The following is a 72,089-nucleotide window of genomic DNA, read 5'->3' as shown; positions in this document are numbered from 1 at the left end:
TGCAACCCGTTCCCTTGGTGCTAAATGAACGAACGTCTCTCCACTTGCTCAGTTCTGAGAGATATGTGTGTGTCAAAGCCGTCCTTCACCTAGCTTGTTGTGAACACAAAGTTTCTTTTCAGTTGCAAACTCCATTCCATACATATATAAGGGGAGGTTCTATCTCCAACTCGTTTTTACAGTGAAAACTGCAGGAACTTCAAACCGGCACTAGGAAACAGACTGAGAAAGCAGAGAAATTGTGTCTCCCGCAACGCATTTCCTTGGTTCTAGATGAACGAACGTCTCTCCGCTTGCTCAGTTCTGAGAGATAATTGTGTATGAAAGCCGTCCTTCACCTAGCTTGTTGTGAACACAAAGTTTCTTTTCAGATGCAAACTCCATTCCATACATATATAAGGGGAGGTACAAGCTCCAACTCTGTTTTACAGTGAAAACTGCAGGAACTTCAAACCGGCACTACGAAACGGACTGAGAAAGCAGAGAAAAAGTTTCTCCTGCAACCCGTTCCCTTGGTGCTAGATGAACGAACGTCTCTCCACTTGCTCAGTTCCGAGAGATAAGTGTGTGTGAAAGCCATCCTACAACTAGCTTGTTGGGAACACTAAGTTTCTTTTCAGTTGCAAACTCCATTCCATACATATATATGGGGAGGTACTAGATCCAACTCGGTTTTACAGTGAAAACTGCAGGAACTTCAAACCGGCACTAGGAAACATACTGAGAAAGCAGAGAAAAAGTGTCTCCTGCAACCCGTTCCTTTGGTGCTAGATGAACGAACGTCTCTCCACTTGCTCAGTTCTGAGAGATAAGTGTGTGTGAAAGCTGTCCTTCACCTATCTTGATGGGAACACAAAGTTTCTTTTCAGTTGCAAACTCCATTGCATACATATATATGGGGAGGTACTAGCTCCAACTCTGTTTTACGGTGAAAACTGCAGGAACTTCAAACCGGCACTAGGAAACAGACTGAGAAAGCAGAGAATAAGTGTCTCCTGCAACCCGTTCCCTTGGTGCTAGATGAACGAACGTCTCTCTACTTACTCATTTCTGAGAGATAAATTTGTGTGAAAGCCGTTCTTCACCTAGCTGGTTGGGAACACAAAGTTTCTTTTCAGTTGCAAACTCCATTCCTTACATATATATGGGGAGGTACTAGCTCCAAATCGGTTTTACAGTGAAAACTGCAGGAACTTCAAACCGGCACTAGGAAACGGACTGAGAAACAGAGAAAAAGTGTCTCCTGCAACCCGTTCCCTTGGTGCTAGATGAACGAACGTCTCTCTTCTTGCTCAGTTCTGAGAGATATGTGTGTTTGATAGCCGTCCTTCACCTAGCTTGTTGGGAACACAAAGTTTCTCTTCAGTTGCAAACTCCATTCCATACATATATATGGGGAGGTACTAGATCCAACTCGGTTTTACAGTGAAAACTGCAGGAACTTCAAACCGGCACTAGGAAACAGACTGAGAAAGCAGAGAAAAAGTGTCTCCTGCAACCCGTTCCCTTGGTGCTAGATGAACGAACATCTCTCCACTTGCTCAGTTCCGAGAGATAAGTGTGTGTTAAAGCCGTCCTTCAACTAGCTTGTTGGGAACACTAAGTTTCTTTTCAGTTGCAAACACCATTCCATACATATATATGGGGAGGTACTATATCCAACTCGGTTTTACAGTGAAAATTGCAGGAACTTCAAACCGGCACTAGGAATCAGACTGAGAAAGCAGAGAAAAAGTGTCTCCTGCAACCCGTTCCCCTGGTGCTAGATGAACGAACGTCTCTCCACTTGCTCAGTTCTGAGAGATAAGTGTGTGTGAAAGCCGTCCTTCACCTAGCTTGATGGGAACACAAAGTTTCTTTTCAGTTGCAAACTCCATTGCATACATATATATGGGGAGGTACTAGCTCCAACTCTGTTTTACGGTGAAAACTGCAGGAACTTCAAACCGGCACTAGGAAACAGACTGAGAAAGCAGAGAAAAAGTGTCTCCTGCAACCCGTTCCCTTGGTGCTAGATGAACGAACGTCTCTCCACTTGCTCAGTTCTGAGAGATATGTGTGTGTCAAAGCCGTCCTTCACCTAGCTTGTTGTGAACACAAAGTTTCTTTTCAGTTGCAAACTCCATTCCATACATATATAAGGGGAGGTTCTATCTCCAACTCGGTTTTACAGTGAAAACTGCAGGAACTTCAAACCGGCACTAGTAAACAGACTGAGAAAGCAGAGAAATTGTGTCTCCTGCAACGCATTTCCCTGGTGCTAGATGAACGAACGTCTCTCCGCTTGCTCAGTTCTGAAGATAAGTGTGTATGAAAGCCGTCCTTCACCTATCTTGTTGTGAACACAAAGTTTCTTTTCAGTTGCAAACTCCATTCCATACAAATATAAGGGGAGGTACTAGCTCCAACTCGGTTTTACAGTGAAAACTGCAGGAACTTCAAACCGGAACTAGGAAACAGACTGAGAAAGCAGAGAAATTGTGTCTCCTGCAACCCGTTCCCTTGGTGCTAGATGAACGAACGTCTCTCCGCAAGCTCAGTTCGGAGAGATAAGTTTGTGTGAAAGCCGTCCTTTACCTAGCTTTTTGGGAACACAAAGTTTCTTTTCAGTTGCAAACTCCATTCCATACGTATATATGGGGAGGTACTAGCTCCAACTCGGTTTTACAGTGAAAACTGCAGGAACTTCAAACCGGCACTAGGATACAGACTGAGAAAGCAGAGAAAAAGTGTCTCCTGCAACCCGTTCCCTTGGTGCTAGATGAACGAACTTCTCTCCACTTGCTTATTTCTGAGAGATAAGTGTGTGTGAAAGCCGTCCTTCACCTAGCTTGTTGGGAACACAAAGTTTCTTTTCAGTTGCAAACTCCATTCCATACATATATATGGGGAGGTACTAGCTCCAACTCGGTTGTACAGTGAAAACTGCAGGAACTTCTAACCGGCACTAGGAAACAGACTGAGAAAGAAGAGAAAAAGTGTCCCTGCTACCCGTTCCCTTGGTGCTAGATGAACGAACGTCTCTCCACTTGCTCAGTTCCGAGAGATAAGTGTGTGTGAAAGCCGTACTTCAACTAGCTTGTTGGGAACACTAAGTTTCTTTTCAGTTGCAAACTCCATTCCATACATATATATGGGGAGGTACTAGCTCCAACTCTGTTTTACGGTGAAAACTGCAGGAACTTCAAACCGGCACTAGGAAACAGACTGAGAAAGCAGAGAAATACTGTCTCCTGCAACCCGTTCCCTTGTTGCTAGATGAACGAACGTCTCTCCACTTGCTCAGTTCTGAGAGATAAGTGTGTGTCAAAGCCGTCCTTCACCTAGCTTGTTGTGAACACAAAGTTTCTTTTCAGTTGCAAACTCCATTCCATACATATATAAGGGGAGGTTCTAGCTCCAACTCGGTTTTACAGTGAAAACTGCAGGAACTTCAAACCGGCACTAGAAAACAGACTGAGAAAGCAGAGAAATTGTGTCTCCTGCAACGCATTTCCTTGGTGCTAGATGAACGAACGTCTCTCCGCTTGCTCAGTGCTGAGAGATAAGTGTGTATGAAAGCCGTCCTTCAACTAGCTTGTTGTGAACACAAAGTTTCTTTTCAGTTGCAAACTCCATTCCATACATATATAAGGGGAGGTACTAGCTCCAACTCGGTTTTACAGTGAAAACTGCAGGAACTTCAAACCGGCACTAGGAAACAGACTGAGAAAGCAGAGAAAAAGTGTCTCCTGCAACCCGTTCCCTTGGTGCTAGATGAACGAACGTCTCTCCACTTGCTCATTTCTGAGAGATAAGTGTGTGTCAAAGCCGTCCTTCATCTAGCTTGTTGGGAACACAAAGTTTCTTTTAAGTTGCAAACTCCATTCCATACATATATATGGGGAGGTACTAGCTTCAACTCGGTTTTACTGTGAGAACTGCAGGAACTTCAAACCGGCACTAGGAAACAGACTGAGAAAGCAGAGAAAAAGTGTCTCCTGCTACCCGTTCCCTTGGTGCTAGATGAACGAACGTCTCTCTACTTACTCAGTTCTGAGAGATAAATGTGTGTGAAAGCCGTTCTTCACCTAGGTTGTTGGGAACACAAAGTTTCTTTTCAGTTGCAAACTCCATTCCTTACATATATATGGGGAGGTACTAGCTCCAACTCTGTTTTACAGTGAAAACTGCAGGAACTTCAAACCGGCACTAGGAAACGGACTGAGAAAGCAGAGAAAATTGTCTCCTGCAACCCGTTCCCTTGGTGCTAGATGAACGAACGTCTCTCCACTTGCTCAGTTCCGAGAGATAAGTGTGTGTGAAAGCCGTCCTTCAACTAGCTAGTTGGGAACACTAAGTTTCTTTTCAGTTGCAAACTCCATTCAATACATATATATGGGGAGGTACTAGCTCCAACTCTGTTTTACGGAGAAAACTGCAGGAACTTCAAACCGGCACTAGGAAACAGACTGAGAAAGCAGAGAAAAAGTGTCTCCTGCAACCCGTTCCCCTGGTGCTAGATGAACGAACGTCTCTCCACTTGCTCAGTTCTGAGAGATAAGTGTGTGTCAAAGCCGTCCTTCAACTAGCTTGTTGTGAACACAAAGATTCTTTTCAGTTGCAAATTCCAATCCATACATATATAAGGGGAGGTTCTAGCTCCAACTCGGTTTTACAGTGAAAACTGCAGGAACTTCAAACCGGCACTAGGAAACAGACTGAGAAAGCAGAGAAATTGTGTCTCCTGCAACCCGTTCCCTTGGTGCTAGATGAACGAAAGTCTCTCCGCTTGCTCAGTTCTGAGAGATAAGTGTGTGTGAAAGCCGTCCTTCACCTAGCTTGTTGGGAACACAAAGTTTCTTTTCAGTTGCAAACTCCATTCCATACATATATATGGGGAGGTACTAGCTCCAACTCTGTTTTACGGTGAAAACTGCAGGAACTTCAAACCGGCACTAGGAAACAGACTGAGAAAGCAGAGAAAAAGTGTCTCCTGCAACCCGTTCCCTTGGTGCTAGATGAACGAACGTCTCTAAACTTGCTCAGTTCTAAGTGATAAGTGTGTGTCAAAGCCGTCCTTCATCTAGCTTGTTGGGAATACAAAGTTTCTTTTAAGTTGCAAACTCCATTCCATACATATATATTGGGAGGTACTAGCTTCAACTCGGTTTTACTGTGAGAACTGCAGGAACTTCAAACCGGCACTAGGAAACAGACTGAGAAAGCAGAGAAAAATTGTCTCCTGCAACCCGTTCCCTTGGTGCTAGATGAACGAACGTCTCTCTACTTACTCAGTTCTGAGAGATAAATGTGTGTGAAAGCCGTTCTTCACCTAGGTTGTTGGGAACACAAAGTTTCTTTTCAGTTGCAAACTCCATTCCTTACATATATATGGGGAGGTAGTAGCTCCAACTCTGTTTTACAGTGAAAACTGCAGGAACTTCAAACCGGCACTAGGAAACGGACTGAGAAAGCAGAGAAAATTGTCTCCTGCAAAACGTTCCCTTGGTGCTAGATGAACGAACGTCTCTCCACTTGCTCAGTTCCGAGAGATAAGTGTGTGTGAAAGCCGTCCTTCAGCTAGCTAGTTGGGAACACTAAGTTTCTTTTCAGTTGCAAACTTCATTCCATACATATATATGGGGAGGTACTAGCTCCAACTCTGTTTTACGGTGAAAACTGCAGGAACTTCAAAATGGCACTAGGAAACAGACTGAGAAAGCAGAGAAACAGTGTCTCCTGCAACCCGTTCCCTTGGTGCTAGATGAACGAACGTCTCTCCACTTGCTCAGTTCTGAGAGTTAAGTGTGTGTCAAAGCCGTCCTTCAACTAGCTTGTTGTGAACACAAAGATTCTTTTCAGTTGCAAATTCCATTCCATACATATATAAGGGGAGGTTCTAGCTCCAACTCGGTTTTACAGTGAAAACTGCAGGAACTTCAAACCGGCACTAGGAAACAGACTGAGAAAGCAGAGAAATTGTGTCTCCTGCAACCCGTTCCCTTGGTGCTAGATGAACGAACGTCTCTCCGCTTGCTCAGTTCTGAGAGATAAGTGTGTGTGAAAGCCGTCCTTCACCTAGCTTGTTGGGAACACAAAGTTTCTTTTCAGTTGCAAACTCCATTCCATACATATATATGGGGAGGTACTAGCTCCAACTCGGTTTTACGGTGAAAACTGCAGGAACTTCAAACCGGCACTAGGAAACAGACTGAGAAAGCAGAGAAAAAGTGTCTTCTGCAACCCGTTCCCTTTGTGCTAGATGAACGAACGTCTCTCTACTTACTCAGTTCTGAGAGATAAATGTGTGTGAAAGCCGTTCTTCAACTAGCTTGTTGGGAACACAAAGTTTCTTTTCAGTTGCAAACTCCATTCCTTACATATATATGGGGAGGTACTAGCTCCAACTCGGTTTTACAGTGCAAACCTCAGGAACATCAAACCGGCACTAGGAAACAGACTGAGAAAACAGAGAAAAAGTGTCTCCTGCAACCCGTTCCCTTGGTGCTAGATGAAAGAACGTCTCTCCACTTGCTCAGTTCCGAGAGTTAAGTGTGTGTGAAAGCCGTCCTTCAACTAGCTTGTTGGGAACACTAAGTTTCTTTTCATTTGCAAACTCCATTCCATACATATATATGGGGAGGTACTAGATCCAACTCGGATTTACAGTGAAAACTGCAGGAACTTCAAACCGGCACTAGGAAACAGACTGAGAAAGCAGAGAAAAAGTGTCTTCTGCAACCCGTTCCCTTTGTGCTAGATGAACGAACGTCTCTCTACTTACTCAGTTCTGAGAGATAAATGTGTGTGAAAGCCGTTCTTCAACTAGCTTGTTGGGAACACAAAGTTTCTTTTCAGTTGCAAACTCCATTCCTTACATATATATGGGGAGGTACTAGCTCCAACTCGGTTTTACAGTGCAAACCTCAGGAACATCAAACCGGCACTAGGAAACAGACTGAGAAAACAGAGAAAAAGTGTCTCCTGCAACCCGTTCCCTTGGTGCTAGATGAAAGAACGTCTCTCCACTTGCTCAGTTCCGAGAGTTAAGTGTGTGTGAAAGCCGTCCTTCAACTAGCTTGTTGGGAACACTAAGTTTCTTTTCATTTGCAAACTCCATTCCATACATATATATGGGGAGGTACTAGATCCAACACGGATTTACAGTGAAAACTTCAGGAACTTCAAGCCGGCACTAGGAAACAGACTGAGAAAGCAGAGAAAAAGTGTCTCCTGCAACCCGTTCCCTTGGTGCTAGATGAACGAACGACTCTCCACTTGCTCAATTCTGAGAGATAAGTGTGTGTGAAAGCTGTCCTTCACCTAGCTTGATGGGAACACAAAGTTTCTTTTCAGTTGCAAACTCCATTGCATACATATATATGGGGAGGTACTAGCTCCAACTCTTTTTTACGGTGAAAACTGCAGGAACTTCAAACCGGCACTAGGAAACAGAGTGAGAAAGCAGAGAAATAGTGTCTCCTGCAACCCGTTCCCTTGGTGCTAGATGAACGAATGTCTCTCCACTTGCTCAGTTCTGAGAGATAAGTGTGTGTGAAAGCCGTCCTTCACCTAGATTGTTGTGAACACAAAGTTTCTTTTCAGTTGCAAACTCCACTCCATACATATATAAGGGGAGGTCCTAGCTCCAACTCGGTTTTACAATGAAAACTGCAGGAACTTCAAACCGGCACTAGGAAACAGACTGAGAAAGCAGAGAAATTGTGTCCCTTGTAACCCGTTCCCTTGGTGCTAGATGAACGAACGTCTCTCCGCTTGCTCAGTTCTGAGAGATAAGTGTGTGTGAAAGCCGTCCTTCACCTAGCTTGTTGGGAACACAAAGTTTCTTTTCAGTTGCAAACTCCATTCCATACATATATATGGGGAGGTACTAGCTCCAACTCGGTTTTACAGTGAAAACTGCAGGAACTTCAAACCGGCACTAGGAATCAGACTGAGAAAGCAGAGAAAAAGTGTCTCCTGCAACCCGTTCCCTTGGTGCTAGATGAACGAACGTCACTCCACTTGCTCAGTTCCGAGAGATAAGTGTGTGTGAAAGCCGTCCTTCAACTAGCTTGTTGGGAACACTAAGTTTCTTTTCAGTTGCAAACTCCATTCCATACATATATATGGGGAGGTACTAGATCCAACTCGGTTTTACAGTGAAAACTGCTGTAACTTCAAACCAGCACTAGGAAACAGACTGAGAAAGCAGAGAAAAAGTGTCTCCTGCAACCCGTTCCCTTGGTGCTAGATGAACGAACGTCTCTCCACTTGCTCAGTTCTGAGAGATAAGTGTGTGTGAAAGCTGTCCTTCACCTAGCTTGATGGGAACACTAAGTTTCTTTTCAGTTGCAAACTCCATTGCATACATATATATGGTGAGGTACTAGCTCCAACTCTGTTTTACGGTGAAAACTGCAGGAACTTCAAACCGGCACTAGGAAACAAACTGAGAAAGCAGAGAAAAAGTGTCTCCTGCAACCCGTTCGCTTGGTGCTAGATGAACGAATGTCTCTCCACTTGCTCAGTTCTGAAAGATATGTGTGTGTCAAAGCCGTCCTTCACCTAGATTGTTGTGAACACAAAGTTTCTTTTAGGTTGCAAACTCCATTCCATACATATATAAGGGGAGGTTCTAGCTCCAACTCGGTTTTACAGTGAAAACTGCAGGAAATTCAAAACGGCACTAGGAAACAGACTGAGAAAGCAGAGAAATTGTGTCTCCTGCAACCCGTTCCCTTGGTGCTAGATGAACGAACGTATCTCCGCTTGCTCAGTTCTGAGAGATAAGTGTGTGTGAAAGCCGTCCTTCACCTAGCTTGTTGTGAACACAAAGTTTCTTTTCCGTTGCAAACTCCATTCCATATATATATAAGGGGTGGTACAAGCTCCAACTCGGTTTTACAGTGAAAACTGCAGGAACTTCAAACCGGCACTAGGAAACAGACTGAGAAAGCAGAGAAATTGTGTCTCCTGCAACCCGTTCCCTTGGTGCTAGATGAACGAACGTCTCTCCGCTTGCTCAGTTCTGAGAGATAAGTGTGTGTGAAAGCCGTCCTTCACCTATCTTGTTGGGAACACAAAGTTTCTTTTCAGTTGCAAACTCCATTCCATACATATATATGGGGAGGTACTAGCTCCAACTCGGTTTTACAGTGAAAACTGCAGGAACTTCAAACCGGCACTAGGAAACAGACTGAGAATGCAGAGAAAAAGTGTCTCCTGCAACCCGTTCCCTTGGTGCTAGATGAACGAACGTCTCTCCACTTGCTCAGTTCCGAAAGATAAGTGTGTGTGAAAGCCGTCCTTCAACTAGATTGTTGGGAACACTAAGTTTCTTTTCAGTTGCAAATTCCATTCCATACATACATATGGGTAGGTACTAGATCCAACTCGGTTTTACAGTGAAAACTGCAGGAACTTCTAACCGGCACTAGGAAACAGACTGAGAAAGCAGAGAAATTGTGTCTCCTGCAACCCGTTCCCTTGGTGCTAGATGAACGAACGTCTCTCTACTTACTCAGCTCTGAGAGATAAATGTGTGTTAAAGCCGTTTTTCACCTAGCTTGTTGGGAACACAAAGTTTCTTTTCAGTTGCAAACTCCATTCCTTACATATATATGGGGAGGTAATAGCTCCAACTCGGTTTTACAGTGAAAACTGCAGGAACTTCAAACCGGCACTAGGAAACAGACTGAGAAAGCACAGAAAAAGTGTCCCCTGCAACCCGTTCCATTTGTGCTAGATGAACGAACGTCTCTCCACTTGCTCAGTTCTGAGAGATAAGTGTGTGTGAAAGCTGTCCTTCACCTAGCTTGATGGGAACACAAAGTTTCTTTCCAGTTGCATACTCCATTGCATACATATATATGGGGTGGTACTAGCTCCAACTCTGTTTTACGTTGAAAACTGCAGGAACTTCAAATCGGCACTAAGAAACAGACTGAGAAAGCAGAGAAATTGTGTCTCCTGCAACGCATTTCCTTGGTGCTAGATGAACGAACGTCTCTCCGCTTGCTCAGTTCTGAGAGATAAGTGTGTGTGAAAGCCGTCCTTCAGCTAGCTTGTTGTGAACACAAAGATTCTTTTCAGTTGCTAACACCATTCCATACATATATAAGTGGAGGTACTAGCTCCAACTCGGTTTTACAGTGAAAGCTGCAGGAACTTCAAACCGGCACTAGGAAACAGACTGAGAAAGCAGAGAAAAAGTGTCTCCTGCAACCCGTTCCCTTGGTGCTAGATGAACGAACGTCTCTCCACTTGCTCAGTTCTGAGAGATAAGTGTGTGTGAAAGCTGTCCTTCACCTAGCTTGATGGGAACACAAAGTTTGTTTTCAGTTGCAAACTCCATTCCATACATATATAAGGGGAGGTTCTAGCTCCAACCCGGTTTTACAGTGAAAACTGCAGGAACTTCATACCGGCACTAGGAAACAGACTGAGAAAGCAGAGAAATTTTGTCACCTGCAACCCGTTCCCTTGGTGCTAGATGAACGAACGTCTCTCCGCTTGCTCATTTCTGAGAGATAGGTGTGTGTGAAAGCCGTCCTTCACCTAGCTTGTTGGGAACACAAAGTTTCTTTTCAGTTGCAAACTCCATTCCATACATATATAAGGGGAGGTATTAGCTCCAACTCGGTTTTACAGTGAAAACTGCAAGAAATTCAAACCGGCACTAGGAAACAGACTGAGAAAGCAGAGAACAATTGTCTCCTGCAACCCGTTCCCTTGGTGCTAGATGAACGAACGTCTCTCCACTTGCTCATTTTTGAGAGATAGGTGTGTGTGAAAGCCGTCCTTCACCTAGCTTGTTGGGAACACAAAGTTTCTTTTCAGTTGCAAACTCCATTCCATACATATATATGGGGAGGTACTAGCTCCAACTCGGTTTTACAGTGAAAACTGCAGGAACTTCAAACCGGCACTAGGAAACAGACTGAGAAAGCAGAGAAAAAGTGTCTCCTGCAACCCGTTCCCTTGGTGCTAGATGAACGAACGTCTCTCCACTTGCTCATTTCTGAGAGATAAGTGTGTGTGAAAGCCGTCCTTCTCCTAGCTTGTTGGGAACACAAAGTTTCTTTTCAGTTGCAAACTCCATTCCATACATATATATGGGGAGGTACTAGCTCCAACTCGGTTTTACAGTGAAAACTGCAGGAACTTCAAACCGGCACTAGGAAACAGACTGAGAAAGCAGAGAAAAAGTGTCTCCTGCAACCCGTTCCCGTGGTGCTAGATGAACAAACGTCTCTCCACTTGCTCAGTTCCGAGAGATAAGTGTGTGTGAAAGCCGTCCTTCAACTAGCTTGTTGGGAACACTAAGTTTCTTTTCAGTTGCAAACTCCATTCCATACATATATATGGGGAGGTACTAGCTCCAACTCGATTTTACAGTGAAAACTGCAGGAACTTCTAACCGGCACTAGGAAACAGACTGAGAAAGCAGAGAAAAAGTGTCTCCTGCAACGCGTTCCCTTGGTGCTAGATGAACTAACGTCTCTCCGCTTGCTCAGTTCTGAGAGATAAGTGTGTATGAAAGCCGTCCTTCACCTAGCTTGTTGTGAACACAAAGTTTCTTTTCAGTTGCAAACTCCATTCCATACATATATAAGGGGAGTTACTAGCTACAACTCGGTTTTACAGTGAAAACTGCAGGAACTTCAACCCGGCACTAGGAAACAGACTGAGAAAGCAGAGAAATTGTGTCTCCTGCAACCCGATCCCTTGGTGCTAGATGAACGAACGTCTCTCCGCTTGCTCAGTTCTGAGAGATAAGTGTGTGTGAAAGCCGTCCTTCACCTAGCTTTTTGGGAACACAATGTTCTTTTTCAGTTGCAAACTCCATTCCATACATATATATGGGGAGGTACTAGCTCCAACTCGGTTTTACAGTGAAAACTGAAGGAACTTCAAACCGGCACTAGGAAACAGACTGAGAAAGCAGAGAAAAAGTGTCTCCTGCAACCCGTTCCCTTGGTGCTAGATGAACGAAATTCTCTCCACTCGCTCATTTCTGAGAGATAGGTGTGTGTGAAAGCCGTCCTTCATCTAGCTTGTTGGGAACACAAAGTTTCTTTTCAGTTGCAAACTCCATTCCAAATGTATATATGGGGAGGTACTAGCTCCAACTCGGTTTTACAGTGAAAACTGCAGGAACTTCAAACCGGCACTAGGAAACAGACTGAGAAAGCAGAGAAATTGTGTCTCCTGCAACCCGATCCCTTGGTGCTAGATGAACGAACGTCTCTCCACTTGCTCAGTTCTGAGAGATAATTGTGTGTGAAATACGTCCTTCACCTAGCTTTTTGGGAACACAAAGTTTCTTTTCATTTGCAAACTCCATTCCATACATATATATGGGGAGGTACTATCTCCAACTCGGTTTTATAGTGAAAACTGCAGGAACTTCAAACAGGCACTAGGAAACAGACTGAGAAAGCAGAGAAAAAGTGTCTCCTGCAAACCGTTCCCTTGGTGCTAGATGAACGAACTTCTCTCCACTTGCTCATTTCTGAGAGATAGGTGTGTGTGAAAGCCGTCCTTCATCTAGCTTGTTGGGAACACAAAGTTTGTTTTCAGTTGCAAACTCCATTCCATACATATATAAGGGGAGGTACTAGCTCCAACTCGGTTTTACAGTGAAAACTGCAGGAACTTCAAACCGGCACTAGGAAACAGACTGAGAAAGCAGAGAACAAGTGTCTCCTGCAACCCGTTCCCTTGGTGCTAGATGAACGAACGTCTCTCCACTTGCTCATTTTTGAGAGATAGGTGTGTGTGAAAGCCGTCCTTCACCTAGCTTGTTGGGAACACAAGTTTCTTTTCAGTTGCAAACTCCAATCCATACATATATATGGGGAGGTACTAGCTCCAACTCGATTTTACAGTGAAAACTGCAGGAAATTCAAACCGGCACTAGGAAACAGACTGAGAAAGCAGAGAAAAAGTGTCTCCTGCAAACCGTTCCCTTGGTGCTAGATGAACGAACGTCTCTCCACTTGCTCAGTTCCGAGGGATAAGTGTGTGTGAAAGCCGTCCTTCAACTAGCTTGTTGGGAACACTAAGTTTCTTTTCAGTTGCAAACTCCATTCCATACATATATATGGGGAGGTACTAGATCCAACTCGGTTTTACAGTGAAAACTGCAGGAACTTCAAACCGGCACTAGAAAACAGACTGAGAAAGCAGAGAAAAAGTGTCTCCTGCAACCCGTTCCCTTGGTGCTAGATGAACGAACGTCTCTCCACTTGCTCATTTCTGAGAGATAAGTGTGTGTGAAAGCCGTCCTTCACCTACCTTGTTGGGAACACAAAGTTTCTTTTCATTTGCAAACTCCATTCCATACATATATATGGGGAGGTACTAGCTCCAACTCGGTTTTACAGTGAAAACTGCAGGAACTTCAAACCGGCACTAGGAAACAGACTGAGAAAGCAGAGAAAAAGTGTCTCCTGCAACCCGTTCCCTTGGTGCTAGATGAACGAACGTCTCTCCACTTGCTCAGTTCTGAGAGATAAGTGTGTGTGAAAGCCGTCCTTCACCTAGCTTTTTGGGAACATAAAGTTTCTTTTCAGTTGCAAACTCCATTCCATACTTATATATGGGGAGGTACTATCTCCAACTCGGTTTTACAGTGAAAACTGCAGGAACTTCAAACAGGCACTAGGAAAAAGACTGAGAAAGCAGAGAAAAAGTGTCTCCTGCAAACCGTTCCCTTGGTGCTAGATGAACGAACTTCTCTCCACTTGCTCATTTCTGAGAGATATGTGTGTGTGAAAGCCGTCCTTCACCTAGCTTGTTGGGAACACAAAGTTTCTTTTCAGTTGCAAACTCCATTCCATACATATATAAGGGGAGGTACTAGCTCCAACTCGGTTTTACAGTGAAAGCTGCAGGAACTTCAAACCGGCACTAGGAAACAGACTGAGAAAGCAGAGAAAAAGTGTCTCCTGCAACCCGTTCCCTTGGTGCTAGATGAACGAACGTCTATCCACTTGCTCAGTTCCGAGAGATAAGTGTGTGTGAAAGCCGTCCTTCAACTAGCTTGTTGGGAACACTAAGATTCTTTTCAGTTGCAAACTCCATTCCATACATATATATGGGGAGGTACTAGATCCAACTCGGTTTTACAGTGAAAACTGCAGGAACTTCAAACCGGCACTAGGAAACAGACTGAGAAAGCAGAGAAAAAGTGTCTCCTGCAACCCGTTCCCTTGGTGCTAGATGAACGAACGTCTCTCCACTTGCTCAGTTCTGAGAGATAAGTGTGTGTGAAAGCTGTCGTTCACCTAGCTTGATGGGAACACAAAGTTTCTTTTCAGTTGCAAACTCCATTCCATACATATATAAGGGGAGGTTCTAGCTCCAACCCGGTTTTACAGTGAAAACTGCAGGAACTTCATACCGGCACTAGGAAAGAGACTGAGAAAGCAGAGAAATTGTGTCACCTGCAACCCGTTCCCTTGGTGCTAGATGAACGAACGTCTCTCCGCTTGCTCATTTCTGAGAGATAGGTGTGTGTGAAAGCCGTCCTTCACCTAGCTTGTTGGGAACACAAAGTTTCTTTTCAGTTGCAAACTCCATTCCATACATATATAAGGGGAGGTATTAGCTCCAACTCGGATTTACAGTGAAAACTGCAAGAAATTCAAACCGGCACTAGGAAACAGACTGAGAAAGCAGAGAACAAGTGTCTCCTGCAACCCGTTCCCTTGGTGCTTTATGAACGAACGTCTCTCCACTTGCTCATTTTTGAGAGATAGGTGTGTGTGAAAGCCGTCCTTCACCTAGCTTGTTGGGAACACAAAGTTTCTTTTCAGTTGCAAACTCCATTCCATACATATATATGGGGAGGTACTAGCTCCAACTCGGTTTTACAGTGAAAACTGCAGGAACTTCAAACCGGCACTAGGAAACAGACTGAGAAAGCAGAGAAAAAGTGTCTCCTGCAACCCGTTCCCTTGGTGCTAGATGAACGAACGTCTCTCCACTTGCTCATTTCTGAGAGATAAGTGTGTGTGAAAGCCGTCCTTCTCCTAGCTTGTTGGGAACACAAAGTTTCTTTTCAGTTGCAAACTCCATTCCATACATATATATGGGGAGGTACTAGCTCCAACTCGGTTTTACAGTGAAAACTGCAGGAACTTCAAACCGGCACTAGGAAACAGACTGAGAAAGCAGAGAAAAAGTGTCTCCTGCAACCCGTTCCCGTGGTGCTAGATGAACAAACGTCTCTCCACTTGCTCAGTTCCGAGAGATAAGTGTGTGTGAAAGCCGTCCTTCAACTAGCTTGTTGGGAACACTAAGTTTCTTTTCAGTTGCAAACTCCATTCCATACATATATATGGGGAGGTACTAGCTCCAACACGATTTTACAGTGAAAACTGCAGGAACTTCTAACCGGCACTAGGAAACAGAATGAGAAAGCAGAGAAAAAGTGTCTCCTGCAACGCGTTCCCTTGGTGCTAGATGAACTAACGTCTCTCCGCTTGCTCAGTTCTGAGAGATAAGTGTGTATGAAAGCCGTCCTTCACCTAGCTTGTTGTGAACACAAAGTTTCTTTTCAGTTGCAAACTCCATTCCATACATATATAAGGGGAGTTACTAGCTACAACTCGGTTTTACAGTGAAAACTGCAGGAACTTCAACCCGGCACTAGGAAACAGACTGAGAAAGCAGAGAAATTGTGTCTCCTGCAACCCGATCCCTTGGTGCTAGATGAACGAACGTCTCTCCGCTTGCTCAGTTCTGAGAGATAAGTGTGTGTGAAAGCCGTCCTTCACCTAGCTTTTTGGGAACACAAAGTTCTTTTTCAGTTGCAAACTCCATTCCATACATATATATGGGGAGGTACTAGCTCCAACTCGGTTTTACAGTGAAAACTGAAGGAACTTCAAACCGGCACTAGGAAACAGACTGAGAAAGCAGAGAAAAAGTGTCTCCTGCAACCCGTTCCCTTGGTGCTAGATGAACGAAATTCTCTCCACTCGCTCATTTCTGAGAGATAGGTGTGTGTGAAAGCCGTCCTTCATCTAGCTTGTTGGGAACACAAAGTTTCTTTTCAGTTGCAAACTCCATTCCAAATGTATATATGGGGAGGTACTAGCTCCAACTCGGTTTTACAGTGAAAACTGCAGGAACTTCAAACCGGCACTAGGAAACAGACTGAGAAAGCAGAGAAATTGTGTCTCCTGCAACCCGATCCCTTGGTGCTAGATGAACGAACGTCTCTCCACTTGCTCAGTTCTGAGAGATAATTGTGTGTGAAATACGTCCTTCACCTAGCTTTTTGGGAACACAAAGTTTCTTTTCATTTGCAAACTCCATTCCATACATATATATGGGGAGGTACTATCTCCAACTCGGTTTTATAGTGAAAACTGCAGGAACTTCAAACAGGCACTAGGAAACAGACTGAGAAAGCAGAGAAAAAGTGTCTCCTGCAAACCGTTCCCTTGGTGCTAGATGAACGAACTTCTCTCCACTTGCTCATTTCTGAGAGATAGGTGTGTGTGAAAGCCGTCCTTCATCTAGCTTGTTGGGAACACAAAGTTTGTTTTCAGTTGCAAACTCCATTCCATACATATATAAGGGGAGGTACTAGCTCCAACTCGGTTTTACAGTGAAAACTGCAGGAACTTCAAACCGGCACTAGGAAACAGACTGAGAAAGCAGAGAACAAGTGTCTCCTGCAACCCGTTCCCTTGGTGCTAGATGAACGAACGTCTCTCCACTTGCTCATTTTTGAGAGATAGGTGTGTGTGAAAGCCGTCCTTCACCTAGCTTGTTGGGAACACAAGTTTCTTTTCAGTTGCAAACTCCAATCCATACATATATATGGGGAGGTACTAGCTCCAACTCGATTTTACAGTGAAAACTGCAGGAAATTCAAACCGGCACTAGGAAACAGACTGAGAAAGCAGAGAAAAAGTGTCTCCTGCAACCCGTTCCCTTGGTGCTAGATGAACGAACGTCTCTCCACTTGCTCATTTCTGAGAGATAAGTGTGTGTGAAAGCCGTCCTTCACCTACCTTGTTGGGAACACAAAGTTTCTTTTCATTTGCAAACTCCATTCCATACATATATATGGGGAGGTACTAGCTCCAACTCGGTTTTACAGTGAAAACTGCAGGAACTTCAAACCGGCACTAGGAAACAGACTGAGAAAGCAGAGAAAAAGTGTCTCCTGCAACCCGTTCCCTTGGTGCTAGATGAACGAACGTCTCTCCACTTGCTCAGTTCTGAGAGATAAGTGTGTGTGAAAGCCGTCCTTCACCTAGCTTTTTGGGAACATAAAGTTTCTTTTCAGTTGCAAACTCCATTCCATACTTATATATGGGGAGGTACTATCTCCAACTCGGTTTTACAGTGAAAACTGCAGGAACTTCAAACAGGCACTAGGAAAAAGACTGAGAAAGCAGAGAAAAAGTGTCTCCTGCAAACCGTTCCCTTGGTGCTAGATGAACGAACTTCTCTCCACTTGCTCATTTCTGAGAGATATGTGTGTGTGAAAGCCGTCCTTCACCTAGCTTGTTGGGAACACAAAGTTTCTTTTCAGTTGCAAACTCCATTCGATACATATATAAGGGGAGGTATTAGCTCCAACTCGGTTTTACAGTGAAAACTGCAGGAAATTCAAACCGGCACTAGGAAACAGACTGAGAAAGCAGAGAACAAGTGTCTCCTGCAACCCGTTCCCTTGGTGCTAGATGAACGAACGTCTCTCCACTTGCTCATTTTTGAGAGATAGGTGTGTGTGAAAGCCGTCCTTCACCTAGCTTGTTGGGAACACAAAGTTTCTTTTCAGTTGCAAACTCCATTCCATACATATATATGGGGAGGTACTAGCTCCAACTCGGTTTTACAGTGAAAACTGCAGGAACTTCAAACCGGCACTAGGAAACAGACTGAGAAAGCAGAGAAAAAGTGTCTCCTGCAACCCGTTCCCTTGGTGCTAGATGAACGAACGTCTCTCCACTTGCTCATTTCTGAGAGATAAGTGTGTGTGAAAGCCGTCCTTCTCCTAGCTTGTTGGGAACACAAAGTTTCTTTTCAGTTGCAAACTCCATTCCATACATATATATGGGGAGGTACTAGCTCCAACTCGGTTTTACAGTGAAAACTGCAGGAACTTCAAACCGGCACTAGGAAACAGACTGAGAAAGCAGAGAAAAAGTGTCCCCTGCAACCCGTTCCCTTGGTACTAGATGAACAAACGTCTCTCCACTTGCTCAGTTCCGAGAGATAAGTGTGTGTGAAAGCCGTCCTTCAACTAGCTTGTTGGGAACACTAAGTTTCTTTTCAGTTGCAAACTCCATTCTATACATATATATGGGGAGGTACTAGCTCCAACTCGGTTTTACAGTGAAAACTGCAGGAACTTCTAACCGGCACTAGGAAACAGACTGAGAAAGCAGAGAAAAAGTGTCTCCTGCAACGCGTTCCCTTGGTACTTGATGAACTAACGTCTCTCTGCTTGCTCAGTTCTGAGAGATAAGTGTGTATGAAAGCCGTCCTTCACCTAGCTTGTTGTGAACACAAAGTTTCTTTTCAGTTGCAAACTCCATTCCATACATATATAAGGGGAGTTACTAGCTCCAACTCGGTTTTACAGTGAAAACTGCAGGAACTTCAAACCGGCACTAGGAAACAGACTGAGAATGCAGAGAAATTGTGTCTCCTGCAACCCGATCCCTTGGTGCTAGATGAACGAACGTCTCTCCGCTTGCTCAGTTCTGAGAGATAAGTGTGTGTGAAAGCCGTCCTTCACCTAGCTTTTTGGGAACACAAAGTTCCTTTTCAGTTGCAAACACCATTCCATACATATATATGGGGAGGTACTAGCTCCAACTCGGTTTTACAGTGAAAACTGAAGGAACTTCAAACCGGCACTAGGAAACAGACTGAGAAAGCAGAGAAAAAGTGTCTCCTGCAACCCGTTCCCTTGGTGCTAGATGAACGAACTTCTCTCCACTCGCTCATTTCTGAGAGATAGGTGTGTGTGAAAGCCGTCCTTCATCTAGCTTGTTGGGAACACAAAGTTTCTTTTCAGTTGCAAACTCCATTCCATACATATATAAGGGGAGGTACTAGCTCCAACTCGTTTTTACAGTGAAAACTGCAGGAACTTCAAACCGGCACTAGGAAACAGACTGAGAAAGCAGAGAACAAGTGTCTCCTGCAACCCGTTCCCTTGGTGCTAGATGAACGAACGTCTCTCCACTTGCTCATTTTTGAGAGATAGTTGTGTGTGAAAGCCGTCCTTCACCTAGCTTGTTGGGAACACAAAGTTTCTTTTCAGTTGCAAACTCCATTCCAAATGTATATATGGGGAGGTACTAGCTCCAACTCGGTTTTACAGTGAAAACTGCAGGAACTTCAAACCGGCACTAGGAAACAGACTGAGAAAGCAGAGAAAAAGTGTCTCCTGCAAACCGTTCCCTTGGTGCTAGATGAACGAACGTCTCTCCACTTGCTCAGTTCCGAGAGATAAGTGTATGTGAAAGCCGTCCTTCAACAAGCTTGTTGGGAACACTAAGTTTCTTTTCAGTTGCAAACTCCATTCCATACATATATATGGGGAGGTACAAGATCCAACTCGTTTTTACAGTGAAAACTGCAGGTACTTCAAACCGGCACTAGGAAACAGACTGAGAAAGCAGAGAAAAAGTGTCTCCTGCAACCCGTTCCCTTGGTGCTAGATGAACGAACGTCTCTCCACTTGCACAGTTCTGAGAGATAAGTGTGTGTGAAAGCCATCCTTCACCTAGCTTGTTGGGAACACAAAGTTTCTTTTCAGTTGCATACTCCATTCCATACATATATATGGGGAAGTACTAGCTCCAACTCGGTTTTACAGTGAAAACTGCAGGAACTTCAAACAGGCACTAGGAAACAGACTGAGAAAGCAGAGAAAAAGTGTCTCCTGCAACCCGTTCCCTTGGTGCTAGATGAACGAACGTCTCTCCACTTGCTCAGTTCTGAGAGATAAGTGTGTGTGAAAGCCGTCCTTCAACTAGCTTGTAGGGAACACTAAGTTTCTTTTCTGTTGCAAACTCCATTCCATACATATATAAGGGGAGGTACTAGCACCAACTCGGTTTTACAGTGAAAACTGCAGGAACTTCAAACCGGCACTAGGAAACAGACTGAGAAAGCAGAGAAATTGTGTCTCCTGCAACCCGATCCCTTGGTGCTAGATGAACGAACGACTCTCCGCTTGCTCAGTTCTGAGAGATAATTGTGTGTGAAATACGTCCTTCACCTAGCTTTTTGGGAACACAAAGTTTCTTTTCATTTGCAAACTCCATTCCATACATATATATGGGGAGGTACTATCTCCAACTCGGTTTTATAGTGAAAACTGCAGAAACTTCAAACAGGCACTAGGAAACAGACTGAGAAAGCAGAGAAAAAGTGTCTCCTGCAAACCGTTCCCTTGGTGCTAGATGAACGAACTTCTCTACACTTGCTCATTTCTGAGAGATAGGTGTGTGTGAAAGCCGTCCTTCATCTAGCTTGTTGGGAACACAAAGTTTGTTTTCAGTTGCAAACTCCATTCCATACATATATAAGGGGAGGTACTAGCTCCAACTCGGTTTTACAGTGAAAACTGCAGGAACTTCAAACCGGCACTAGGAAACAGACTGAGAAAGCAGAGAACAAGTGTCTCCTGCAACCCGTTCCCTTGGTGCTAGATGAACGAACGTCTCTCCACTTGCTCATTTTTGAGAGATAGGTGTGTGTGAATGCCGTCCTTCACCTAGCTTGTTGGGAACACAAAGTTTCTTTTCAGTTGCAAACTCCAATCCATACATATATATGTGGAGGTACTAGCTCCAACTCGGTTTTACAGTGAAAACTGCAGGAAATTCAAACCGGCACTAGGAAACAGACTGAGAAAGCAGAGAAAAAGTGTCTCCGGCAAACCGTTCCCTTGGTGCTAGATGAACGAACGTCTCTCCACTTGCTCAGTTCCGAGGGATAAGTGTGTGTGAAAGCCGTCCTTCAACTAGCTTGTTGGGAACACTAAGTTTCTTTTCAGTTGCAAACTCCATTCCATACATATATATGGGGAGGTACTAGATCCAACTCGGTTTTACAGTGAAAACTGCAGGAACTTCAAACTGGCACTAGGAAACAGACTGAGAAAGCAGAGAACAAGTGTCTCCTGCAACCCGTTCCCTTGGTGCTAGATGAACGAACGTCTCTCCACTTGCTCAGTTCTGAGAGATAAGTGTGTGTGAAAGCCGTCCTTCACCTAGCTTTTTGGGAACACAAAGTTTCTTTTCAGTTGCAAACTCCATTCCATACATATATATGGGGAGGTACTAGCTCCAACTCGGTTTTACAGTGAAAACTGCAGGAACTTCAAACCGGCACTAGGAAACAGACTGAGAAAGCAGAGAAAAAGTGTCTCCTGCAACCCGTTCCCTTGGTGCTAGATGAACGAACGTCTCTCCACTTGCTCAGTTCTGAGAGATAAGTGTGTGTGAAAGCCGTCCTTCACCTAGCTTTTTGGGAACATAAAGTTTCTTTTAAGTTGCAAACTCCATTCCATACTTATATATGGGGAGGTACTAGCTCCAACTCGGTTTTACAGTGAAAACTGAAGGAACTTCAAACCGACACTAGGAAACAGACTGAGAAAGCAGAGAAAAAGTGTCTCCTTCAACCCGTTCCCTTGGTGCTAGATGAATGAACTTCTCTCCACTTGCTCATTTCTGAGAGATAGTTGTGTGTGAAAGCCGCCTTCACCTAGCTTGTTGGGAAAACAAAGTTTCTTTTCAGTTGCAAACTCCATTCCATACATATATAAGGGGAGGTACTAGCTCCAACTCGGTTTTACAGTGAAAACTGCAGGAACATCAAACCGGCACTAGGAAACAGACTGAGAAAGCAGAGAACAAGTGTCTCCTGCAACCCGTTCCCTTGGTGCTAGATGAACGAACGTCTCTCCACTTGCTCATTTTTGAGAGATAGGTGTGTTTGAAAGCCGTCCTTCACCTAGCTTGTTGGGAACACAAAGTTTCTTTTCAGTTGCAAACTCCATTCCATACATATATATGGGGAGGTACTAGCTCCAACTCGGTTTTACAGTGAAAACTGCAGGAACTTCAAACCGGCACTAGGAAACAGACTGAGAAAGAAGAGAAAAAGTGTCTCCTGCAAACCGTTCCCTTGGTGCTAGATGAACGAACGTCTCTCCATTTGCTCATTTCTGAGAGATAATTGTGTGTGAAAGCCGAACTTCAACTAGCTTGTTGGGAACACAAAGTTTCTTTTCAGTTGCATACTCCATTCCATACATATATATTGGGAGGTACTAGCTCCAACTCGGTTTTACAGTGAAAACTGCAGGAAATTCAAACCGGCACTAGGAAACAGACTGAGAAAGCAGAGAAAAAGTGTCTCCTGCAAACCGTTCCCTTGGTGCTAGATGAACGAACTTCTCTCCACTTGCTCATTTCTGAGAGATAGGTGTGTGTGAAAGCCGTCCTTCATCTAGCTTGTTGGGAACACAAAGGTTGTTTTCAGTTGCAAACTCCATTCCATACATATATAAGGGGAGGTACTAGCTCCAACTCGGTTTTACAGTGAAAACTGCAGGAACTTCAAACCGGCACTAGGAAACAGACTGAGAAAGCAGAGAACAAGTGTCTCCTGCAACCCGTTCCCTTGGTGCTAGATGAACGAACTTCTCTCCACTTGCTCATTTCTGAGAGATATGTGTGTGTGAAAGCCGTCCTTCACCTAGCTTGTTGGGAACACAAAGTTTCTTTTCAGTTGCAAACTCCATTCCATACATATATAAGGGGAGGTACTAGCTCCAACTCGGTTTTACAGTGAAAGCTGCAGGAACTTCAAACCGGCACTAGGAAACAGACTGAGAAAGCAGAGAAAAAGTGTCTCCTGCAACCCGTTCCCTTGGTGCTAGATGAACGAACGTCTATCCACTTGCTCAGTTCCGAGAGATAAGTGTGTGTGAAAGCCGTCCTTCAACTAGCTTGTTGGGAACACTAAGATTCTTTTCAGTTGCAAACTCCATTCCATACATATATATGGGGAGGTACTAGATCCAACTCGGTTTTACAGTGAAAACTGCAGGAACTTCAAACCGGCACTAGGAAACAGACTGAGAAAGCAGAGAAAAAGTGTCTCCTGCAACCCGTTCCCTTGGTGCTAGATGAACGAACGTCTCTCCACTTGCTCAGTTCTGAGAGATAAGTGTGTGTGAAAGCTGTCGTTCACCTAGCTTGATGGGAACACAAAGTTTCTTTTCAGTTGCAAACTCCATTCCATACATATATAAGGGGAGGTTCTAGCTCCAACCCGGTTTTACAGTGAAAACTGCAGGAACTTCATACCGGCACTAGGAAAGAGACTGAGAAAGCAGAGAAATTGTGTCACCTGCAACCCGTTCCCTTGGTGCTAGATGAACGAACGTCTCTCCGCTTGCTCATTTCTGAGAGATAGGTGTGTGTGAAAGCCGTCCTTCACCTAGCTTGTTGGGAACACAAAGTTTCTTTTCAGTTGCAAACTCCATTCCATACATATATAAGGGGAGGTATTAGCTCCAACTCGGATTTACAGTGAAAACTGCAAGAAATTCAAACCGGCACTAGGAAACAGACTGAGAAAGCAGAGAACAAGTGTCTCCTGCAACCCGTTCCCTTGGTGCTTTATGAACGAACGTCTCTCCACTTGCTCATTTTTGAGAGATAGGTGTGTGTGAAAGCCGTCCTTCACCTAGCTTGTTGGGAACACAAAGTTTCTTTTCAGTTGCAAACTCCATTCCATACATATATATGGGGAGGTACTAGCTCCAACTCGGTTTTACAGTGAAAACTGCAGGAACTTCAAACCGGCACTAGGAAACAGACTGAGAAAGCAGAGAAAAAGTGTCTCCTGCAACCCGTTCCCTTGGTGCTAGATGAACGAACGTCTCTCCACTTGCTCATTTCTGAGAGATAAGTGTGTGTGAAAGCCGTCCTTCTCCTAGCTTGTTGGGAACACAAAGTTTCTTTTCAGTTGCAAACTCCATTCCATACATATATATGGGGAGGTACTAGCTCCAACTCGGTTTTACAGTGAAAACTGCAGGAACTTCAAACCGGCACTAGGAAACAGACTGAGAAAGCAGAGAAAAAGTGTCTCCTGCAACCCGTTCCCGTGGTGCTAGATGAACAAACGTCTCTCCACTTGCTCAGTTCCGAGAGATAAGTGTGTGTGAAAGCCGTCCTTCAACTAGCTTGTTGGGAACACTAAGTTTCTTTTCAGTTGCAAACTCCATTCCATACATATATATGGGGAGGTACTAGCTCCAACACGATTTTACAGTGAAAACTGCAGGAACTTCTAACCGGCACTAGGAAACAGAATGAGAAAGCAGAGAAAAAGTGTCTCCTGCAACGCGTTCCCTTGGTGCTAGATGAACTAACGTCTCTCCGCTTGCTCAGTTCTGAGAGATAAGTGTGTATGAAAGCCGTCCTTCACCTAGCTTGTTGTGAACACAAAGTTTCTTTTCAGTTGCAAACTCCATTCCATACATATATAAGGGGAGTTACTAGCTACAACTCGGTTTTACAGTGAAAACTGCAGGAACTTCAACCCGGCACTAGGAAACAGACTGAGAAAGCAGAGAAATTGTGTCTCCTGCAACCCGATCCCTTGGTGCTAGATGAACGAACGTCTCTCCGCTTGCTCAGTTCTGAGAGATAAGTGTGTGTGAAAGCCGTCCTTCACCTAGCTTTTTGGGAACACAAAGTTCTTTTTCAGTTGCAAACTCCATTCCATACATATATATGGGGAGGTACTAGCTCCAACTCGGTTTTACAGTGAAAACTGAAGGAACTTCAAACCGGCACTAGGAAACAGACTGAGAAAGCAGAGAAAAAGTGTCTCCTGCAACCCGTTCCCTTGGTGCTAGATGAACGAAATTCTCTCCACTCGCTCATTTCTGAGAGATAGGTGTGTGTGAAAGCCGTCCTTCATCTAGCTTGTTGGGAACACAAAGTTTCTTTTCAGTTGCAAACTCCATTCCAAATGTATATATGGGGAGGTACTAGCTCCAACTCGGTTTTACAGTGAAAACTGCAGGAACTTCAAACCGGCACTAGGAAACAGACTGAGAAAGCAGAGAAATTGTGTCTCCTGCAACCCGATCCCTTGGTGCTAGATGAACGAACGTCTCTCCACTTGCTCAGTTCTGAGAGATAATTGTGTGTGAAATACGTCCTTCACCTAGCTTTTTGGGAACACAAAGTTTCTTTTCATTTGCAAACTCCATTCCATACATATATATGGGGAGGTACTATCTCCAACTCGGTTTTATAGTGAAAACTGCAGGAACTTCAAACAGGCACTAGGAAACAGACTGAGAAAGCAGAGAAAAAGTGTCTCCTGCAAACCGTTCCCTTGGTGCTAGATGAACGAACTTCTCTCCACTTGCTCATTTCTGAGAGATAGGTGTGTGTGAAAGCCGTCCTTCATCTAGCTTGTTGGGAACACAAAGTTTGTTTTCAGTTGCAAACTCCATTCCATACATATATAAGGGGAGGTACTAGCTCCAACTCGGTTTTACAGTGAAAACTGCAGGAACTTCAAACCGGCACTAGGAAACAGACTGAGAAAGCAGAGAACAAGTGTCTCCTGCAACCCGTTCCCTTGGTGCTAGATGAACGAACGTCTCTCCACTTGCTCATTTTTGAGAGATAGGTGTGTGTGAAAGCCGTCCTTCACCTAGCTTGTTGGGAACACAAGTTTCTTTTCAGTTGCAAACTCCAATCCATACATATATATGGGGAGGTACTAGCTCCAACTCGATTTTACAGTGAAAACTGCAGGAAATTCAAACCGGCACTAGGAAACAGACTGAGAAAGCAGAGAAAAAGTGTCTCCTGCAACCCGTTCCCTTGGTGCTAGATGAACGAACGTCTCTCCACTTGCTCATTTCTGAGAGATAAGTGTGTGTGAAAGCCGTCCTTCACCTACCTTGTTGGGAACACAAAGTTTCTTTTCATTTGCAAACTCCATTCCATACATATATATGGGGAGGTACTAGCTCCAACTCGGTTTTACAGTGAAAACTGCAGGAACTTCAAACCGGCACTAGGAAACAGACTGAGAAAGCAGAGAAAAAGTGTCTCCTGCAACCCGTTCCCTTGGTGCTAGATGAACGAACGTCTCTCCACTTGCTCAGTTCTGAGAGATAAGTGTGTGTGAAAGCCGTCCTTCACCTAGCTTTTTGGGAACATAAAGTTTCTTTTCAGTTGCAAACTCCATTCCATACTTATATATGGGGAGGTACTATCTCCAACTCGGTTTTACAGTGAAAACTGCAGGAACTTCAAACAGGCACTAGGAAAAAGACTGAGAAAGCAGAGAAAAAGTGTCTCCTGCAAACCGTTCCCTTGGTGCTAGATGAACGAACTTCTCTCCACTTGCTCATTTCTGAGAGATATGTGTGTGTGAAAGCCGTCCTTCACCTAGCTTGTTGGGAACACAAAGTTTCTTTTCAGTTGCAAACTCCATTCGATACATATATAAGGGGAGGTATTAGCTCCAACTCGGTTTTACAGTGAAAACTGCAGGAAATTCAAACCGGCACTAGGAAACAGACTGAGAAAGCAGAGAACAAGTGTCTCCTGCAACCCGTTCCCTTGGTGCTAGATGAACGAACGTCTCTCCACTTGCTCATTTTTGAGAGATAGGTGTGTGTGAAAGCCGTCCTTCACCTAGCTTGTTGGGAACACAAAGTTTCTTTTCAGTTGCAAACTCCATTCCATACATATATATGGGGAGGTACTAGCTCCAACTCGGTTTTACAGTGAAAACTGCAGGAACTTCAAACCGGCACTAGGAAACAGACTGAGAAAGCAGAGAAAAAGTGTCTCCTGCAACCCGTTCCCTTGGTGCTAGATGAACGAACGTCTCTCCACTTGCTCATTTCTGAGAGATAAGTGTGTGTGAAAGCCGTCCTTCTCCTAGCTTGTTGGGAACACAAAGTTTCTTTTCAGTTGCAAACTCCATTCCATACATATATATGGGGAGGTACTAGCTCCAACTCGGTTTTACAGTGAAAACTGCAGGAACTTCAAACCGGCACTAGGAAACAGACTGAGAAAGCAGAGAAAAAGTGTCCCCTGCAACCCGTTCCCTTGGTACTAGATGAACAAACGTCTCTCCACTTGCTCAGTTCCGAGAGATAAGTGTGTGTGAAAGCCGTCCTTCAACTAGCTTGTTGGGAACACTAAGTTTCTTTTCAGTTGCAAACTCCATTCTATACATATATATGGGGAGGTACTAGCTCCAACTCGGTTTTACAGTGAAAACTGCAGGAACTTCTAACCGGCACTAGGAAACAGACTGAGAAAGCAGAGAAAAAGTGTCTCCTGCAACGCGTTCCCTTGGTACTTGATGAACTAACGTCTCTCTGCTTGCTCAGTTCTGAGAGATAAGTGTGTATGAAAGCCGTCCTTCACCTAGCTTGTTGTGAACACAAAGTTTCTTTTCAGTTGCAAACTCCATTCCATACATATATAAGGGGAGTTACTAGCTCCAACTCGGTTTTACAGTGAAAACTGCAGGAACTTCAAACCGGCACTAGGAAACAGACTGAGAATGCAGAGAAATTGTGTCTCCTGCAACCCGATCCCTTGGTGCTAGATGAACGAACGTCTCTCCGCTTGCTCAGTTCTGAGAGATAAGTGTGTGTGAAAGCCGTCCTTCACCTAGCTTTTTGGGAACACAAAGTTCCTTTTCAGTTGCAAACACCATTCCATACATATATATGGGGAGGTACTAGCTCCAACTCGGTTTTACAGTGAAAACTGAAGGAACTTCAAACCGGCACTAGGAAACAGACTGAGAAAGCAGAGAAAAAGTGTCTCCTGCAACCCGTTCCCTTGGTGCTAGATGAACGAACTTCTCTCCACTCGCTCATTTCTGAGAGATAGGTGTGTGTGAAAGCCGTCCTTCATCTAGCTTGTTGGGAACACAAAGTTTCTTTTCAGTTGCAAACTCCATTCCATACATATATAAGGGGAGGTACTAGCTCCAACTCGTTTTTACAGTGAAAACTGCAGGAACTTCAAACCGGCACTAGGAAACAGACTGAGAAAGCAGAGAACAAGTGTCTCCTGCAACCCGTTCCCTTGGTGCTAGATGAACGAACGTCTCTCCACTTGCTCATTTTTGAGAGATAGTTGTGTGTGAAAGCCGTCCTTCACCTAGCTTGTTGGGAACACAAAGTTTCTTTTCAGTTGCAAACTCCATTCCAAATGTATATATGGGGAGGTACTAGCTCCAACTCGGTTTTACAGTGAAAACTGCAGGAACTTCAAACCGGCACTAGGAAACAGACTGAGAAAGCAGAGAAAAAGTGTCTCCTGCAAACCGTTCCCTTGGTGCTAGATGAACGAACGTCTCTCCACTTGCTCAGTTCCGAGAGATAAGTGTATGTGAAAGCCGTCCTTCAACAAGCTTGTTGGGAACACTAAGTTTCTTTTCAGTTGCAAACTCCATTCCATACATATATATGGGGAGGTACAAGATCCAACTCGTTTTTACAGTGAAAACTGCAGGTACTTCAAACCGGCACTAGGAAACAGACTGAGAAAGCAGAGAAAAAGTGTCTCCTGCAACCCGTTCCCTTGGTGCTAGATGAACGAACGTCTCTCCACTTGCACAGTTCTGAGAGATAAGTGTGTGTGAAAGCCATCCTTCACCTAGCTTGTTGGGAACACAAAGTTTCTTTTCAGTTGCATACTCCATTCCATACATATATATGGGGAAGTACTAGCTCCAACTCGGTTTTACAGTGAAAACTGCAGGAACTTCAAACAGGCACTAGGAAACAGACTGAGAAAGCAGAGAAAAAGTGTCTCCTGCAACCCGTTCCCTTGGTGCTAGATGAACGAACGTCTCTCCACTTGCTCAGTTCTGAGAGATAAGTGTGTGTGAAAGCCGTCCTTCAACTAGCTTGTAGGGAACACTAAGTTTCTTTTCTGTTGCAAACTCCATTCCATACATATATAAGGGGAGGTACTAGCACCAACTCGGTTTTACAGTGAAAACTGCAGGAACTTCAAACCGGCACTAGGAAACAGACTGAGAAAGCAGAGAAATTGTGTCTCCTGCAACCCGATCCCTTGGTGCTAGATGAACGAACGACTCTCCGCTTGCTCAGTTCTGAGAGATAATTGTGTGTGAAATACGTCCTTCACCTAGCTTTTTGGGAACACAAAGTTTCTTTTCATTTGCAAACTCCATTCCATACATATATATGGGGAGGTACTATCTCCAACTCGGTTTTATAGTGAAAACTGCAGAAACTTCAAACAGGCACTAGGAAACAGACTGAGAAAGCAGAGAAAAAGTGTCTCCTGCAAACCGTTCCCTTGGTGCTAGATGAACGAACTTCTCTACACTTGCTCATTTCTGAGAGATAGGTGTGTGTGAAAGCCGTCCTTCATCTAGCTTGTTGGGAACACAAAGTTTGTTTTCAGTTGCAAACTCCATTCCATACATATATAAGGGGAGGTACTAGCTCCAACTCGGTTTTACAGTGAAAACTGCAGGAACTTCAAACCGGCACTAGGAAACAGACTGAGAAAGCAGAGAACAAGTGTCTCCTGCAACCCGTTCCCTTGGTGCTAGATGAACGAACGTCTCTCCACTTGCTCATTTTTGAGAGATAGGTGTGTGTGAATGCCGTCCTTCACCTAGCTTGTTGGGAACACAAAGTTTCTTTTCAGTTGCAAACTCCAATCCATACATATATATGTGGAGGTACTAGCTCCAACTCGGTTTTACAGTGAAAACTGCAGGAAATTCAAACCGGCACTAGGAAACAGACTGAGAAAGCAGAGAAAAAGTGTCTCCGGCAAACCGTTCCCTTGGTGCTAGATGAACGAACGTCTCTCCACTTGCTCAGTTCCGAGGGATAAGTGTGTGTGAAAGCCGTCCTTCAACTAGCTTGTTGGGAACACTAAGTTTCTTTTCAGTTGCAAACTCCATTCCATACATATATATGGGGAGGTACTAGATCCAACTCGGTTTTACAGTGAAAACTGCAGGAACTTCAAACTGGCACTAGGAAACAGACTGAGAAAGCAGAGAACAAGTGTCTCCTGCAACCCGTTCCCTTGGTGCTAGATGAACGAACGTCTCTCCACTTGCTCAGTTCTGAGAGATAAGTGTGTGTGAAAGCCGTCCTTCACCTAGCTTTTTGGGAACACAAAGTTTCTTTTCAGTTGCAAACTCCATTCCATACATATATATGGGGAGGTACTAGCTCCAACTCGGTTTTACAGTGAAAACTGCAGGAACTTCAAACCGGCACTAGGAAACAGACTGAGAAAGCAGAGAAAAAGTGTCTCCTGCAACCCGTTCCCTTGGTGCTAGATGAACGAACGTCTCTCCACTTGCTCAGTTCTGAGAGATAAGTGTGTGTGAAAGCCGTCCTTCACCTAGCTTTTTGGGAACATAAAGTTTCTTTTAAGTTGCAAACTCCATTCCATACTTATATATGGGGAGGTACTAGCTCCAACTCGGTTTTACAGTGAAAACTGAAGGAACTTCAAACCGACACTAGGAAACAGACTGAGAAAGCAGAGAAAAAGTGTCTCCTTCAACCCGTTCCCTTGGTGCTAGATGAATGAACTTCTCTCCACTTGCTCATTTCTGAGAGATAGTTGTGTGTGAAAGCCGCCTTCACCTAGCTTGTTGGGAAAACAAAGTTTCTTTTCAGTTGCAAACTCCATTCCATACATATATAAGGGGAGGTACTAGCTCCAACTCGGTTTTACAGTGAAAACTGCAGGAACATCAAACCGGCACTAGGAAACAGACTGAGAAAGCAGAGAACAAGTGTCTCCTGCAACCCGTTCCCTTGGTGCTAGATGAACGAACGTCTCTCCACTTGCTCATTTTTGAGAGATAGGTGTGTTTGAAAGCCGTCCTTCACCTAGCTTGTTGGGAACACAAAGTTTCTTTTCAGTTGCAAACTCCATTCCATACATATATATGGGGAGGTACTAGCTCCAACTCGGTTTTACAGTGAAAACTGCAGGAACTTCAAACCGGCACTAGGAAACAGACTGAGAAAGAAGAGAAAAAGTGTCTCCTGCAAACCGTTCCCTTGGTGCTAGATGAACGAACGTCTCTCCATTTGCTCATTTCTGAGAGATAATTGTGTGTGAAAGCCGAACTTCAACTAGCTTGTTGGGAACACAAAGTTTCTTTTCAGTTGCATACTCCATTCCATACATATATATTGGGAGGTACTAGCTCCAACTCGGTTTTACAGTGAAAACTGCAGGAAATTCAAACCGGCACTAGGAAACAGACTGAGAAAGCAGAGAAAAAGTGTCTCCTGCAAACCGTTCCCTTGGTGCTAGATGAACGAACTTCTCTCCACTTGCTCATTTCTGAGAGATAGGTGTGTGTGAAAGCCGTCCTTCATCTAGCTTGTTGGGAACACAAAGGTTGTTTTCAGTTGCAAACTCCATTCCATACATATATAAGGGGAGGTACTAGCTCCAACTCGGTTTTACAGTGAAAACTGCAGGAACTTCAAACCGGCACTAGGAAACAGACTGAGAAAGCAGAGAACAAGTGTCTCCTGCAACCCGTTCCCTTGGTGCTAGATGAACGAACGTCTCTCCACTTGCTCATTTCTGAGAGATAAGTGTGTGTGAAAGCCGTCCTTCACCTAGCTTGTTGGGAACACAAAGTTTCTTTTCAGTTGCAAACTCCATTCCATACATATATATGGGGAGGTACTAGCTCCAACTCGGTTTTACAGTGAAAACTGCAGGAACTTCAAACCGGCACTAGGAAACAGACTGAGAAAGCAGAGAAAAAGTGTCTCCTGCAACCCGTTCCCTTGGTGCTAGATGAACGAACGTCTCTCCACTTGCTCAGTTCTGAGAGATAAGTGTGTGTGAAAGCCGTCCTTCACCTAGCTTTTTGGGAACATAAAGTTTCTTTTCAGTTGCAAACTCCATTCCATACTTATATATGGGGAGGTACTAGCTCCAACTCGGTTTTACAGTGAAAACTGAAGGAACTTCAAACCGGCACTAGGAAACAGACTGAGAAAGCAGAGAAAAAGTGTCTCCTGCAACCCGTTCCCTTGGTTCTAGATGAACGAACTTCTCTCCACTTGCTCATTTCTGAGAGATAGTTGTGTGTGAAAGCCGTCCTTCACCTAGCTTGTTGGGAAAACAAAGTTTCTTTTCAGTTGCAAACTCCATTCCATACATATATAAGGGGAGGTACTAGCTCCAACTCGGTTTTACAGTGAAAACTGCAGGAACATCAAACCGGCACTAGGAAACAGACTGAGAAAGCAGAGAAAAAGTGTCTCCTGCATCCCGTTCCCTTGGTGCTAGATGAACGAACGTCTCTCCACTTGCTCATTTTTGAGAGATAGGTGTGTTTGAAAGCCGTCCTTCACCTAGCTTGTTGGGAACACAAAGTTTCTTTTCAGTTGCAAACTCCATTCCTTACATATATATGGGGAGGTACTAGCTCCAACTCGGTTTTACAGTGAAAACTGCAGGAACTTCAAACCGGCACTAGGAAACAGACTGAGAAAGCAGAGAAAAAGTGTCTCCTGCAAACTGTTCCCTTGGTGCTAGATGAACGAACGTCTCTCCATTTGCTCATTTCTGAGAGATAATTGTGTGTGAAAGCCGAACTTCAACTAGCTTGTTGGGAACACAAAGTTTCTTTTCAGTTGCATACTCCATTCCATACATATATATTGGGAGGTACTAGCTCCAACTCGGTTTTACAGTGAAAACTGCAGGAACTTCAAACCGGCACTAGGAAACAGACTGAGAAAGCAGAGAAAAAGTGTCTCCTGCAAACCGTTCCCTTGGTGCTAGATGAACGAACGTCTCTCAATTTGCTCATTTCTGAGAGATAAGTGTGTGTGAAAGCCAAACTTCACCTAGCTTGTTGGGAACACAAAGTTTCTTTTAGGTTGCATACTCCATTCCATACATATATATGGGGAGGTACTAGCTCCAACTCGGTTTTACAGTGAAAACTGCAGGAACTTCAAACCGGCACTAGGAAACAGACTGAGAAAGCAGAGAAATTGTGTCTCCTGCAACCCGTTCCCTTGGTGCTAGATGAACGAACGTCTCTCCGCTTGCTCAGTTCTGAGAGATAAGTGTGTGTGAAAGCCGTCCTTCACCTAGCTTGTTGGGAACACAAAGTTTCTTTTCAGTTGCAAACTCCATTCCATACATATATATGGGGAGGTACTAGCTCCAACTCGGTTTTACAGTGAAAACTGCAGGAACTTCAAACCGGCACTAGGAAACAGACTGAGAATGCAGAGAAAAAGTGTCTCCTGCAACCCGTTCCCTTGGTGCTAGATGAACGAACGTCTCTCCACTTGCTAATTTCTAAGAGATAAGTGTGTGTGAAAGCCGTCCTTCACCTAGCTTGTTGGGAACACAAAGTTCTTTTCAGTTGCAAACTCCATTCCATACATATATATGGGGAGGTACTAGCTCCAACTCTGTTTTACTGTGAAAACTGCAGGAACTTCAAACCGGCACTAGGAAACAGACTGAGAAAGCAGAGAAAAAGTGTCTCCTGCTACCCGTTCTCTTGGTGCTAGATGAACGAACGTCTCTCCACTTGCTTAGTTCCGAAAGATAAGTGTGTGTGAAAGCCGTCCTTCAACTAGATTGTTGGGAACACTAAGTTTCTTTTCAGTTGCAAATTCCATTCCATATATACATATGGGTAGGTACTAGATCCAACTCGGTTTTACAGTGAAAACTGCAGGAACTTCTAACAGGCACTAGGAAACAGACTGAGAAAACAGAGAAAAAGTGTCTCCTGCAACCCGTTCCCTTGGTGCTAGATGAACGAACGTCTCTCCACTTGCTCAGTTCTGAGAGATAATTGTGTGTGAAAGCCGTCCTTCACCTAGCTTGATGGGAAAACAAAGTTTCTTTTCATTTGGAAACTCCATTCCATACATATATAAGGGGGGGTACTAGCTCCAACTGTGTTTTACGGTGAAATCTGCAGGAACTTCAAACCGGCACTAGGAAACAGACTGAGAAAGCAGAGAAAAAGTGTCTCCTGCAAACCGTTCCCTTGGTGCTAGATGAACGAAAGTCTCTCCACTTGCTCAGTTCTGAGAGATAAGTGTGTGTGAAAGCCGTACTTCACCTAGCTTGTTGGGAACACAAAGTTTCTTTTCAGTTGCAAACTCCATTCCATACATATATAAGGGGAGGTACTAGCTCCAACTCGGTTTTACAGTGAAAACTGCAGGAACTTCAAACCGGCACTAGGAAACAGACTGAGAAAGCAGAGAAATTGTGTCTCCTGCAACCCGTTCCCTTGGTGCTAGATGAACGAACGTCTCTCCACTTGCTCAGTTCTGAGAGATAAGTGTGTGTGAAAGCTGTCCTTCACCTAGCTTGATGGGAACACAAAGTTTCTTTTCAGTTGCAAACTCCATTCCATACATATATAAGGGGAGGTTCTAGCTCCAACCCGGTTTTACAGTGAAAACTGCAGGAACTTCATACCGGCACTAGGAAACAGACTGAGAAAGCAGAGAAATTGTGTCACCTGCAACCCGTTCCCTTGGTGCTAGATGAACAAACGTCTCTCCGCTTGCTCAGTTCTGAGAGATAAGTGTGTGTGAAAGCCGTCCTTCACATAGCTTGTTGGGAACACAAAGTTTCTTTTCAGTTGCAAACTCCATTCCATACATATATATGGGGAGGTACTAGCTCCAACTCGGTTTTACAGTGAAAACTGCAGGAACTTCAAACCGGCACTAGGAAACAGACTGAGAAAGCAGAGAAAAAGTGTCTCCTGCAACCATTTCCCTTGGTACTAGATGAACGAACGTCTCTCTACTTACTCAATTCTGAGAGATAAATGTGTGTGAAAGCCGTTCTTCACCTAGCTTGTTGGGAACACAAAGTTTCTTTTCAGTTGCAAACTCCATTCCTTACATATATATGGGGAGGTACTAGCTCCAACTCTGTTTTACAGTGAAAACTGCAGGAACTTCAAACCGGCACTAGGAAACTGACTGAGGAAGCAGAGAAAAAGTGTCTCCTGCAACCCGTTTCCATGGTGCTAGATGAACGAACGTCTCTCCACTTGCTCAGTTCCGAGAGATAAGTGTGTGTGAAAGCCGTCCTTCAACTAGCTTGTTGGGAACACTAAGTTTCTTTTCAGTTGCAAACTCCATTCCATACATATATATGGGGAGGTACTAGATCCAACTCGGTTTTACAGTGAAAACTGCAGGAACTTCCAACCGGCACTAGGAAACAGACTGAGAAAGCAGAGAAAAAGTGTCTCCTGCAACCATTTCCCTTGGTGCTAGATGAACGAACGTCTCTCCACTTGCTCAGTTCTGAGAGATAAGTGTGTGTGAAAGCTGTCCTTCACCTAGCTTGATGGGAACACTAAGTTTCTTTTCGGTTGCAAACTCCATTGCATACATATATATGGGGAGGTACAAGCTCCAACTCTGTTTTACGGTGAAAACTGCAGGAACTTCAAACCGGCACTAGGAAACAGACTGAGAAAGCAGAGAAAAAGTGTCTCCTGCAACCCGTTCCCTTGGTGCTAGATGAACGAATGTCTCTCCACTTGCTCAGTTCTGAGAGATATGTGTGTGTCAAAGCCGTCCTTCACCTAGCTTGTTGTGAACACAAAGTTTCTTTTAGGTTGCAAACTCCATTCCATACATATATAAGGGGAGGATCTAGCTCCAACTCGGTTTTACAGTGAAAACTGCAGGAACTTCAAATCGGCACTAGGAAACAGACTGAGAAAGCAGAGAAATTGTGTCTCCTGCAACGCATTTCCTTTTTGCTAGATGAACGAACGTCTCTCCGCTTGCTCAGTTCTGAGAGATAAGTGTGTATGAAAGCCGTCCTTCACCTAGCTTGTTGTGAACACAAAGTTTCTTTTCAGTTGCAAACTCCATTCCATATATATATAAGGGGTGGTACAAGCTCCAACTCGGTTTTACAGTGAAAACAGCAGGAACTTCAAACCGGCACTAGGAAACAGACTGAGAAAGCAGAGAAATTGTGTCTCCTGCAACCCGTTCCCTTGGTGCTAGATGAACGAACGTCTCTCCGCTTGCTCAGTTCTGAGAGATAAGTGTGTGTGAAAGCCGTCCTTCACCTAGCTTGTTGGGAACACAAAGTTTCTTTTCAGTTGCAAACTCCATTCCATACATATATATGGGGAGGTACTAGCTCCAACTCGGTTTTACAGTGAAAACTGCAGGAACTTCAAACCGGCACTAGGAAACAGACTGAGAATGCAGAGAAAAAGTGTCTCCTGCAACCCGTTCCCTTGGTGCTAGATGAACGAACGTCTCTCCACTTGCTAATTTCTAAGAGATAAGTGTGTGTGAAAGCCGTCCTTCACCTAGCTTGTTGGGAACACAAAGTTTTTTTCAGTTGCAAACTCCATTCCATACATATATATGGGGAGGTACTAGCTCCAAATCTGTTTTACTGTGAAAACTGCAGGAACTTCAAACCGGCACTAGGAAACAGACTGAGAAAGCAGAGAAAATGTGTCTCCTGCTACCCGTTCTCTTGGTGCTAGATGAACGAACGTCTCTCCACTTGCTCAGTTCCGAAAGATAAGTGTGTGTGAAAGCCGTCCTTCAACTAGATTGTTGGGAACACTAAGTTTCTTTTCAGTTGCAAATTCCATTCCATATATACATATGGGTAGGTACTAAATCCAACTCGGTTTTACAGTGAAAACTGCAGGAACTTCTAACAGGCACTAGGAAACAGACTGAGAAAGCAGAGAAAAAGTGTCTCCTGCAACCCGTTCCCTTGGTGCTAGATGAATGAACTTCTCTCCACTTGCTCAGTTCTGAGAGATAATTGTGTGTGAAAGCCGTCCTTCACCTAGCTTGATGGGAAAACAAAGTTTCTTTTCATTTGGAAACTCCATTCCATACATATATATGGGGAGGTACTAGCTCCAACTGTGTTTTACGGTGAAATCTGAAGGAACTTCAAACCGGCACTAGGAAACAGACTGAGAAAGCAGAGAAAAAGTGTCTCCTGCAAACCGTTCCCTTGGTGCTAGATGAACGAAAGTCTCTCCACTTGCTCAGTTCTGAGAGATAAGTGTGTGTGAAAGCCGTACTTCACCTAGCTTGTTGGGAACAAAAAGTTTCTTTTCAGTTGCAAACTCCATTCCATACATATATAAGGGGAGGTACTAGCTCCAACTCGGTTTTACAGTGAAAACTGCAGGAACTTCAAACCGGCACTAGGAAACAGACTGAGAAAGCAGAGAAATTGTGTCTCCTGCAACCCGTTCCCTTGGTGCTAGATGAACGAACGTCTCTCCGCTTGCTCAGTTCTGAGAGATAAGTGTGTGTGAAAGCTGTCCTTCACCTAGCTTGTTGGGAACACAAAGTTTCTTTTCAGTTGCAAACTCCATTCCATACATATATATGGGGAGGTACTAGCTCCAACTCGGTTTTACAGAGAAAACTGCAGGAACTTCAAACCGGCACTAGGGAACAGACTGAGAAAGAAGAGATAAAGTGTCTCCTGCAACCCGTTCCCTTGGTGCTAGATGAACGAACGTCTCTCTACTTACTCAAAACTGAGAGATAAATGTGTGTTAAAGCCGTTCTTCACCTAGCTTGTTGGGAACACAAAGTTTCTTTTCAGTTGCAAACTCCATTCCTTACATATATATGGGGAGGTACTAGCTCCAACTCGTTTTTACAGTGAAAACTGCAGGAACTTCAAACCGGCACTAGGAAACAGACTGAGAAAGCAGAGAAAAAGTGTCCCCTGCAACCCGTTCAATTTGTGCTAGATGAACGAACGTCTCTCCACTTGCTCAGTTCTGAGAGATAAGTGTGTGTGAAAGCTGTCCTTCACCTAGCTTGATGGGAACACAAAGTTTCTTTTCAGTTGCAAACTCCATTCCATACATATATAAGGGGAGGTTCTAGCTCCAACCCGGTTTTACAGTGAAAACTGCAGGAGCTTCATACCGGCACTAGGAAACAGACTGAGAATGCAGAGAAAAAGTGTCTCCTGCAACCCGTTCCCTTGGTGCTAGATGAACGAACGTCTCTCCGCTTGCTCAGTTCTGAGAGATAAGTGTGTATGAAAGCCGTCCTTCACCTAGCTTGTTGTGAACACAAAGATTCTTTTCAGTTGCAAACACCATTCCATACTTATATAAGGGTAGGTACTAGCTCCAACTCGGTTTTACAGTGAAAGCTGCAGGAACTTCATACCGGCACTAGGAAACAGACTGAGAAAGCAGAGAAAAAGTGTCTCCTGCAACCCGTTCCCTTGGTGCTAGATGAACGAACGTCTATCCACTTGCTCAGTTCTGAGAGATAAGTGTGTGTCAAAGCCGTCCTTCAACTATCTTGTTGGGATCACTAAGATTCTTTTCAGTTGCAAACTCCATTCCATACATATATATGGGGAGGTACTAGATCCAACTCGGTTTTACAGTGAAAACTGCAGGAACTTCAAACCGGCACTAGGAAACAGACTGAGAAAGCAGAGAAAAAGTGTCTCCTGCAACCCGTTCCCTTGGTGCTAGATGAACGAACGTCTCTCCACTTGCTCAGTTCTGAGAGATAAGTGTGTGTGAAAGGTGTCCTTCACCTAGCTTGATGGGAACACAAAGTTTCTTTTCAGTTGCAAACTCCATTCCATACATATATAAGGGGAGGTTCTAGCTCCAACTCGGTTTTACAGTGAAAACTGCAGGAACTTAATACCGGCACTAGGAAACAGACTGAGAAAGCAGAGAAATTGTGTCTCCTGCAACCCGTTCCCTTGGTGCTAGATGAACGAACGTCTCTCCGCTTGCTCAGTTCTGAGAGATAAGTGTGTGTGAAAGCCGTCCTTCACCTAGCTTGTTGGGAACACAAAGTTCTTTTCAGTTGCAAACTCCATTCCATACATATATATGGGGAGGTAGTAGCTCCAACTCTGTTTTACTGTGAAAACTGCAGGAAATTCAAACCGGCACTAGGAAACAGACTGAGAAAGCAGAGAAAAAGTGTCTCCTGCTACCCGTTCTCTTGGTGCTAGATGAACGAACGTCTCTCCACTTGCTCAGTTCCGAAAGATAAGTGTGTGTGAAAGCCGTCCTTCAACTAGATTGTTGGGAACACTAAGTTTCTTTTCAGTTGCAAATTCCATTCCATATATACATATGGGTAGGTACTAGATCCAACTCGGTTTTACAGTGAAAACTGCAGGAACTTCTAATAGGCACTAGGAAACAGACTGAGAAAGCAGAGAAAAAGTGTCTCCTCCAACCCGTTCCCTTGGTGCTAGATGAACGAACGTCTCTCCACTTGCTCAGTTCTGAGAGATAATTGTGTGTGAAAGCCGTCCTTCACCTAGCTTGATGGGAAAACAAAGTTTCTTTTCATTTGGAAACGCCATTCCATACATATATATGGGGAGGTACTAGCTCCAACTGTGTTTTACGGTGAAATCTGCAGGAACTTCAAACCGGCACTAGGAAACAGACTGAGAAAGCAGAGAAAAGTGTCTCCTGCAAACCGTTCCCTTGGTGCTAGATGAACGAAAGTCTCTCCACTTGCTCAGTTCTGAGAGATAAGTGTGTGTGAAAGCCGTACTTCACATAGCTTGTTGGGAACACAAAGTTTCTTTTCAGTTGCAAACTCCATTCCATACATATATAAGGGGAGGTACTAGCTCAAACTCGGTTTTACAGTGAAAACTGCAGGAACTTCAAACCGGCACTAGGAAACAGACTGAGAAACAGAGAAATTGTGTCTCCTGCAACCCGTTCCCTTGGTGCTAGATGAACGAACGTCTCTCCGCTTGCTCAGTTCTGAGAGATAAGTGTGTGTGAAAGCTTTCCTTCACCTAGCTTGTGGGAACACAAAGTTTCTTTTCAGTTGCAAACTCCATTCCATACATATATATGGGGAGGTACTAGCTCCAACTCGGTTTTACAGTGAAAACTGCAGGAACTTCAAACCGGCACTAGGAAACAGACTGAGAAAGCAGAGAAAAAGTGTCTCCTGCAACCCGTTCCCTTGGTGCTAGATGAACGAACGTCTCTCTACTTACTCAGATCTGAGAGATAAATGTGTGTTAAAGCCGTTCTTCACCTAGCTTGTTGGGAACACAAAGTTTATTTCAGTTGCAAACTCCATTCCTTACATATATATGGGGAGGTACTAGCTCCAACTCGTTTTTACAGTGAAAACTGCAGGAACTTCAAACCGGCACTAGGAAACAGACTGAGAAAGCAGAGAAAAAGTGTCCCCTGCAAACCGTTCCATTTGTGCTAGATGAACGAACGTCTCTCCACTTGCTCAGTTCTGAGAGATAAGTGTGTGTGAAAGCTGTCCTTTACGTAGCTTGATGGGAACACAAAGTTTCTTTTCAGTTGCAAACTCCATTCCATACATATATAAGGGGAGGTTCTAGCTCCAACCCGGTTTTACAGTGAAAACTGCAGGAACTTCATACCGGCACTAGGAAACAGACTGAGAATGCAGAGAAAAAGTGTCTCCTGCAACCCGTTCCCTTGGTGCTAGATGAACGAACGTCTCTCCGCTTGCTCAGTTCTGAGAGATAAGTGTGTATGAAAGCCGTCCTTCACCTAGCTTGTTGTGAACACAAAGATTCTTTTCAGTTGCAAACACCATTCCATACATATATAAGGGGAGGTACTAGCTCCAACTCGGTTTTACAGTGAAAGCTGCAGGAACTTCAAACCGGCACTAGGAAACAGACTGAGAAAGCAGAGAAAAAGTGACTCCTGCAACCCGTTCACTTGGTGCTAGATGAACGAACGTCTATCCACTTGCTCAGTTCCGAGAGATAAGTGTGTGTGAAAGCCGTCCTTCAACTATCTTGTTGGGAACACTAAGATTCTTTTCAGTTGCAAACTCCATTCCATACATATATATGGGGAGGTACTAGATCCAACTCTGTTTTACAGTGAAAACTGCAGGAACTTCTAACCGGCACTAGGAAACAGACTGAGAAAGCAGAGAAAAAGTGACTCCTGCAACCCGTTCCCTTGGTGCTAGATGAACGAACGTCTCTCCACTTGCTCAGTTCTGAGAGATAAGTGTGTGTGAAAGGTGTCCTTCACCTATCTTGATGGGAACAAAAAGTTTCTTTTCAGTTGCAAACTCCATTCCATACATATATAAGGGGAGGTTCTAGCTCCAACTCGGTTTTACAGTGAAAACTGCAGGAACTTCATACCGGCACTAGGAAACAGACTGAGAAAGCAGAGAAATTGTGTCTCCTGCAACCCGTTCCCTTGGTGCTAGATGAACGAACGTCTCTCCGCTTGCTCAGTTCTGAGAGATAAGTGTGTGTGAAAGCCGTCCTTCACATAGCTTGTTGGGAACACAAAGTTTCTTTTCAGTTGCAAACTCCATTCCATGTATATATATGGGGGGGTACTAGCTCCAACTCGGTTTTACAGTGAAAACTGCAGGAACTTCAAACCGGCACTAGGAAACAGACTGAGAAAGCAGAGAAAAAGTGTCTCCTGCAACCGGTTCCCTTGGTGCTAGATGAACGAACGTCTCTCTACTTACTCAGTTCTGAGAGATAAATGTGTGTGAAAGCTGTTCTTCACCTAGCTTGTTGGGAACACAAAGTTTCTTTTCAGTTGCAAACTCCATTCCTTACATATATATGGGGAGGTACTAGCTCCAACTCTGTTTTACAGTGAAAACTGCAGGAACTTCAAACCGGCACTAGGAAACGGACTGAGAAAGCAGAGAAAAAGTTTCTCCTGCAACCCGTTTCCATGGTGCTAGATGAACGAACGTCTCTCCACTTGCTCAGTTCCGAGAGATAAGTGTGTGTGAAAGCCGTCCTTCAACTAGCTTGTTGGGAACACTAAGTTTCTTTTCAGTTGCAAACTCCATTCCATACATATATATGGGGAGGTACTAGATCCAACTCGGTTTTACAGTGAAAACTGCAGGAACTTCAAACCGGCACTAGGAAACAGACTGAGAAAGCAGAGAAAAAGTGTCTCCTGCAACCCGTTCCCTTGGTGCTAGATGAACGAACGTCTCTCCACTTGCTCGGTTCTGAGAGATAAGTGTGTGTGAAAGCAGTCCTTCACCTAGCTTGATGGGAACACAAAGTTTCTTTTCAGTTGCAAACTCCATTCCATACATATATATGGGGAGGTACTAGCTCCAACACTGTTTTACGGTGAAAACTGCAGGAACTTCAAACCGGCACTAGGAAACAGACTGAGAAAGCAGAGAAAAAGTGTCTCCTGCAACCCGTTCCCTTGGTTCTAGATGAACGAACGTCTCTCCACTTGCTCAGTTCTGAGAGATAAGTGTGTGTCAAAGCCGTCCTTCACCTAGCTTGTTGTGAACACAAAGTTTCTTTTCAGTTGCAAACTCCATTCCATACATATATAAGGGGAGGTTCTAGCTCCAACTCGGTTTTACAGTGAAAACTGCAGGAACTTCAAACCGGCACTAGGAAACAGACTGAGAAAGCAGAGAAATTGTGTCTCCTGCAACCCGTTCCCTTGGTGCTAGATGAACGAACGTCTCTCCGCTTGCTCAGTTCTGAGAGATAAGTGTGTGTGAAAGGTGTCCTTCACCTAGCTTGATGGGAACACAAAGTTTCTTTTCAGTTGCAAACTCCATTCCATACATATATAAGGGGAGGTTCTAGCTCCAACTCGGTTTTACAGTGAAAACTGCAGGAACTTCATACCGGCACTAGGAAACAGACTGAGAAAGCAGAGAAAAAGTGTCTCCTGCAACCCGTTCCCTTGGTGCTAGATGAACGAACGTCTCTCCACTTGCTCAGTTCTGAGAGATAAGTGTGTGTGAAAGCAGTCCTTCACCTAGCTTGATGGGAACACAAAGTTTCTTTTCAGTTGCAAACTCCATTCCATACATATATATGGGGAGGTACTAGCTCCAACACTGTTTTACGGTGAAAACTGCAGGAACATCAAACCGGCACTAGGAAACAGACTGAGAAAGCAGAGAAAAAGTGTCTCCTGCAACCCGTTCCCTTGGTTCTAGATGAACGAACGTCTCTCCACTTGCTCAGTTCTGAGAGATAAGTGTGTGTCAAAGCCGTCCTTCACCTAGCTTGTTGTGAACACAAAGTTTCTTTTCAGTTGCAAACTCCATTCCATACATATATAAGGGGAGGTTCTAGCTCCAACTCGGTTTTAAGTGAAAACTGCAGGAACTTCAAACCGGCACTAGGAAACAGACTGAGAAAGCAGAGAAAAAGTGTCTCCTGCAACCCGTTCCCTTGGTGCTAGATGAACGAACGTCTCTCCGCTTGCTCAGTTCTGAGAGATAAGTGTGTGTCAAAGATGTCCTTCACCTAGCTTAATGTGAACACAAAGTTTCTTTTCAGTTGCAAACTCCATTCCATACATATATATGGGGAGGTACTAGCTCCAACTCGGTTTTAAGTGAAAACTGCAGGAACTTCAAACCGGCACTAGGAAACAGACTGAGAAAGCAGAGTAATAGTGTCTCCTGCAAACCATTCCCTTGGTGCTAGATGAACGAACGTCTCTCCACTTGCTCAGTTCCGAGAGATAAGTGTGTGTCAAAGCCGTCCTTCACCTAGCTTGTTGTGAACACAAAGTTTCTTTTCAGTTGCAAACTCCATTCCATACATATATATGGGGAGGTACTAGCTCCAACTCGGTTTTAAGTGAAAACTGCAGGAACTTCAAACCGGCACTAGGAAACAGACTGAGAAAGCAGAGAAAAAGTGACTCCTGCAACCCGTTCACTTGGTGCTAGATGAACGAACGTCTATCCACTTGCTCAGTTCCGAGAGATAAGTGTGTGTGAAAGCCGTCCTTCAACTATCTTGTTGGGAACACAAAGTTTCTTTTCAGTTGCAAACTCCATTCCATACATATATATGGGGAGGTACTAGCTCCAACTCGGTTTTAAGTGAAAACTGCAGGAACTTCAAACCGGCACTAGGAAACAGACTGAGAAAGCAGAGTAATAGTGTCTCCTGCAAACCGTTCCCTTGGTGCTAGATGAACGAACGTCTCTCCACTTGCTCAGTTCCGAGAGATAAGTGTGTGTGAAAGCCGTCCTTCAACTAGCTTGTTGGGAACACTAAGTTTCTTTTCATTTGCAAACTCCATTCCATACATATATATGGGGAGGTACTAGATCCAACTTGGTTTTACGGTGAAAACTGCAGGAATTTCAAACCGGCACTAGGAAACAGACTGAGAAAGCAGAGAAAAAGTGTCTCCTGCAACCCGTTCCCTTGGTGCTAGATGAACGAATGTCTCCACTTGCTCAGTTCTGAGAGATAAGGGTGTGTCAAAGCCATCCTTCACATAGCTTGTTGTGAACACAAAGTTTCTTTTCAGTTGCAAACTCCATTCCATACATATATAAGGGGAGGTTATAGATCCAACTCGGTTTTACAGTGAAAACTGCAGGAACTTCAAACCGGCACTAGGAAACAGACTGAGAAAGCAGAGAAATTGTGTCTCCTGCAACGCATTTCCTTTGTGCTAGATGAACGAACGTCTCTCCGCTTGCTCAGTTCTGAGAGATAAGTGTGTATGAAAGCCGTCCTTCACATAGATTGTTGTGAACACAAAGTTTCTTTTCAGTTGCAAACTCCATTCCATACATATATAAGGGGAGGTACTAGCTCCAACTCGGTTTTACAGTGAAAACTGCAGGAACTTCAAACCGGCACTAGGAAACAAACTGAGAAAGCAGAGAAATTGTGTCTCCTGCAACCCGTTCCCTTGGTGCTAGATGAACGAACGTCTCTCTACTTACTCAGTTCTGAGAGATAAATGTGTGTGAAAGCCGTACTTCACCTAGCTTGTTGGGAACACAAAGTTTCTTTTCAGTTGGAAACACCATTCCTTACATATATATGGGGAGGTACTAGCTCCAACTCGGTTTTACAGTGAAAACTGCAGGAACTTCAAACCGGCACTAGGAAACGGACTGAGAAAGCAGAGAAAAAGTTTCTCCTGCAACCCGTTTCCATGGTGCTAGATGAACGAACGTCTCTCCACTTGCTCAGTTCCGAGAGATAAGTGTGGGTGAAAGCCGTCCTTCAACTATCTTTTGGGAACACTAAGTTTCTTTTCATTTGCAAACTCCATTCCATACATATATATGGGGAGGTACTAGATCCAAATCGGTTTTACAGTGAAAACTGCAGGAACTTCAAACCGGCACTATTAAACAGACTGAGAAAGCAGAGAAATTGTGTCCCCTGCAACCCGTTCCCTTGGTGCTAGATGAACGAACGTCTCTCCACTTGCTCAGTTCTGAGAGATAAGTGAGTGTGAAAGCTTTCCTTCACCTAGCTTGATGGGAACACAAAGTTTCTTTTCAGTTGCAAACTCCATTGCATACATATATATGGGGAGGTACTAGCTCCAACACTGTTTTACGGTGAAAACTGCAGGAACTTCAAACCGGCACTAGGAAACGGACTGAGAAAGCAGAGAAAAAGTGTCTCCTGCAACCCGTTCCCTTGGTGCTAGATGAACGAACGTCTCTCCACTTGCTCAGTTCCGAGAGATAAGTGTGTGTGAAAGCCGTCCTTCAACTAGCTTGTTGGGAACACTAAGTTTCTTTTCAGTTGCAAACTCCATTCCATACATATATATGGGGAGGTACTAGATCCAACTCGGTTTTACAGTGAAAACTGCAGGAACTTCAAACCGGCACTAGGAAACAGACTGAGAAAGCAGAGAAAAAGTGTCTCCTGCAACCCGTTCCCTTGGTGCTAGATGAACGAACGTCTCTCCACTTGCTCAGTTCTGAGAGATAAGTGTGTGTGAAAGCTGTCCTTCACCTAGCTTGATGGGAACACAAAGTTTCTTTTCAGTTGCAAACTCCATTCCATACATATATATGGGGAGGTACGAGCTCCAACACTGTTTTACGGTGAAAACTGCAGGAACTTCAAACCGGCACTAGGAAACAGACTGAGAAAGCAGAGAAAAAGTGTCTCCTGCAACCCGTTCCCTTGGTGCTAGATGAACGAACGTCTCTCCACTTGCTCAGTTCTGAGAGATAAGTTTGAGTCAAAGCCGTCCTTCACCTAGATTGTTGTGAACACAAAGTTTCTTTTCAGTTGCAAACTCCATTCCATACATATATAAGGGGAGGTTCTAGCTCCAACTCGGTTTTACAGTGAAAACTGCAGGAACTTCAAACCGGCACTAGGAAACATACTGAGAAAGCAGAGAAAAAGTGTCTCCTGCAACCCGTTCCTTTGGTGCTAGATGAACGAACGTCTCTCCACTTGCTCAGTTCTGAGAGATAAGTGTGTGTGAAAGCTGTCCTTCACCTATCTTGATGGGAACACAAAGTTTCTTTTCAGTTGCAAACTCCATTGCATACATATATATGGGGAGGTACTAGCTCCAACTCTGTTTTACGGTGAAAACTGCAGGAACTTCAAACCGGCACTAGGAAACAGACTGAGAAAGCAGAGAATAAGTGTCTCCTGCAACCCGTTCCCTTGGTGCTAGATGAACGAACGTCTCTCTACTTACTCATTTCTGAGAGATAAATTTGTGTGAAAGCCGTTCTTCACCTAGCTGGTTGGGAACACAAAGTTTCTTTTCAGTTGCAAACTCCATTCCTTACATATATATGGGGAGGTACTAGCTCCAAATCGGTTTTACAGTGAAAACTGCAGGAACTTCAAACCGGCACTAGGAAACGGACTGAGAAAGCAGAGAAAAAGTGTCTCCTGCAACCCGTTCCCTTGGTGCTAGATGAACGAACGTCTCTCTTCTTGCTCAGTTCTGAGAGATATGTGTGTTTGATAGCCGTCCTTCACCTAGCTTGTTGGGAACACAAAGTTTCTCTTCAGTTGCAAACTCCATTCCATACATATATATGGGGAGGTACTAGATCCAACTCGGTTTTACAGTGAAAACTGCAGGAACTTCAAACCGGCACTAGGAAACAGACTGAGAAAGCAGAGAAAAAGTGTCTCCTGCAACCCGTTCCCTTGGTGCTAGATGAACGAACGTCTCTCCACTTGCTCAGTTCCGAGAGATAAGTGTGTGTTAAAGCCGTCCTTCACCTAGCTTGATGGGAACACAAAGTTTCTTTTCAGTTGCAAACTCCATTGCATACATATATATGGGGAGGTACTAGCTCCAACTCTGTTTTACGGTGAAAACTGCAGGAACTTCAAACCGGCACTAGGAAACAGACTGAGAAAGCAGAGAAAAAGTGTCTCCTGCAACCCGTTCCCTTGGTGCTAAATGAACGAACGTCTCTGCACTTGCTCAGTTCTGAGAGATATGTGTGTGTCAAAGCCGTCCTTCACCTAGCTTGTTGTGAACACAAAGTTTCTTTTCAGTTGCAAACTCCATTCCATACATATATAAGGGGAGGTTCTATCTCCAACTCGTTTTTACAGTGAAAACTGCAGGAACTTCAAACCGGCACTAGGAAACAGACTGAGAAAGCAGAGAAATTGTGTCTCCCGCAACGCATTTCCTTGGTTCTAGATGAACGAACGTCTCTCCGCTTGCTCAGTTCTGAGAGATAATTGTGTATGAAAGCCGTCCTTCACCTAGCTTGTTGTGAACACAAAGTTTCTTTTCAGATGCAAACTCCATTCCATACATATATAAGGGGAGGTACAAGCTCCAACTCTGTTTTACAGTGAAAACTGCAGGAACTTCAAACCGGCACTACGAAACGGACTGAGAAAGCAGAGAAAAAGTTTCTCCTGCAACCCGTTCCCTTGGTGCTAGATGAACGAACGTCTCTCCACTTGCTCAGTTCCGAGAGATAAGTGTGTGTGAAAGCCATCCTACAACTAGCTTGTTGGGAACACTAAGTTTCTTTTCAGTTGCAAACTCCATTCCATACATATATATGGGGAGGTACTAGATCCAACTCGGTTTTACAGTGAAAACTGCAGGAACTTCAAACCGGCACTAGGAAACATACTGAGAAAGCAGAGAAAAAGTGTCTCCTGCAACCCGTTCCTTTGGTGCTAGATGAACGAACGTCTCTCCACTTGCTCAGTTCTGAGAGATAAGTGTGTGTGAAAGCTGTCCTTCACCTATCTTGATGGGAACACAAAGTTTCTTTTCAGTTGCAAACTCCATTGCATACATATATATGGGGAGGTACTAGCTCCAACTCTGTTTTACGGTGAAAACTGCAGGAACTTCAAACCGGCACTAGGAAACAGACTGAGAAAGCAGAGAATAAGTGTCTCCTGCAACCCGTTCCCTTGGTGCTAGATGAACGAACGTCTCTCTACTTACTCATTTCTGAGAGATAAATTTGTGTGAAAGCCGTTCTTCACCTAGCTGGTTGGGAACACAAAGTTTCTTTTCAGTTGCAAACTCCATTCCTTACATATATATGGGGAGGTACTAGCTCCAAATCGGTTTTACAGTGAAAACTGCAGGAACTTCAAACCGGCACTAGGAAACGGACTGAGAAACAGAGAAAAAGTGTCTCCTGCAACCCGTTCCCTTGGTGCTAGATGAACGAACGTCTCTCTTCTTGCTCAGTTCTGAGAGATATGTGTGTTTGATAGCCGTCCTTCACCTAGCTTGTTGGGAACACAAAGTTTCTCTTCAGTTGCAAACTCCATTCCATACATATATATGGGGAGGTACTAGATCCAACTCGGTTTTACAGTGAAAACTGCAGGAACTTCAAACCGGCACTAGGAAACAGACTGAGAAAGCAGAGAAAAAGTGTCTCCTGCAACCCGTTCCCTTGGTGCTAGATGAACGAACATCTCTCCACTTGCTCAGTTCCGAGAGATAAGTGTGTGTTAAAGCCGTCCTTCAACTAGCTTGTTGGGAACACTAAGTTTCTTTTCAGTTGCAAACACCATTCCATACATATATATGGGGAGGTACTATATCCAACTCGGTTTTACAGTGAAAATTGCAGGAACTTCAAACCGGCACTAGGAATCAGACTGAGAAAGCAGAGAAAAAGTGTCTCCTGCAACCCGTTCCCCTGGTGCTAGATGAACGAACGTCTCTCCACTTGCTCAGTTCTGAGAGATAAGTGTGTGTGAAAGCCGTCCTTCACCTAGCTTGATGGGAACACAAAGTTTCTTTTCAGTTGCAAACTCCATTGCATACATATATATGGGGAGGTACTAGCTCCAACTCTGTTTTACGGTGAAAACTGCAGGAACTTCAAACCGGCACTAGGAAACAGACTGAGAAAGCAGAGAAAAAGTGTCTCCTGCAACCCGTTCCCTTGGTGCTAGATGAACGAACGTCTCTCCACTTGCTCAGTTCTGAGAGATATGTGTGTGTCAAAGCCGTCCTTCACCTAGCTTGTTGTGAACACAAAGTTTCTTTTCAGTTGCAAACTCCATTCCATACATATATAAGGGGAGGTTCTATCTCCAACTCGGTTTTACAGTGAAAACTGCAGGAACTTCAAACCGGCACTAGTAAACAGACTGAGAAAGCAGAGAAATTGTGTCTCCTGCAACGCATTTCCCTGGTGCTAGATGAACGAACGTCTCTCCGCTTGCTCAGTTCTGAAGATAAGTGTGTATGAAAGCCGTCCTTCAACTATCTTGTTGTGAACACAAAGTTTCTTTTCAGTTGCAAACTCCATTCCATACATATATAAGGGGAGGTACTAGCTCCAACTCGGTTTTACAGTGAAAACTGCAGGAACTTCAAACCGGAACTAGGAAACAGACTGAGAAAGCAGAGAAATTGTGTCTCCTGCAACCCGTTCCCTTGGTGCTAGATGAACGAACGTCTCTCCGCAAGCTCAGTTCGGAGAGATAAGTTTGTGTGAAATCCGTCCTTTACCTAGCTTGTTGGGAACACAAAGTTTCTTTTCAGTTGCAAACTCCATTCCATACGTATATATGGGGAGGTACTAGCTCCAACTCGGTTTTACAGTGAAAACTGCAGGAACTTCAAACCGGCACTAGGATACAGACTGAGAAAGCAGAGAAAAAGTGTCTCCTGCAACCCGTTCCCTTGGTGCTAGATGAACGAACTTCTCTCCACTTGCTTATTTCTGAGAGATAAGTGTGTGTGAAAGCCGTCCTTCACGTAGCTTGTTGGGAACACAAAGTTTCTTTTCAGTTGCAAACTCCATTCCATACATATATATGGGGAGGTACTAGCTCCAACTCGGTTGTACAGTGAAAACTGCAGGAACTTCTAACCGGCACTAGGAAACAGACTGAGAAAGAAGAGAAAAAGTGTCCCTGCTACCCGTTCCCTTGGTGCTAGATGAACGAACGTCTCTCCACTTGCTCAGTTCCGAGAGATAAGTGTGTGTGAAAGCCGTACTTCAACTAGCTTGTTGGGAACACTAAGTTTCTTTTCAGTTGCAAACTCCATTCCATACATATATATGGGGAGGTACTAGCTCCAACTCTGTTTTACGGTGAAAACTGCAGGAACTTCAAACCGGCACTAGGAAACAGACTGAGAAAGCAGAGAAATACTGTCTCCTGCAACCCGTTCCCTTGTTGCTAGATGAACGAACGTCTCTCCACTTGCTCAGTTCTGAGAGATAAGTGTGTGTCAAAGCCGTCCTTCACCTAGCTTGTTGTGAACACAAAGTTTCTTTTCAGTTGCAAACTCCATTCCATACATATATAAGGGGAGGTTCTAGCTCCAACTCGGTTTTACAGTGAAAACTGCAGGAACTTCAAACCGGCACTAGAAAACAGACTGAGAAAGCAGAGAAATTGTGTCTCCTGCAACGCATTTCCTTGGTGCTAGATGAACGAACGTCTCTCCGCTTGCTCAGTGCTGAGAGATAAGTGTGTATGAAAGCCGTCCTTCAACTAGCTTGTTGTGAACACAAAGTTTCTTTTCAGTTGCAAACTCCATTCCATACATATATAAGGGGAGGTACTAGCTCCAACTCGGTTTTACAGTGAAAACTGCAGGAACTTCAAACCGGCACTAGGAAACAGACTGAGAAAGCAGAGAAATTGTGTCTTCTGCAACCCGTTCCCTTGGTGCTAGATGAACGAACGTCTCTCCACTTGCTCAGTTCTGTGAGATAAGTGTGTGTGAAAGCCGTTATTCACCTAGCTTGTTGTGAACACAAAGTTTCTTTTCAGTTGCAAACTCCATTCCTTACATATATATGGGGAGGTACTAGCTCCAAATCGGTTTTACAGTGAAAACTGCAGGAACTTCAAACCGGCACTAGGAAACGGACTGAGAAAGCAGAGAAAAAGTGTCTCCTGCAACCCGTTCCCTTGGTGCTAGATGAACGAACGTCTCTCTTCTTGCTCAGTTCTGAGAGATATGTGTGTTTGATAGCCGTCCTTCACCTAGCTTGTTGGGAACACAAAGTTTCTCTTCAGTTGCAAACTCCATTCCATACATATATATGGGGAGGTACTAGATCCAACTCGGTTTTACAGTGAAAACTGCAGGAACTTCAAACCGGCACTAGGAAACAGACTGAGAAAGCAGAGAAAAAGTGTCTCCTGCAACCCGTTCCCTTGGTGCTAGATGAACGAACGTCTCTCCACTTGCTCAGTTCCGAGAGATAAGTGTGTGTTAAAGCCGTCCTTCAACTAGCTTGTTGGGAACACTAAGTTTCTTTTCAGTTGCAAACACCATTCCATACATATATATGGGGAGGTACTATATCCAACTCGGTTTTACAGTGAAAATTGCAGGAACTTCAAACCGGCACTAGGAATCAGACTGAGAAAGCAGAGAAAAAGTGTCTCCTGCAACCCGTTCCCCTGGTGCTAGATGAACGAACGTCTCTCCACTTGCTCAGTTCTGAGAGATAAGTGTGTGTGAAAGCCGTCCTTCACCTAGCTTGATGGGAACACTAAGTTTCTTTTCAGTTGCAAACTCCATTGCATACATATATTTGGGGAGGTACTAGCTCCAACTCTGTTTTACGGTGAAAACTGCAGGAACTTCAAACCGGCACTAGGAAACAGACTGAGAAAGCAGAGAAAAAGTGTCTATTGCAACCCGTTCCCTTGTTGCTAGATGAACGAACGTCTCTCCACTTGCTCAGTTCTGAGAGATATGTGTGTGTCAAAGCCGTCCTTCACCTAGCTTGTTGTGAACACAAAGTTTCTTTTCAGTTGCAAACTCCATTCCATACATATATAAGGGGAGGTTCTAGCTCCAACTCGGTTTTACAGTGAAAACTGCAGGAACTTCAAACCGGCACTAGTAAACAGACTGAGAAAGCAGAGAAAATGTGTCTCCTGCAACCCGTTCCCTTGGTGCTAGATGAACGAACGTCTCTCCACTTGCTCAGTTCTGAGAGATAAGTGTGTGTGAAAGCTGTCCTTCACCTATCTTGATGGGAACACAAAGTTTCTTTTCAGTTGCAAACTCCATTGCATACATATATATGGGGAGGTACTAGCTCCAACTCTGTTTTACGGTGAAAACTGCAGGAACTTCAAACCGGCACTAGGAAACAGACTGAGAAAGCAGAGAATAAGTGTCTCCTGCAACCCGTTCCCTTGGTGCTAGATGAACGAACGTCTCTCTACTTACTCATTTCTGAGAGATAAATTTGTGTGAAAGCCGTTCTTCACCTAGCTTGTTGGGAACACAAAGTTTCTTTTCAGTTGCAAACTCCATTCCTTACATATATATGGGGAGGTACTAGCTCCAAATCGGTTTTACAGTGAAAACTGCAGGAACTTCAAACCGGCACTAGGAAACGGACTGAGAAAGCAGAGAAAAAGTGTCTCCTGCAACCCGTTCCCTTGGTGCTAGATGAACGAACGTCTCTCTTCTTGCTCAGTTCTGAGAGATATTTGTGTTTGATAGCCGTCCTTCACCTAGCTTGTTGGGAACACAAAGTTTCTCTTCAGTTGCAAACTCCATTCCATACATATATATGGGGAGGTACTAGATCCAACTCGGTTTTACAGTGAAAACTGCAGGAACTTCAAACCGGCACTAGGAAACAGACTGAGAAAGCAGAGAAAAAGTGTCTCCTGCAACCCGTTCCCTTGGTGCTAGATAAACGAACGTCTCTCCACTTGCTCAGTTCCGAGAGATATGTGTGTGTTAAAGCCGTCCTTCAACTAGCTTGTTGGGAACACTAAGGTTCTTTTCAGTTGCAAACACCATTCCATACATATATAAGGGGAGGTACTATATCCAACTCGGTTTTACAGTGAAAATTGCAGGAACTTCAAACCGGCACTAGGAATCAGACTGAGAAAGCAGAGAAAAAGTGTCTCCTGCAACCCGTTCCCCTGGTGCTAGATGAACGAACGTCTCTCCACTTGCTCAGTTCTGAGAGATAAGTGTGAGTGAAAGCCGTCCTTCAACTAGCTTGATGGGAACACAAAGTTTCTTTTCAGTTGCAAACTCCATTGCATACATATATTTGGGGAGGTACTAGCTCCAACTCTGTTTTACGGTGAAAACTGCAGGAACTTCAAACCGGCACTAGGAAACAGACTGAGAAAGCAGAGAAAAAGTGTCTATTGCAACCCGTTCCCTTGTTGCTAGATGAACGAACGTCTCTCCACTTGCTCAGTTCTGAGAGATATGTGTGTGTCAAAGCCGTCCTTCACCTAGCTTGTTGTGAACACAAAGTTTCTTTTCAGTTGCAAACTCCATTCCATACATATATAAGGGGAGGTTCTAGCTCCAACTCGGTTTTACAGTGAAAACTGCAGGAACTTCAAACCGGCACTAGTAAACAGACTGAGAAAGCAGAGAAATTGTGTCTCCTGCAACGCATTTCCCTGGTGCTAGATGAACGAACGTCTCTCCGCTTGCTCAGTTCTGAAGATAAGTGTGTATGAAAGCCGTCCTTCACCTATCTTGTTGTGAACACAAAGTTTCTTTTCAGTTGCAAACTCCATTCCATACATATATAAGGGGAGGTACTAGCTCCAACTCGGTTTTACAGTGAAAACTGCAGGAACTTCAAACCGGAACTAGGAAACAGACTGAGAAAGCAGAGAAATTGTGTCTCCTGCAACCCGTTCCCTTGGTGCTAGATGAACGAACGTCTCTCCGCAAGCTCAGTTCTGAGAGATAAGTGTGTGTGAAAGCCGTCCTTTACCTAGCTTGTTGGGAACACAAAGTTTCTTTTCAGTTGCAAACTCCATTCCATACATATATATGGGGAGGTACTAGCTCCAACTCGGTTTTACAGTGAAAACTGCAGGAACTTCAAACCGGCACTAGGATACAGACTGAGAAAGCAGAGAAAAAGTGTCTCCTGCAACCCGTTCCCTTGGTGCTAGATGAACGAACTTCTCTCCACTTGCTTATTTCTGAGAGATAAGTGTGTGTGAAAGCCGTCCTTCACCTAGCTTGTTGGGAACACAAAGTTTCTTTTCAGTTGCAAACTCCATTCCATACATATATATGGGGAGGTACTAGCTCCAACTCGGTTGTACAGTGAAAACTGCAGGAACTTCAAACCGGCACTAGGAAACAGACTGAAAAAGAAGAGAAAAAGTGTCCCTGCTACCCGTTCCCTTGGTGCTAGATGAACGAACGTCTCTCCACTTGCTCAGTTCCGAGAGATAAATGTGTGTGAAAGCCGTCCTTCAACTAGCTTGTTGGGAACACTAAGTTTCTTTTCAGTTGCAAAATCCATTCCATACATATATATGGGGAGGTACTAGATCCAACTCTGTTTTACAGTGAAAACTGCAGGAACTTCAAACCGGCACTAGGAAACAGTATGAGAAAGCACAGAAAAAGTGTCTCCTGCACCCCGTTCCCCTGGTGCTAGATGAACGAACGTCTCTCCACTTGCTCAGTTCTGAGAGATAAGTGTGTGTGAAAGCCGTCCTTCACCTAGCTTGATGGGAACACAAAGTTTCTTTTCAGTTGCAAACTCCATTGCATACATATATATGGGGAGGTACTAGCTCCAACTCTGTTTTACGGTGAAAACTGCAGGAACTTCAAACCGGCACTAGGAAACAGACTGAGAAAGCAGAGAAATACTGTCTCCTGCAACCCGTTCCCTTGTTGCTAGATGAACGAACGTCTCTCCACTTGCTCAGTTCTGAGAGATAAGTGTGTGTCAAAGCCGTCCTTCACCTAGCTTGTTGTGAACACAAAGTTTCTTTTCAGTTGCAAACTCCATTCCATACATATATAAGGGGAGGTTCTAGCTCCAACTCGGTTTTACAGTGAAAACTGCAGGAACTTCAAACCGGCACTAGAAAACAGACTGAGAAAGCAGAGAAATTGTGTCTCCTGCAACGCATTTCCTTGGTGCTAGATGAACGAACGTCTCTCCGCTTGCTCAGTGCTGAGAGATAAGTGTGTATGAAAGCCGTCCTTCACCTAGCTTGTTGTGAACACAAGGTTTCTTTTCAGTTGCAAACTCCATTCCATACATATATAAGGGGAGGTACTAGCTCCAACTCGGTTTTAGAGTGAAAACTGCAGGAACTTCAAACCGGCACTAGGAAACAGACTGAGAAAGCAGAGAAATTGTGTCTCCTGCAACCCGTTCCCTTGGTGCTAGATGAACGAACGTCTCTCCACTTGCTCAGTTCTGAGAGCTAAGTGTGTGTGAAAGCCGTCCTTCACCTAGCTTGTTGTGAACACAAAGTTTCTTTTCAGTTGCAAACTCCATTCCATACATATATATGGGGAGTTACTAGCTCCAACTCTGTTTTACGGTGAAAACTGCAGGAACTTCAAACCGGCACTAGTAAACAGACTGAGAAACCAGAGAAAAAGTGTCTCCTGAAACCCGTTCCCTTGGTGCTAGATGAACGAACGTCTCTCCACTTGCTCATTTCTGAGAGATAAGTGTGTGTGAAAGCCGTCCTTCACCTAGCTTGTTGGGAACACAAAGTTTCTTTTCAGTTGCAAACTCCATTCCATACATATATATGGGGAGGTACTAGCTCCAACACGGCTGTACAGTGAAAACTGCAGGAACTTCAAACCGGCACTAGGAAACAGACTGAGAAAGCAGAGAAAAAGTGTCTCCTGCTACCCGTTCACTTGGTGCTAGATGAACGAACGTCTCTCCACTTGCTCAGTTCCGAGAGATAAGTGTGTGTGAAAGCCGTCCTTCAACTAGCTTGTTGGGAACACTAAGTTTCTTTTCAGTTGCAAACTCCATTCCATACATATATATGGGGATATACTAGATCCAACTCGGTTTTACAGTGAAAACTGAAGGAACTTCTAACCGGCACTAGGAAACAGACTGAGAAAGCAGAGAAAAAGTGTCTCCTGCAACCCGTTCCCTTGGTGCTAGATGAACGAACGTCCCTCCACTTGCTCAGTTCTGAGAGATAATTGTGTGTGAAAGCCGTCCTTCACCTAGCTTGATGGGAACACAAAGTTTCTTTTCATTTGGAAACTCCATTCCATATATATATATGGGGAGGTACTAGCTCCAACTCAGTTTTACGGTGAAAACTGCAGGAACTTCAAACCGGCACTAGGAAACAGACTGAGAAAGCAGAGAAAAAGTGTCTCCTGCAACCCTTTCCCTTGGCGCTAGATGAACGAAAGTCTCTCCACTTGCTCAGTTCTGAGAGACATGTGTGTGTGAAAGCCGTCCTTCACCTAGCTTCTTGGGAACACAAAGTTTCTTTTCAGTTGCAAACTCCATTCCATACATATATAAGGGGAGGTACTAGCTCCAACTCGGTTTTACAGTGAAAACTGCAGGAACTTCAAACCGGCACTATTAAACAGACTGAGAAAGCAGAGAAATTGTGTCTCCTGCAACCCGTTCCCTTGGTGCTAGATGAACGAAGGTCTCTCCACTTGCTCAGTTCTGAGAGATAAGTGTGTGTGAAAGCCGTTCTTCACCTAGCTTGTTGGGAACACAAAGTTTCTTTTCAGTTGCAAACTCCATTCCTTACATATATATGGGGAGGTACAAGCTCCAACTCGGTTTTACAGTGAAAACTGCAGGAACTTCAAACCGGCACTAGGAAACGGACTGAGAAAGCAGAGAAAAAGTGTCTCCTGCAACCCGTTCCCTTGGTGCTAGATGAACGAACGTCTCTCCACTTGCTCAGTTCTGAGAGATAAGTGTGTGTGAAAGCTGTCCTTCACCTAGCTTGATGGGAACACAAAGTTTCTTTTCAGTTGCAAACTCCATTGCATACATATATATGGGTTGGTACTAGCTCCAACTCTGTTTTACGGTGAAAACTGCATGAACTTCAAGCCGGCACTAGGAAACAGACTGAGAATGCAGAGAAAAACTGTCTCCTGCAACCCGTTCCCTTGGTGCTAGATGAACGAACGTCTCTCCACTTGCTCAGTTCTGAGAGATAAGTGTGTGTCAAAGCCGTCCTTCACCTAGCTTGTTCTGAACACAAAGTTTCTTTTTAGTTGCAAACTCCATTCCATACATATATAAGGGGAGGTTCTAGCTCCAACTCGGTTTTACAGTGAAAACTGCAGGAACTTCAAACCGGCACTAGAAAACAGACTGAGAAAGCAGTGAAATTGTGTCTCCTGCATCGCATTTCCTTGGTGCTAGATGAACGAACGTCTCTCCGCTTGCTCAGTTCTGAGAGATAAGTGTGTATGAAAGCCGTCCTTCACCTAGCTTGTTGTGAACACAAAGTTTCTTTTCAGTTGCAAACTCCATTCCATACATATATAAGGGGAGGTACTAGCTCCAACTCGGTTTTACAGTGAAAACTGCAGGAACTTCAAACCGGCACTATTAAACAGACTGAGAAAGCAGAGAAATTGTGTCTCCTGCAACCCGTTCCCTTGGTGCTAGATGAACGAAGGTCTCTCCACTTGCTCAGTTCTGAGAGATAAGTGTGTGTGAAAGCCGTTCTTCACCTAGCTTGTTGGGAACACAAAGTTTCTTTTCAGTTGCAAACTCCATTCCTTACATATATATGGGGAGGTACAAGCTCCAACTCGGTTTTACAGTGAAAACTGCAGGAACTTCAAACCGGCACTAGGAAACGGACTGAGAAAGCAGAGAAAAAGTGTCTCCTGCAACCCGTTCCCTTGGTGCTAGATGAACGAACGTCTCTCCACTTGCTCAGTTCTGAGAGATAAGTGTGTGTGAAAGCTGTCCTTCACCTAGCTTGATGGGAACACAAAGTTTCTTTTCAGTTGCAAACTCCATTGCATACATATATATGGGTTGGTACTAGCTCCAACTCTGTTTTACGGTGAAAACTGCATGAACTTCAAGCCGGCACTAGGAAACAGACTGAGAATGCAGAGAAAAACTGTCTCCTGCAACCCGTTCCCTTGGTGCTAGATGAACGAACGTCTCTCCACTTGCTCAGTTCTGAGAGATAAGTGTGTGTCAAAGCCGTCCTTCACCTAGCTTGTTCTGAACACAAAGTTTCTTTTTAGTTGCAAACTCCATTCCATACATATATAAGGGGAGGTTCTAGCTCCAACTCGGTTTTACAGTGAAAACTGCAGGAACTTCAAACCGGCACTAGAAAACAGACTGAGAAAGCAGTGAAATTGTGTCTCCTGCATCGCATTTCCTTGGTGCTAGATGAACGAACGTCTCTCCGCTTGCTCAGTTCTGAGAGATAAGTGTGTATGAAAGCCGTCCTTCACCTAGCTTGTTGTGAACACAAAGTTTCTTTTCAGTTGCAAACTCCATTCCATACATATATAAGGGGAGGTACTAGCTCCAACTCGGTTTTACAGTGAAAACTGCAGGAACTTCAAACCGGCACTAGGAAACAGACTGAGAAAGCAGAGAAATTGTGTCTCCTGCAACCCGTTCCCTTGGTGCTAGATGAACGAACGTCTCTTCGCTTGCTCAGTTCTGAGAGATAAGTGTGTGTGAAAGCCGTCCTTCACCTAGCTTTTTGGGAACACAAAGTTATTTTTCAGTTGCAAACTCCATTCCATACATATATAAGGGGAGGTACTAGCTCCAACTCTGTTTTACGTTGAAAACTGCAGGAACTTCAAAGCGGCACTAGGAAACAGACTGAGAAAGCAGAGAAAAAGTGTCTCCTGCAACCCGTTCCCTTGGTGCTAGATGAACGAACGTCTCTCCACTTGCTCAGTTCTGAGAGATAAGTGTGTGTGAAAGCTGCCCTTCACCTAGCTTGATGGGAACACAAAGTTTCTTTTCAGTTGCAAACTCCATTGCATACATATATATGGGTTGGTACTAGCTCCAACTCTGTTTTACGGTGAAAACTGCAGGAACTTCAAAAAGGCACTAGGAAACAGACTGAGAAAGCAGAGAAAAAGTGTCTCCTGCTACCCGTTCCCTTGGTGCTAGATGAACGAACGTCTCTCCACTTGCTCAGTTCTGAGAGATAAGTGTGTGTCAAAGCCGTCCTTCACCTAGCTTGTTCTGAACACAAAGTTTCTTTTCAGTTGCAAACTCCATTCCGTACATATATAAGGGGAGGTTCTAACTCCAACTCGGTTTTACAGTGAAAACTGCAGGAACTTCAAACCGGCACTAGAAAACAGACTGAGAAAGCAGTGAAATTGTGTCTCCTGCAACGCATTTCCTTGGTGCTAGATGAACGAACGTCTCTCCGCTTGCTCAGTTCTGAGAGATAAGTGTGTATGAAAGCCGTCCTTCACCTAGCTTGTTGTGAACACAAAGTTTCTTTTCAGTTGCAAACTCCATTCCATACATATATAAGGGGAGGTACTAGCTCCAACTCGGTTTTACAGTGAAAACTGCAGGAACTTCAAACCGGCACTAGGAAACAGACTGAGAAAGCAGAGAAATTGTGTCTCCTGCAACCCGTTCCCTTGGTGCTAGATGAACGAACGTCTCTCCGCTTGCTCAGTTCTGAGAGATAAGTGTGTGTGAAAGCCGTCCTTCACCTAGCTTGTTGGGAACACAAAGTTTCTTTTCAGTTGCAAACTCCATTGCATACATATATATGGGGAGGTACTAGCTCCAACTCGGTTTTACAGTGAAAACTGCAGGAACTTCAAACCGGCACTAGGAAACAGACTGAGAAAGCAGAGAAAAAGTGTCTCCTGCAACCCGTTCCCTTGTTGCTAGATGAACGAACGTCTCTCCACTTGCTCATTTCTGAGAGATAAGTGTGTGTGAAAGCCGTCCTTCACCTAGCTTTTTGGGAACACAAAGTTATTTTTCAGTTGCAAACTCCATTCCATACATATATATGGGGAGGTACTAGCTCCAACTCTGTTTTACGGTGAAAACTGCAGGAACTTCAAAGCGGCACTAGGAAACAGACTGAGAAAGCAGAGAAAAAGTGTCTCCTGCTACCCGTTCCCTTTGTGCTAGATGAACGAACGTCTCTCCACTTGCTCAGCTCCGAGAGATAAGTGTGTGTGAAAGCCGTCCTTCAACTAGCTTGTTGGGAACACTAAGTTTCTTTTCAGTTGCAAACTCCATTCCATACATATATATGGGGATATACAAGATTAAACTCGGTTTTACAGTGAAAACTGCAGGAACTTCTAACCGGCACTAGGAAACAGACTGAGAAAGCAGAGAAATAGTGTCTCCTGCAACCAGTTCCCTTGGTGCTAGATGAACGAACGTCTCTCCACTTGCTCAGTTCTGAGAGATAATTGTGTGTGAAAGCCGTCCTTCACCTAGCTTGATGGGAACACAAAGTTTCTTTTCATTTGGAAACTCCATTCCATATATATATACGGGGAGGTACTAGCTCCAACTCTGTTTTACGGTGAAAACTGCAGGAACTTCAAACCGGCACTAGGAAACAGACTGATAAAGCAGAGAAAAAGTGTCTCCTGCAACCCTTTCCCTTGGCGCTAGATGAACGAATGTCTCTCCACTTGCTCAGTTCTGAGAGATAAGTGTGTGTGAAAGCTGTCCTTCACCTAGCTTGATGGGAACACAAAGTTTCTTTTCAGTTGCAAACTCCATTGCATACATATATATGGGTAGGTACTAGCTCCAACTCTGTTTTACGGTGAAAACTGCAGGAACTTCAAAACGGCACTAGGAAACTGACTGAGAAAGCAGAGAAAAAGTGTCTCCTGCAACCCGTTCCCTTGGTGCTAGATGAACGAACGTCTCTCCACTTGCTCAGTTCTGAGTGATAAGTGTGTTTCAAAGCCGTCCTTCACCTAGCTTGTTGGGAACACAAAGTTTCTTTTCAGTTGCAAACTCCATTCCATACATATATAAGGGGAGGTTCTAGCTCCAACACCGTTTTACAGTGAAAACTGCAGGAACTTCAAACCGGCACTAGGAAACAGACTGAGAAAGCAGAGAAATTGTGTCTCCTGCAACGCATTTAATTGGTGCTAGATGAACGAACGTCTCTCCGCTTGCTCAGTTCTGAGAGATAAGTGTGTATGAAAGCCGTCCTTCACCTAGCTTGTTGTGAACACAAAGTTTCTTTTCAGTTGCAAACTCCATTCCATACATATATAAGGGGAGGTACTAGCTTCAACTCGGTTTTACAGTGAAAACTGCAGGAACTTCAAACCGGCACTAGGAAACAGACTGAGAAAGCAGAGAAATTGTGTCTCCTGCAAACCGTTCCCTTGGTGCTAGATGAACGAACGTCTCTCCACTTGCTCAGTTCTGAGAGATAAGTGTGTGTGAAAGCCGTCCTTCACCTAGCTTGTTGTTAACACAAAGTATCTTTTCAGTTGCAAACTCCATTCCATACATATATATGGGGAGGTACTAGCTCCAACACGGTTTTACAGTGAAAACTGAAGGAACTTCAAACCGGCACTAGGAAACAGACTGAGAAAGCAGAGAAAATGTGTCTCCTGCAACCCGTTCCCTTGGTGCTAGATGAACGAACGTCTCTCCACTTGCTCAGTTCTGAGAGATAAGTGTGTGTCAAAGCCGTCCTTCACCTAGCTTGTTCTGAACACAAAGTTTCTTTTCAGTTGCAAACTCCATTCCATACATATATAAGGGGAGGTTCTAGCTCCAACTCGTTTTTACAGTGAAAACTGCAGGAACTTCAAACCGGCACTAGAAAACAGACTGAGAAAGCAGTGAAATTGTGTCTCCTGCAACGCATTTCCTTGGTGCTAGATGAACGAACGTCTCTCCGCTTGCTCAGTTCTGAGAGATAAGTGTGTATGAAAGCCGTCCTTCACCTAGCTTGTTGTGAACACAAAGTTTCTTTTCAGTTGCAAACTCCATTCCATACATATATAAGGGGAGGTACTAGCTCCAACTCGGTTTTACAGTGAAAACTGCAGGAACTTCAAACCGGCACTAGGAAACAGACTGAGAAAGCAGAGAAATTGTGTCTCCTGCAACCCGTTCCCTTGGTGCTAGATGAACGAACGTCTCTCCGCTTGCTCAGTTCTGAGAGATAAGTGTGTGTGAAAGCCGTCCTTCACCTAGCTTGTTGGGAACACAAAGTTTCTTTTCAGTTGCAAACTCCTTTCCATACATATATATGGGGAGGTACTAGCTCCAACTCGGTTTTACAGTGAAAAATGCAGGAACTTCAAACCGGCACTAGGAAACAGACTGAGAAAGCAGAGAAATAGTGTCTCCTGCAACCCGTTCCCTTGGTGCTAGATGAACGAACGTCTCTCCACTTGCTTAGTTCTGAGAGATAATTGTGTGTGATAGCCGTCCTTCACCTAGCTTGTTGGGAACACAAAGTTTCTTTTCAGTTGCAAACTCCATCCCATACATATATATGGGGAGATATTAGCTCCAACACGGTTTTACAGTGAAAACTGCAGGAACTTCAAACCGGCACTAGGAAACCGACTGAGAAAGCAGAGAAAAAGTGTCTCCTGCAACCCGTTCCCTTGGTGCTAGATGAACGAACGTCTCTCCACTTGCTCAGTTCTGAGAGATAAGTGTGTGTCAAAGCCGTCCTTCACCTAGCTTGTTGTGAACACAAAGTTTTTTTTCAGTTGCAAACTCCATTCCATACATATATAAGGGGAGGTTCTAGCTAAAACTCGGTTTTACAGTGAAAACTGCAGGAACTTCAAACCGGCACTAGGAAACAGACTGAGAAAGCAGAGAAATTGTGTCTCCTGCAACGCATTTAATTGGTGCTAGATGAACGAACGTCTCTCCGCTTGCTCAGTTCTGAGAGATAAGTGTGTATGAAAGCCGTCCTTCACCTAGCTTGTTGTGAACACAAAGTTTCTTTTCAGTTGCAAACTCCATTCCATACATATATAAGGGGAGGTACTAGCTTCAACTCGGTTTTACAGTGAAAACTGCAGGAACTTCAAACCGGCACTAGGAAACAGACTGAGAAAGCAGAGAAATTGTGTCTCCTGCAAACCGTTCCCTTGGTGCTAGATGAACGAACGTCTCTCCACTTGCTCAGTTCTGAGAGATAAGTGTGTGTGAAAGCCGTCCTTCACCTAGCTTGTTGTTAACACAAAGTATCTTTTCAGTTGCAAACTCCATTCCATACATATATATGGGGAGGTACTAGCTCCAACACGGTTTTACAGTGAAAACTGAAGGAACTTCAAACCGGCACTAGGAAACAGACTGAGAAAGCAGAGAAAATGTGTCTCCTGCAACCCGTTCCCTTGGTGCTAGATGAACGAACGTCTCTCCACTTGCTCAGTTCTGAGAGATAAGTGTGTGTCAAAGCCGTCCTTCACCTAGCTTGTTCTGAACACAAAGTTTCTTTTCAGTTGCAAACTCCATTCCATACATATATAAGGGGAGGTTCTAGCTCCAACTCGTTTTTACAGTGAAAACTGCAGGAACTTCAAACCGGCACTAGAAAACAGACTGAGAAAGCAGTGAAATTGTGTCTCCTGCAACGCATTTCCTTGGTGCTAGATGAACGAACGTCTCTCCGCTTGCTCAGTTCTGAGAGATAAGTGTGTATGAAAGCCGTCCTTCACCTAGCTTGTTGTGAACACAAAGTTTCTTTTCAGTTGCAAACTCCATTCCATACATATATAAGGGGAGGTACTAGCTCCAACTCGGTTTTACAGTGAAAACTGCAGGAACTTCAAACCGGCACTAGGAAACAGACTGAGAAAGCAGAGAAATTGTGTCTCCTGCAACCCGTTCCCTTGGTGCTAGATGAACGAACGTCTCTCCGCTTGCTCAGTTCTGAGAGATAAGTGTGTGTGAAAGCCGTCCTTCACCTAGCTTGTTGGGAACACAAAGTTTCTTTTCAGTTGCAAACTCCTTTCCATACATATATATGGGGAGGTACTAGCTCCAACTCGGTTTTACAGTGAAAAATGCAGGAACTTCAAACCGGCACTAGGAAACAGACTGAGAAAGCAGAGAAATAGTGTCTCCTGCAACCCGTTCCCTTGGTGCTAGATGAACGAACGTCTCTCCACTTGCTTAGTTCTGAGAGATAATTGTGTGTGATAGCCGTCCTTCACCTAGCTTGTTGGGAACACAAAGTTTCTTTTCAGTTGCAAACTCCATCCCATACATATATATGGGGAGATATTAGCTCCAACACGGTTTTACAGTGAAAACTGCAGGAACTTCAAACCGGCACTAGGAAACCGACTGAGAAAGCAGAGAAAAAGTGTCTCCTGCAACCCGTTCCCTTGGTGCTAGATGAACGAACGTCTCTCCACTTGCTCAGTTCCGAGAGATAAGTGTGTGTGAAAGCCGTCCTTCACGTAACTTCTTGGGAACACAAAGTTTCTTTTCAGTTGCAAACTCCATTCCATACATATATATGGGGAGGTACTAGCTCCTACTCTGTTTTACGGTGAAAACTGCAGGAACTTCAAAGCGGCACTAGGAAACAGACTGAGAAAGCAGAGAAAAAGTGTCTACTGCTACCCGTTCCCTTGGTGCTAGATGAACGAACGTCTCTCCACTTGCTCAGCTCCGAGAGATAAGTGTATGTGAAAGCCGTCCTTCAACTAGCTTGTTGGGAACACTAAGTTTCTTTTCAGTTGCAAACTCCATCCCATACATATATATGGGGAGATATTAGCTCCAACACGGTTTTACAGTGAAAACTGCAGGAACTTCAAACCGACACTAGGAAACAGACTGAGAAAGCAGAGAAATTGTGTCTCCTGCAACCCGTTCCCTTGGTGCTAGATGAACGAACGTCTGTCCACTTGCTCAGTTCTGAGAGATAAGTGTGTGTGAAAGCCGTCCTTCACCTAGCTTTTTGGGAACAAAAAGTTTCTTTTCAGTTGCAATCTCCATTCCATACATATATATGGGGAGGTACTAGCCCCAACTCTGTTTTACAGTGAAAACTTTAGGACCTTCAAACCGGCACTAGGAAACAGAATGAGAAAGCAGAGAAACATTGTCTCCTGCAACCCTTTCCGTTGGTGCTAGATGAACGAACGTCTCTCTACTTACTCAGATCTGAGAGATAAATGTGTGTGAAAGCCGTTCTTCAGCTAGCTTGTTGGGAACACAAAGTTTTTTTCAGTTGCAAACTCCATTCCATACATATATATGGGGAGGTACTAGCTCCAACACGGTTTTACAGTGAAAAATGCAGGAACTTCAAACCGGCACTAGGAAACAGACTGAGAAAGCAGAGAAATAGTGTCTCCTGCAACCCGTTCCCTTGGTGCTAGATGAACGAACGTCTCTCCACTTGCTTAGTTCTGAGAGATAATTGTGTGTGATAGCCGTCCTTCACCTAGCTTGTTGGGAACACAAAGTTTCTTTTCAGTTGCAAACTCCATCCCATACATATATATGGGGAGATATTAGCTCCAACACGGTTTTACAGTGAAAACTGCAGGAACTTCAAAACGGCACTAGGAAACAGACTGAGAAAGCAGAGAAAAAGTGTCTCCTGCAACCCGTTCCCTTGGTGCTAGATGAACGAACGTCTCTCCACTTGCTCAGTTCCGAGAGATAAGTGTGTGTGAAAGCCGTCCTTCACGTAACTTCTTGGGAACACAAAGTTTCTTTTCAGTTGCAAACTCCATTCCATACATATATATGGGGAGGTACTAGCTCCTACTCTGTTTTACGGTGAAAACTGCAGGAACTTCAAAGCGGCACTAGGAAACAGACTGAGAAAGCAGAGAAAAAGTGTCTCCTGCTACCCGTTCCCTTGGTGCTAGATGAACGAACGTCTCTCCACTTGCTCAGTTCCGAGAGATAAGTGTGTGTGAAAGCCGTCCTTCACGTAACTTCTTGGGAACACAAAGTTTTTTTTCAGTTGCAAACTCCATTCCATACATAAATATGGGGAGGTACTAGCTCCTACTCTGTTTTACGGTGAAAACTGCAGGAACTTCAAAGCGGCACTAGGAAACAGACTGAGAAAGCAGAGAAAAAGTGTCTCCTGCTACCCGTTCCCTTGGTGCTAGATGAACGAACGTCTCTCCACTTGCTCAGCTCCGAGAGATAAGTGTATGTGAAAGCCGTCCTTCAACTAGCTTGTTGGGAACACTAAGTTTCTTTTCAGTTGCAAACTCCATTCCATACATATATATGGGGATATACAAGATCCAACTCGGTTTTACAGTGAAAACTGCAGGAACATCTAACCGGCACTAGGAAACAGACTGAGAAAGCAGAGAAAAAGTGTCTCCTGCAACCAGTTCCCTTGGTGCTAGATGAACGAACGTCTCTCCACTTGCTCAGTTCTGAGAGATAATTGTGTGTGAAAGCCGTCCTTCACCTAGCTTGATGGGAACACAAAGTTTCTTTTCATTTGGAAACTCCATTCCATATATATATACGGGGAGGTACTAGCTCCAACTCTGTTTTAAGGTGAAAACTGCAGGAACTTCAAACCGGCACTAGGAAACAGACTGAGAAAGCAGAGAAAAAGTGTCTCCTGCAACCCTTTCCCTTGGCGCTAGATGAACGAATGTCTCTCCACATGCTCAGTTCTGAGAGATATGTGTGTGTGAAAGCCTTCCTTCACCTAGCTTGTTGGGAACACAAAGTTTCTTTTCAGTTGCAAACTCCATTCCATACATATATAAGGGGAGGTACTAGCTCCAACTCGGTTTTACAGTGAAAACTGCAGGAACTTCAAACCGGCACTAGGAAACAGACTGAGAAAGCAGAGAAATTGTGTCCCCTGCAAACCGTTCCCTTGGTGCTAGATGAACGAACGTCTCTCCACTTGCTCAGTTCTGAGAGATAAGTGTGTGTGAAAGCCGTCCTTCACCTAGCTTGTTGGGAACACAAAGTTTCTTTTCAGTTGCAAACTCCATTCCATACATATATATGGGGAGGTACTAGCTCCAACACGGTTTTACAGTGAAAACTGAAGGAACTTCAAACCGGCACTAGGAAACAGACTGAGAAAGCAGAGAAAATGTGTCTCCTGCAACCCGTTCCCTTGGTGCTAGATGAACGAACGTCTCTCCACTTGCTCAGTTCTGAGAGTTAAGTGTGTGTCAAAGCCTAACTTCACCTAGCTTGTTCTGAACACAAAGTTTCTTTTCAGTTGCAAACTCCATTCCGTACATATATAAGGGGAGGTTCTAGCTCCAACTCGGTTTTAAAGTGAAAACTGCAGGAACTTCAAACCGGCACTAGAAAACAGACTGAGAAAGCAGAGAAATTGTGTCTCCTGCAACCCGTTCCCTTGGTGCTAGATGAACGATCGTCTCTCCGCTTGCTCAGTTCTGAGAGATAAGTGTGTGTGAAAGCCGTCCTTCACCTAGCTTGTTGGGAACACAAAGTTTCTTTTCAGTTGCAAACTCCATTCCATACATATATATGGGGAGGTACTAGCTCCAACTCGGTTTTACAGTGAAAACTGCAGGAACTTCAAACCGGCACTAGGAAACAGACTGAGAAAGCAGAGAAAAAGTGTCTCCTGCAACCCGTTCCCTTGTTGCTAGATGAACGAACGTCTCTCCACTTGCTCATTTCTGAGAGATATTTCTGTGTGAAAGCCGTCCTTCACCTAGCTTTTTGGGAACACAAAGTTATTTTTCAGTTGCAAACTCCATTCCATACATATATATGGGGAGGTACTAGCTCCAACTCTGTTTTACGGTGAAAACTGCAGGAACTTCAAAGCGGCACTAGGAAACAGACTGAGAAAGCAGAGAAAAAGTGTCTCCTGCTACCCGTTCCCTTGGTGCTAGATGAACGAACGTCTCTCCACTTGCTCAGCTCCGAGAGATAAGTGTGTGTGAAAGCCGTCCTTCAACTAGCTTGTTGGGAACACTAAGTGTCTTTTCAGTTGCAAACTCCATTCCATACATATATATGGGGATATACAAGATCCAACTCTGTTTTACAGTGAAAACTGCAGGAACTTCTAACCGGCACTAGGAAACAGACTGAGAAAGCAGAGAAAAAGTGTCTCCTGCAACCAGTTCCCTTGGTGCTAGATGAACGAACGTCTCTCCACTTGCTCAGTTCTGAGAGATAATTGTGTGTGAAAGCCGTCCTTCACCTAGCTTGATGGGAACACAAAGTTTCTTTTCATTTGGAAACTCCATTCCATATATATATACGGGGAGGTACTAGCTCCAACTCTGTTTTACGGTGAAAACTGCAGGAACTTCAAACCGGCACTAGGAAACAGACTGAGAAAGCAGAGAAAAAGTGTCTCCTGCAACCCTTTCCCTTGGCGCTAGATGAACGAATGTCTCTCCACTTGCTCAGTTCTGAGAGATATGTGTGTGTGAAAGCCTTCCTTCACCTAGCTTGTTGGGAACACAAAGTTTCTTTTCAGCTGCAAACTCCATTCCATACATATATAAGGGGAGGTACTAGCTCCAACTCGGTTTTACAGTGAAAACTGCAGGAACTTCAAACCGGCACTATTAAACAGACTGAGAAAGCAGAGAAATTGTGTCTCCTGCAACCCGTTCCCTTTGTGCTAGATGAACGAACGTCTCTCCGCTTGCTCAGTTCTGAGAGATAAGTGTGTGTGAAAGCCGTCCTTCAACTAGCTTGTTGGGAACACAAAGTTTCTTTTCAGTTGCAAACTCCATTCCATACATATATATGGGTAGGTACTAGCTCCAACTCGGTTTCACAGTGAAAACTGCAGGAACTTCAAACCGGCACTAGGAAACAGACTTAGAAAGCAGAGAAATAGTGTCTCCTGCAACCCGTTCCCTTGGTGCTAGATGAACGAACGTCTCTCTACTTACTCAGTTCTGAGAGATAAATGTGTGTGAAAGCCGTTCTTCACCTAGCTTGTTGGGAACACAAAGTTTCTTTTCAGTTGCAAACTCCATTCCTTACATATATAAGGGGAGGTACTAGATCCAACTCGGTTTTACAGTGAAAACTGCAGGAACTTCAAACCGTCACTAAGAAACAGACTGAGAACGCAGAGAAAAAGTGTCTCCTGAAAACCATTGCCTTGGTGCTAGATGAACGAACGTCTCTCCACTTGCTCAGTTCTGAGAGATAAGTGTGTGTGAAAGCTGTCCTTCACCTAGCTTGATGGGAACACAAAGTTTCTTTTCAGTGGCAAACTCCATTGCATACATATATATGGGGAGGTACTAGCTCCAACTCGGTTTTACAGTGAAAACTGCAGGAACTTCAAACCGGCACTAGGAAACGGACTGAGAAAGCAGAGAAAAAGTGTCTCCTGCAACCCGTTCCCTTGGTGCTAGATGAACGAACGTCTCTCTTCTTGCTCAGTTCTAGGAGATATGTGTGTTTGAAAGCCGTTCTTCACCTAGCTTGTTGGGAACACAAAGTTTCTCTTCAGTTGCAAACTCCATTCCATACATATATATGGGGATGTACTAGCTCCAACTCGGTTTTACGGTGAAAACTGCAGGAACTTCTAACCGGCACTAGGAAACAGACTGAGAAAGCAGAGAAAAAGTGCCTCCTGCAACCCGTTCCCTTGGTGCTAGATGAAGGAACGTCTCTCCACTTGCTCAGTTCTGAGAGATAAGTGTGTGTGAAAGCCGTACTTCACCTAGCTTGTTGGGAACACAAAGTTTCTTTTCAGTTGCAAACTCCATTCCATAAGTATATATGGGGAGGTACTAGATCCAACTCGGTTTTACAGTGAGAACTGCAACAACTTCAAACCGGCACTAGGAAACAGACTGAGAAAGCAGAGAAAAACTGTCTCCTGCAACCCGTTCCCTTGGTGCTAGATGAACGAACGTCTCTCCACTTGCTCATTTCTGAGAGATAGGTGTGTTTGAAAGCCGTCCTTCACCTAGCTTGATGGGAACACAAAGTTTATGTTCAGTTCAAACTCCATTCCTTACATATATATGGGGAGGTACTAGCTCAAACTCGGTTTTACAGTGAAAACTGCAGGAACTTCAAACCGGCACTAGGAAACAGACTGAGAAAGCAGAGAAAAAGTGTCTTCTGCAACCCGTTCCCTTGGTGCTAGATGAACGAAAGTCTCTCCACTTGCTCAGTTCTGAGAGATAAGTGTGTGTGAAAGCCGTCCTTCACTTAGCTTGTTGGGAACACAAAGTTTCTTTTCGGTTGCAAACTCCATTCCATACATATATAAGGGGAGGTACTAGCTCCAACTCGGTTTTACAGTGAAAACTCCAGGAACTTCAAAACGGCACTAGGAAACCGACTGAGAAAGCAGAGAAATTGTGTCTCCTGCAACCCGTTCCCTTGGTGCTAGATGAACGAACGTCTCTCTGCTTGCTCAGTTCTGAGAGATAATTGTGTGTGAAAGCCGTCCTTCACCTAGCTTGTTGGGAACACAAAGTTTCTTTTCAGTTGCAAACTCCATTCCATACATATATATGGGGAGGTACTAGCTCCAACTCGGTTTTACGGTGAAAACTGCAGGAACTTCAAACCGGCACTAGGAAACAGACTGAGAAAGCAGAGAAAAAGTGTCTCCTGCAACCCGTTCCCTTGGTGCTAAATGAACGAACGTCTCTCTACTTGCTCAGTTCTGAGAGATAAATGTGTGTGAAAGCCGTTCTTCACATAGCTTGTTGGGAACACAAAGTTTCTTTTCAGTGGCAAACTCCATTCCTTACATATATATGGGGAGGTACTAGCTCCAACTCGGTTTTACAGTGAAAACTGCAGGAACTTCAAACCGGCACGAGGAAACAGACTGAGAAAGCAGAGAAAAAGTGTCTCCTGCAACCAGATCCCTTGGTGCTAGATGAACGAACGTCTCTCTTCTTGCTCAGTTCTGAGAGATAAATGTGTTTGAAAGCCGTCCTTCACCTAGCTTGTTGGGAACACAAAGGTTCTCTTCAGTTGCAATCTCCATTCCATACATATATATGGGGAGGTACTAGCTCCAACTCGGTTTTACGGTGAAAACTGCAGGAACTTCAAACCGGCACTAGGAAACAGACTGAGAAAGCAGAGAAAAAGTGTCTCCTGCAACCCTTTCCCATGGTGCTAGATGAAGGAATTTCTCTCCACTTGCTCAGTTCTGAGAGATAAGTGTGTGTGAAAGCCGTCCTTCACCTAGCTTGTTGGGAACACATAGTTTCTTTTCAGTTGCAAACTCCATTCCATACATATATATGGGGAGGTACTAGATCCAACTCGGTTTTACAGTGAAAACTGCAGGAAATTCAAACCGGCACTAGGAAACAGACTGAGAAAGCAGAGAAAAAGTGTCTCCTGCAACCCGTTCCCTTGGTGCTAGATGAACGAACGTCTCTCCACTTGCTCATTTCTGAGAGATAGTTGTGTGTGAAAGCCGTCCTTCAACTAGCTTGTTGGGAACACAAAGTTTCTTTTCAGTTGCAAACTCCATTCCATACATATATAAGGGGAGGTACTAGATCCAACTCGGTTTTACAGTTAAAACTGCAGGAACTTCAAACCGGCACTAGGAAACAGACTGAGAAAGCAGAGAAAAAGTGTCTCCTGCAACCCGTTCCCTTGGTGCTAGATGAACGAACGTCTCTCAACTTGCTCAGTTCCGAGAGATAAGTGTGTGTGAAAGCCGTCCTTCACCTAGCTTGTTGGGAACACAAAGTTTCTTTTAAGTTGCAAACTCCATTCCATACATATATATGGGTAGGTACAAGCTCCAACTCGGTTTTACAGTGAAAACTGCAGGAACTTCAAACCGGAACTAGGAAAAAGACTGAGAAACCAGAGAAAAAGTGTCTCCCGCAACCCGTTCCCTTGGTGCTAGATGAACGAACGTTTCTCCACTTGCTCAGTTCCGAGAGATAAGTGTGTCTGAAAGCCGTCCTTCAACTAGCTTGTTGGGAACACTAAGTTTCTTTTCAGTTGCAAACTCCATTCCATACATATATATGGGGAGGTA

This window comes from Camelus dromedarius, chromosome 23 (assembly GCF_036321535.1).
Source record: "Camelus dromedarius isolate mCamDro1 chromosome 23, mCamDro1.pat, whole genome shotgun sequence".
NCBI lineage: Eukaryota > Metazoa > Chordata > Mammalia > Artiodactyla > Camelidae > Camelus > Camelus dromedarius.
Note: the sequence above shows the minus strand (reverse complement) of the source record.